The 67863-nt window shown below is 39.6% G+C and overlaps 1 protein-coding gene across 1 annotated transcript; it reads left to right on the top strand.

The window, feature by feature from the left end:
• Positions 1 to 11364: 11364 nt before the first annotated feature.
• cd2ap (CD2-associated protein) lies at positions 11365 to 55948 on the top strand. Its single transcript, XM_077587128.1, has 19 exons — positions 11365 to 11767; positions 19242 to 19399; positions 24056 to 24224; positions 27600 to 27700; positions 28439 to 28565; positions 29709 to 29887; positions 30420 to 30507; positions 30595 to 30689; positions 31876 to 31974; positions 34724 to 34777; positions 36043 to 36079; positions 36474 to 36536; positions 38372 to 38519; positions 39885 to 39994; positions 46882 to 46997; positions 47457 to 47540; positions 50409 to 50605; positions 51759 to 51822; positions 53658 to 55948. The coding sequence occupies exons 1-19, from the start codon at positions 11764 to 11766 to the stop codon at positions 53697 to 53699; spliced, it is 1935 nt and encodes a 644-aa protein (XP_077443254.1). The 5' UTR covers positions 11365 to 11763; the 3' UTR covers positions 53700 to 55948.
• The last annotated feature ends 11915 nt before the right edge of the window (positions 55949 to 67863 follow it).

The following is a 67863-nucleotide window of genomic DNA, read 5'->3' as shown; positions in this document are numbered from 1 at the left end:
AGCGTAAGCCACTCCCGTGTTCTGCTCCCTAAGCACTGAAGAAAAAAATCTATATGTATTTTTTTTAAGTTCATAAAAATGAGAAAATCTACGGTGAAACTCGCAAGCGTAAGCCACTCCCGTGTTCCACTTGCTAAGCACTGAAGAAAAAAATATATAACGCTATACACTTGGGTAAATTCATCAGTGTTGTAATATTCTGATTTTACAGTAATCCCTCAAATATCGTGGCTTCAACTTTCGCAGATTTTTTTCTGGGGAATTTGTTATTTATTCATTTATTTTTCAGTTCATAAAAATGTGAAAATCCATGGTGAAATTCGCAATCGTAAGCCACTCCCCTGTCTTCCATTTGCTACTAGGACTCAGCACTGAAGAAAAAAAAGCTAGTTATAATACGGGTGATCCTACTTCACGTTTTTTCGTTTATCGCGGCCATGCCTGGTCTACATTAACCATGATATTCAAGGGATTACTGTACGTCTGTTCTGCTTTTATGTTCCATAATAATTTTATCCAAACCAAGTCCTTTTTATTTCATTTTCAAGGTGTTAATTAGGCATTGACGTCTGCACTTTAGAATCAGTTGTTTCGTCAGTTAGTTTTCTTTAACGATATTTTTGCAATACAAAAAGTGAGCCGTAGATTAGAAACTGTTGGAAAACACTGCTTTAGTAGGTTGATGTCAGTGGAGCAAGCATGTTGATTTGAGCTAGCCACTCAGTCATCTGTTCTGTATAGTCTGCCATCCAGTTACCATCCAACTGCCCAGATAGCTAGACATGACGTGAACAGTGTTTGGCCCGAAGCGCAGCAGTCAGCATACACACAAGCTGATGATCTTTTGGCTTCAGGCGTTGCTGCAAATAGCGGCAGCTGATAAGCAAGTCCGGCACCATCTGTCCATGCACATGGAATTGAAGGGAGCCTACAGTATAGGATTGTGAGGGAGATAAAAGAATGAAGTGTAATTCTTTGCCTCTGTTCATGAGGTAAGATCCAGATGTAATGTAGGTCAAATTAAGCAGATGTCAGAAATGTAAGCAAAGCTTCTAGAAATTAACAATGTATAAAATGGTAAGTGAAAGAAAATGACTCATGACCATGCGTGACACTGAGGACAGGAGAGATTCATTGCACATCCTGACCAACACTTCTGCTTAGTCATCCTGCAGAGAAGAGTTGACTTTCAGCTGGGCAAACTACTCGCATAGCTGCAGGGTCCCCTCATATTTCCAGACTGTAGTTACCGGGCAAGGTACGTTGTGGATTTATGGAGCACAATTCAAAGCAAGCTAGTGCTGGTGATTTTTTTTCTAATTCCATGCTATTAAAAATACAGATGAGAGTAAAAAGAAGTATGCTTACATTTTTGACTTAGCAAAGCAAATGAGATATATACATAGCGTACAGCAGGGGTCATCAACTCCGGTCCTCAGGGGCACTTAGCCATTCTGTTTTCCATGTCTCTTTCCTCCAAAATAAATGAATCAATTAATCAGGATCGTTATCAGGCAACCTGGATTCAGGTGTTGAGGAGGATGGGAATAAATGGAAAGCAGGCTGAATAGGGGGTACACGGTCAATTGGTCGCCGCTCTTTTGGTCGCCGGTCTTTTGGTCGCCGGTCTTTTGGTCACCCGGAAGGTTAGTGATAATTCCCATTTAAATCGTTGCTCAAATTCCCTAAATACAAACTGCGAATTACTATTTAGTCATACTTAATGCCCTAGTAATTATTAGGCTAAAGAAAAGCTCCAAATTTCCCGGACTTTTATTGTTTTTTGTTGGAGAACTTGTTAAGACCCTGACTGACGTAGCTTCTTAAAGGGACAACGCATGCACATACAAACTCTTATACACTCACACGTCGGCTCAGTGAAACTGCTCATGGCCATTGTTGGCTTTTATTGATGCGTAGACCGTGTTGTTTTACCTTGTTTTGTCGCCGGTCTTTTGGTCGCCCGTTGTCGCGGTCGGGGCGACAAAAAGACCGCGACCAAAAGACCGGCGACCAATCGACAGCACACGGAATAGGGCCCCTCGAGGACCAGAGTTGTTGACCCATGAAGTACAGAGACTAGCATTTCACGTGCGTTAGGGTCCATTGTCATGAATACTCCGGAATTCCGAATATGTTCACGCTTTTACAAGGCGTTGAGGAATGGGTCCACAACACAAACTCAAACTGAAATACGAATGAATAGAAGATTTATTTAAACAAAGAGCGCGCCCAAAAACGCGAGCATGACAAAGTACAAAAGAGTTAGCGCCTTCCTTTCATCTTCCGCAACGCCCACACTCGAAAGGATTGGGGGGGTTGCTGGAGCCTAACCCAGCTGTCTCCAGGCGAAAGGCAGACTACATTCTAGACTGGTCGCCAGTCAATCATAGGGCTCACAGAGAGACAGACAACCACTCACTCTCACAATCACACAGCTACCGAGTGGGAATCGAACCCAGACTGCCCACACTAAAGTCAGGGCGGAAGAACCACTGTACCATCAGGTGGCCGTCACACAATCTATGGGGAATTCTAAGGTACAACGAAAAACAGCACGACCAGTCAGCAAGTAAACTAAGGAACAAAGTACCAAGATAATCACAACAGTAAATACAACCATACAAAGGCTAGAGGTTTATGAAGGAAACCGGAGTACCCGGAGAAAACCCATGCAGGCCCAGGGAAAACATGCAAACTCCATACAGGTGAACCCAGGTCCCTCACTGTGAGGCCGGCGTGCTAACCACTCAGGCGCCAGGCCGCCCTCGATACAGAATGACATTTGTAAATAGTTTTAAAAAATATCGTCATGCTTTCGGCTACCAATTAGAAAGGTTTTTGTACGTGCAAACTTTATTTCTCTACAGCACAGGTTAGTCACATAAACATCAGATGTTTTTTGTATGGCAATATACATGCTTTTAATGGGCAGAAAGTGGTTTGGCCTCTCTGGGAGGCAAGCCGTGTAAACCTTGCATGAACCAGAAAATAAACAAGTCTTGCGATGCAAACACTAGTCACATATGGAGGTTGCATTCAAATGCCATAAACAGCTTGGAATAATTAAAACAATTACAAATAATAGGCGTATTAACCTCCACTTCACTATAATATGTATGACAGTAGGGGTTGGATACAACACCCTAGTCCAGGGGTGGGCAAACCGGTCCTTGAGGGCCGCTGTAGTTGAAGGTTTTGGTTGCAACTGATACAGCAAAGGCACTGTAACCAATGAGATTTCTGCAGAAAACGAGAAGCACCTGACTGAAATCCACTGATTGCACTTGTAAGACACCAGATTGGTGAAAAGGTGGCCTCTTTATGGGTTGGAATGAAAACCTGCACCCACTGCGGCCCTTTGTGGAATTGTTTGCCCACCCCTGCCCTAGTCTGTACAGTAGGGTTAACTCTAAGTTAATGTAGAAGCAACACCTCAGTCATTGGCAAAATATAAATGTAGATAAAATAGGTACACAGTACTTAACTTTAAAACATATCACACACCAATACAGCATAGTAATACACTAGAACTTCCACCATGTTAAATACAATTCTATTAAACCAAGTTAGGTCACCACCTTTTGGCCTTCCTGTGTGTGGCTCCAGGTTTTTTTACTACATCTACAATGTCTTGTGTGTCTGTCTTGCTACTGCAACCAAGGAAATTTCCCGAATACGGGATGAAATAAAGTTCTATTCTGACCTAATCTAATCTAGCAACATATGGCGTGGAAACCTCTCTCCCAATGTCTTCCTGAGATGGCTTTAGCACAGCGTTTACCGTGCTCTTCAGCTATAAATTTGGTGGCCAGCCCACTTGGCAATATATAACATTAGATTGTGGCAGTTCCACTGTGAGGAAATAGTACAGTTGACCCCCACTGCCAGGCCCAGACTGGCGAATAGGGAGCAGATGGAGAATTCCACCTGCAATAGTCGAAAATTTGTCGTCCTTCCCCTTGTGACAAGACCACATACGATATACTATAAAGCATAAAGTCATTGTTAATGAAGCAGCAGTTGCATGTAGGTGAGATCGTTAACACTAGCCCAAACCCAACCCGCCTAAAATGTTAATCATTACTTCGGGTTCGGGTCGGACCGAGTTTCTCTTTCGCTGATTTTTTTTTTATACTAAAACGATGTGTGGTCTCTCTCGCTGACTTATATATATATATATATATATATATATATATATATATATATATATATATATATATATATATATATGTATATATCAGTGGCGGTCCGTGCATTTTCTTGTAGCGCCTTCAACGAGTAAAATCCACTTCCTAGCAGCATTTAATGGTTAAATGCAAACACTGGAGCTTTTCAGATATCAGAACCGGGCCCACAATTGAAATATTATTTAGGAATATAGCCATATTTTACTCGCAAAAATCCTTTTTAACTGTACACAATATCCATCCTCCTTTCTTTTGTCCTTCTTTTCTATCGCCATCGAAGCTAATGCTGAAAGTCGAGCCTGTCCTGTCGTATTTCTGGCATAGTCTATCTTGAAAATGGCTTTAAATCAACACAACAATATATTTGCTTGTGCAGCTCGCTACAGATACACTTTGGTAGCTGTGGCTAATCACTAGCCAATAAAAATTGGTGAAAGCAATGACGTATCCCTACGCCTGCGACAAGGCATTGTGGTGTTGCCAACTCGAAATATGATTGGTTAAAGCAATAGTCTTATCGACGCTTGTTTAATGCAGCAGAGCCTGCAGAACTGATTGTGAAGGCCTTGAGGCAGATTTCTGACCCTGGCAACAAATAATGGCTGAAATGTGATTGGTTAAATGCTTCAATATGAAAACACACATCTGGAAGCAGTGCAATCAGGGGGGAAAGGAATGAAAGGAAGCTAACAGACAATTTGGATCTATTTCTTAAGTATTAATGGACAAAATATATTATATGATTCAGATATTTCTTAGGCCAGCAGACAAGGCGGCCCACCACTGATATATATATATATATATATATATATATATATATATATATATATATATATATATATATGGATATATATGTATGTTTATAAAAATGTATACTAAAACGATGTGTGGATACTAAACTAAGAAATATAACATAAATAATTTGGATAGAGACGGCTCTGTAATGAAGTTGCAATTGGAGGTGGAAACGCAGAGCCAGAGCATGCTCTGCACGTCACGTGAACGCGGCCCTCTTAATAATCTTCCCCTCTGCAATATGGAGAAGCAAGAAGTTAAGGATAAACTAAAGACAGGAGAACTGAAAAGACAAACACGCACCGGTCAGAGTGAGGTGTGGAAGAGCTTCAAATTGATTGTTGAATATGCTAGAGAAACTTGCGTAGGCTTCGCTGAATGTAGTCAATGTGGTGCTTTGCTCTCATACGAGAAGACATAAGACTGGCACCTGGAGGCAGAGCAGGCATTTAAACAGTGCAAATCGTCAAAGATCTATATTATCATATAAAAGGTTATGTAAATGTTTATACAGTCTTGTTTAACTTAGATTTCGTTAGAAAAGACAGGCTTTAACCTGTTATCACAAATCACAGGAGTCCCGAGTCCTCACAAATAAAATATGAAATTTCGGGTATGCAGGGTAGGCTGGTTGAACACTCTAAATTACCCCTTGGCATGAGTTTGAGTGTGCATGGTTGTCCGTCTCCTTGTGCCCTGCAATCGACTGGCCACCGATTCAGGGTGTCCCCCGCCTCTGGCCCGGAGTCAGTTGGGATAGGCTCCAGCACCGCCCACGACCCTAATGAGGATAAAGCGGTTCAGAAAATAAAATGAAAAAAATCAATAATCAGGTCACAGTAGACTTGCCCTGCTCAGCATTTAAGTGGATGAGGAGGAAAAGGTAAGGAGGGGCAAGGCCGAGTGCGTGTGCACTAATCAGGGTACCTAAAGGGCTGTCAGATATCTAAACCCTATTGGGGGAATTAATTACAGATAGGGTAATTTTTCATTCTTGAATTTTGATGAATAGAAAAAATGGGATTGAGAAGAAAGGGCACTCCTATTTCTTTTCTTGGGGCAATTTCTATTTTTCTGTTTAGTCTATTTGTGCACCATGTCTGCAGTTGACAGAGAGAGATATGTTAAAAATGTTGAGTTGTGTGAATTTAGATAGCAGTTAAGGGATGAAGTTCAACAACCTGAGATCTTAATAGATTAAATGTTTGTCATGGCATGTCAACTGAGATTAACTCAAACTCTGCCAAGGCTCAAGCAGGGTAAGCAGGAAAGCAGGGTAATTAATTGAGGTTGGGAAGTCTGACATCTACTGGTAGAAATATGTCATTACAGTTTAACTAATGTACCAAACATGTATTGCAGGTGAAAATAGAGCTTCTGTGCTCTAAAGCGCCGTCTGGTGAATGAGTGGTTCACTGACCCATTCATAAATTTTTAGATATTGTTGAAAAAAAATGTTGTAAAAATGAATGCAAAAATAGTGCAATAATGAATGCAAAAATAGTGCAATAATAAATGCAAAAATAATGCAATAATAATTGCAAAAATAGTGCAATAATAATTGCAAAAATAGTGCAATAATAATTGCAAAAATAGTGCAATAATAATTGCAAAAATAGTGCAATAATAATTGCAAAAATAGTGCAATAATAATTGAAAAAAATAGAAATGTGCCTTTTATCTTATAGAGCAGGGGTGGGCAAACTATTCCACAAAGGGCCACAGTGGGTGTGGGTTTTCATTCCAACCCATTGAGAGGGCACCTTTTCACCAATATGGTGTCCTAGTGCAATCAGTGGATTGCAGTCAGGTGCTTCTTGTTTTCTGCAGAAATCTCATTGGTTAAACTGTCTGTGCCATATCGATTGGTTCAAAAACTTGCACCAGCGGCCATCATGAACCGGTTTGCCCATCCCTGTTATAGAGTAATAGCTTTATATACAAGCTTAATGCCTTCTGGAGCCAAGCTCGTATGCCAATTCACTCGTATCTCAAATCAATTTATACACTTTTGTGACACTACATAACATAACAGAAATTTTAAATTTAAATAATATGAATTTAGATTTCTATACTACACACACACACACTTAAAAATAAGTTTTAATCTTACGTTGGCGAGCCAGCTCAGGCACACGTTTTTCTATTACAGTCCCGTGTAAATGTATTTGCCCGCTTCCTCATCTCTGTGTTTTTGGATATTTATCACACACAAAGGTTTCAGACCATCAAATCAATTTTTTTCTGACACAGAGACAACCCAAGGAAAGAGGAAATGCATTTTATAAATCATTATTTCATTTACCAAGGCAGAAAAAAATACAAATTTGTCTGGCCCTCTGTGAAAAAGTAATTGTCCCCGCAAGCTAGAGGAAACTCCTACAGGAAGGTCCGGACCTGGGATCTAACCCTCGATCTCAAAACTTTGCAACACTATTTGTTTAATAATGTCTGCATGTTTGAATGTTCAAATGCTTACTTATTCAATATTCCTCGTAAATCACTAGGCACTAAAACTGGTTGTCTATATCTTAGACCCCACCCCCAAACCAAGGATCATATTTTTAATTTTTTATTTCCAAGATGGTGCTGTCACACGGAAGCCAGTGGCAGTAGCTCTGTCCACTCTTATGTTTCGTGTTTTACAGCCCTTCTATCTTTTTTTAATTACATTTTAATATTTCTTAATACATTCCTTTTTACTTTACTTTGTACTTTATACTTTTTACTTTAATGTTTTTACAACTTTCTTTGTTCTGTTAGCCTGGCTTCTTTCTGCTACTTCTTTTTTAGAACCATCAGCCATGCCTACGCTGTCACACACATGGGACTAGCTGTTACAATACGCAGCAGAAGGAGCAACACCTCAATCCCGCTGGAAATTCGGAGCTGGACAAAAGTGCCAGGAGAAGAGGCAACGCTTCTGACCAACCATTCCATCATGGGATAAGATGGAAGAGCTGTCGGCGCTTACCAGCAACAGAGTCGAGGGGCTCTACTCTGCTACTGTTGTCTTCAGCGCCACACTACTGAGGAACTCTGCGGATGAGCTTGGAAGAGTGACTCTGCATATTCTCTACCTCGGTCCCAGTCTGCAGAAGTTCCCCATCTTGTGGAAGACTTCCTGTGTGTGGTTCCAGTTTTTGTCCAACTTTACAACGTCTTTTTGAGTCTGTATCCGTTTTAGCTACCGCAACCAAGATGGCACCGTTCAAGCGGCAGCCAGCGGCGGTAGCGCCGTCCATTCTTGCTCGTTTTGTGTTTTTGCTGCTTTTCTGTCTTAATGATTTGATTTGGTGATTCTCAATGATCCCATTTACTTTGATTTGCTTTGTACTTCGTGCTTTTGCTTTGTTGTTCTGTCTAATCACCCTCTTGCTACTGCCCCAATGAAATTTCCTGAATAAGGGATGAATAAAGTAATCCAATCAAATCCAAGATAAGTATATATCCCATATGCTCCAGGCAGACAACCCCACTATTCCATTAATATTATTTCCCTACCACCCTCAGTGTATTAATTAGCTTCTGATATTCTTTGATTGTATAAACTTCTCAGATGTATATTAACATTATTAATCTTTTATTGTAATGGCTCTGTGTGGAAAAGAAAGAAAGAGGAAAATATTTTATTCATTTGGATTTTTGGGGACTCTTATAAAAATAGGAGTAAAATAACCAACATGGCATGTCAATTGTCTCTAAGGAAGAGCCCAATAATAACATCTTTTTTCATGGAGTTACACAATCTTTACTGCATATAAAGAGTATACACAGAGTTTATTGTTTGTACCAAAAACATGTGGGTACTCTTACTCATACTCCCAACACACTCAAGTGACATTATTTGCTTACTTGTTTCTGTTCTTAACACAGAGCACAACATACCGTGTTAGCCCGATTAGGACGATCCTGATTATAAGACGACCCCCCCTCTTTTTCAAGACTCAATTTTGAAAAAGCACCTTTTGAACACCAAATTCAATTTTTATACAGAAAATAATTACAGCACATCTAAAAGAAATCATTATATCAATATATTCGAGAGAAAAGGCATGTTATTTTGCCTCATACAAATCATGCAAAAACTATCTGTTAGGTTAATTAATAGATATATTTTAATATAAGGAAGACATCGGAGTTCATTTATCCAGCTTTTCTTGCAAGTGAGAATCAATCCTGACTCGTCCTCGTCACAGATCATTCTAAAGAAACGACTCCTCTCCTGCCCATTTAGTTGCATTAGAGTCAAAACAATTAAGGTTATCTTATTCAAAACAATTGCATAAGAGGTAACCCGAACAACACAATTAAGGTCAAAAGTCGAAAACAACTGCAACAACAATTGCATATCAGGTAAACCAAGCAACACTATCAATTCTTAATATATGAACATTTAAATATGTTGCAATCACATTTGTAAGTGAATGGCTTCTGGTTTTTGAAATGTAAATTAACCAATCTACTGCGATTAAACAAAAAATTGCAAAAACTGCATTAACCATCAAAGTGTTCCGCATTCCCTTTAATGATATCTGGCCCCATTGAGTGTTGTGAATGGGTTTAATGTCTAGACCCCGAATCTAAAACGACCAACACCTTTTCATTTTTATTTCAATGCAAAAAGCACTGTCTTATATTCGGGCCAATACGGTAGTTTCATTCATATTCATTCATTCATTTTCCATACCCCTTATCCTCACGAGTCATGGGGTGCTCCATCATCACATTTTCACCTATGAGCAAATACGTAGGATGAGTGATCAACAGAGCTGACACGGAAATAAAATCCAAACTCCACACAGGAAGCCCGTAACCTAGGATTGAACCCTTGACTTCAAAACCGTAAGGCGATGTGCTATCCAATCATGTAGCTAGTTTGAAATTATTGAGTATATTTGTCAAAGCGGTGGCCCGGTGAGCGAGCGGTTAAACGGGAGTTGGCCGCGCAGTTCTGGGGTCCAGAGTTTTATCCCAGGCCGGTCCTCACTGTTTGGAGTTTGGGTGTTCTCCCCAGGCTTACGTGGGTTTTCTCTGGATACTCCGATTTCCTCCTTACTCACAAAAACATGCAGGGTAGGCTGGTTGAACACTATAAATTGCGTGAGTGTGAGAGTGGATCATTGTCCGACTCTTTGTGCCCTGGGATTGGCTGGCCACCAATTCAGGGTGTGCCTCGCTTGGTGCCTAAAGTTAGCTGGGATAGGCTCCAGCACCACCCAACACCTTTGTTAGGATAAGCGGTATGTGAAATGAATGAATGAATCTGGCAAAGCATAATTAAATAATGTATTGAGATTTTGAACATGTGAATGAATTGATTTAAAAAAAAACTCATATCATCTAATTTTCGGAACCACTTTATTCTCACTAGGGTCGTGGGGGCGCTGGAGCCTATCCCAGCTGACTTCGGGCCAGACGCGAGGGACACCCTGAACCGGTGGCCAGCCGATGGCAGGGCATGAGGACATGGACAACCATTCACGCTCACACTCATACCTCAGGGCAATTTTGAGTGTCCAATCAGCCTACCCTGCATGTCTTTTGGAATGTAGGAGGAAACCGGAGTACCCGGGGAAAACCCAAACATACATAAAATGAAACTGACATCTGCAAATGTCTAACTATATTTAAAATATCTTTACTAGTACTATATGTTATTCAAAGACTCACCAAGTATTGATTGTGCTTTATTTGCTGTATGATTTAGATTTTTTTATTCATTCCAATTTAAACTCAAATACATGTACTAATACAAAATACAAATATTAATGTATTTATATATTTATTCATGTACCTATTTATTTATTTATTTATTAACTTATTTATTACTATCTATTTATGTCTAAAATGTATTTTCCTGTATCTGCATTCTCACCCTCTTGCTACTGTGACAATGAAATTTCCCGAATACGGGATGAATAAAGTTATCCAATCCAATAAATACACCAATGAGAAGCTTTTTGACAGAGAGAGCCTTAAACAATTCAAATTTTCAAATGTTATTCATTGAGAGCCATACTTAGAATTTAAAAGAAAACATACATGAAATAATTTCACCACTTTTAAAGTACAAAAACTCTCTGAATTCTTTTGACAACATTTTTACAGTTGCTAATCAAAGAGGCTCAATGTGAGTATACATGAAAAAAAGTGTAATGGAAAAAAAAAGATTAAAGTGGCGCTAGATTAAAGTGCCGACTTCCTATTGGTGCGTTCGGGACTCAGCTTTCTCACCAGCGATTTCCATATTTTACATCACAGACTGACAGGGATCCATATGCACCCATCAAAAGAGCCACATGTGGCTCCCGAGCCATAGGTTCCCTACCCTTGTAATAAATAGTACGTGTCATAGCAGACGCGCATAGTGATGAGTGGTTTAATATGCTCAGTGGACCAATAATATGACAGGGATCAAAATTCCACCCATTCCTCTCGTGGGACTTTCCCCCGAGTTCGAATCACCGCGAAGTTTGTGACTTTTTTCGTGTTTTGGTAGCAGCACTGACAAATTACCCAATGGTGACAAGTCCAAGAAAGGTGGAGACTCCTGCTCAACTTCCTGCAAAATAGTCTTGAAGCACTTCCAGGAGAGAAGAAGGGAGGCTGCCGCATGGCTAATCGAATGGATATACAACTCTCAATTTCTCCTTAATTCCAACAACATTGTAGTTGTTAACTGTTTATACGCCCAACAATTTAGCGAGCTGCTTTGTTTTCTAACCCCAAGCTTGCTGAATCCGGAATTTGCAACGTTTGATCGCGAAGGACAGGAATGGGTGAGTTTTCCATGATGTGGCGAATGTGTTATGTTGTATGGGTTAGTAAGTTTTGAATGCCATACATTTGTGTTCGCAAACATTTACGTAAGCCAAGTTTACGTGGAGCATTCGAGCCTTATGGCGATGTCTTAAATCATACCGTGAGCGTTTGACGAAAGGTTAAAGGCAGCAATCCACTTAGGTTAGCTTAGCTTGGGTGACTAGCGAGCTAGCAAATCAAACGATAACAGTCCTCCTTTTGAAGTGGGGTGTCTGTATTTCTCGACATAATCACGTAACTAAAGGATCTCAAAGATATCGCCATTGTACCGAAACCACGTACTGTATCAAAACACACCTTGTCCTAGTTCAGGACTCAATAGTGTGTTTAGTTGGCTGTTAATGTGAGTCAAACTAACTCAATAGACAGCTAATATAAGTTAATTTAGTTCAGTTTAAATTTTAGAAATCAAGTGCAGTCATACCTCTACTTACGAATGCCTCTAGGTACGAAATCTTCAAGTTACGAATTTTATATACAAATGAGTTACCCGAGATACAAAAAAAGACCAAGTTACGAAATCCCCAAAAAGTAAATGCATTTCCTTATATTTTATTTTGAAAATATTGTTGCAGAAGCCTTAATTCTCACTTTAGAGACCTGTTACCCTCTACTGGGCTCTCATTTCATAGCTCTCATTCTATCACATATAATGACAATAAAAACATTCAATTCAATTGTCTGTCTTACAATAACCACTATCCATGTTTCAAGATTCCCTCTTCCATACCTGTCCACCTCGGCTAAATGCTCACCTTATTAATGATTGCAATTTCGCTTATTAGGCGATTAAAACCTGTACAAATGCAACATGGCACATATTTTCACACGCAAATGCATACGTACGCACGCACACACACACATAGGGCAAAAGTCCAAAATGTACAATGTGGACGGCTTTTGGCCCTGGTAGAACTGACTCTTGCCGCCATCTACCGGACAAACACGAGTATTGCATCTCCCAATATAACGGCTGCGGAGGGTACTATTTCAGCGGCGCAGTGCACCTTTTCACAGGGATTTTTGGCCATTATATTCATTTGAAGACATTAATAAAGCATTTTCTTATAATTTTCTCTCATTTCTGCATTTTTCTCACATCTTTCTTAAAAAATTGGGACACTGACCAATTTTAAAGGGTTTAGTTGGCAGTTGTGTGAGGATCGTGGAACGAATGAGAGAATTTACATATGAAGTACACCTCTACTTACAAAATGTTCAAGTTACGAAAAAAGTTCTAACCGATTAATTTCGTAAGTAGAGGTACAACTGTAGTCTTAACAGATTTGATTTTTTGATTTTCTGTGCTGAATTGTTGCGTTTCCACCCACGCCGTTATCACATGGTGCGTTTTTAGTGTGGGCATTTACATGTAGGTAGGCGAGCCACTCTGCTTGTTAAAGTGATACCGTATTTTCTCGCATATAAGCCGCCCCCACGTATAAGCAGCACCCTTAAAATTGCCCTAAAATAATTAAATTTGACTATTTCGCGCGTATAAACCGCCCCCTGATTCACAATGTTCACCTCCATATTTGTGGTTTTAATAGGAAGTACAAATGTGTTACTTTGAAGGGAAAATCATCGCACGTTGTATTTCTGAGATTCTGTATGAATCAAAAGCACATTATTGGGGACAAGATAAGGAAGTTAGTAATTCATCCAGTAATGGTTGTTTTCTTACTGCAAAACCGAAAATAATAATAATAACAATAATAAATAGCAAATGTTAATATGCAAACACCTACTGGTGAAAAAGTACAGCAATGCTGGAAGTCTTGTCAGCATATAAGGCGTACCCTTGATTCAGTCATCTTTTTCTTGAGTTACAAATACGTCTTATAAGCGAGAAAATACGGTAGGCCTCGTGAGTCCATAGTACTATTGATCATTTTGAAACACTTAATTGACATGCAGTTAAGTGTTTAAACTTTCAAAAATGATTCGATGTGTATGTGATTAGCGTGCCAGACTGATTTTTCTTAATAAGGCTATTTCAGTGATAGTATAATGAAGTATAATTTCTCTAAAACAAATTTTTAAAAAATGTTGTGACTTTTCAACTTGTGGCTGATGTGTTACATGTTTATAATGTCAACTACATTTTTGTCGGAAAAGGGTTGCTGCATGTTAGACTGGTCTACTGGGAATTCCAAGTTTGTAGACAAGTTTGACTCATTCGCTGTCATTGGCAGCAATAAGCTTCCTATCTTTTTGAACTGGGAGGGAAGTGTGAAAGTGTTTTTTTAGTGAACATTTTTTAGACTTTCATAATGCATTGTCATCTCTTTTCAAAACTTAACACAATCTTGGGTAGAATAGGAAAAACTTAAACACTTAACTACTATTTGCCATTTTTAGACACAACAAAACAATAAAAACTTGAATTGGCTGTCAGGCCCGGTAATATTAACACTTGTATGTCAGTGGTGCACTGTTTCAATAATGTGTTAAATGCCTCCTGTGAATATTTGCCCCTGATGCACCTTCTGAAAAAAACAGCATAATTTTGTATTGTCGTCACTGGCGCATTGTTCTAGTGGGGAGCTGTTTTTCTTTATGAAATCAAAACTAAAATTGTGTGTTTAACAATTTAACTAAGTCGTTGATCATGACACAGATGTAGTTCATTCAAGGAAGAAAAATATGCCAAAAAAACAGGAATGCACTACAGTAATCCCTCAAATATCGAGGTTAATGTGGAACATACATGGCCATGATAATCCAAAAACGTAGGGTCACCCCTATTAATTTTTTTTAAATCTTCATTGCTGAGTCCTAGTAGTAAGAGTGGTTACGAGTTTCAACGTGGATTTTCACATTTTTATGAACTTAAAAAAAAATCCCCAGAAAAAAAATCCACGATGTAGTGAAGCCGCGAAAATTGAACCGCTAAATGGCGAGGGATTACTGTATATGAATTTTGACTGGCTTTAATGATAAAACATAACTGAAAGCCCGGCTTTTGCAGAAATAATTTTATTGCATTTTCATCTATGTTCTGGCATCACTTAATGAATTCTCTGTCACCTGAGGTCGGGGCTTTGACTTGAAGAGGCATTTTGACGGTCTACCATAGAATACAACTATGCATACCTGAATCCTCTATGTCTCATCGGCCCAGGGACATTAAAAGTAATGACCGTCCGATATATCAGATGGCCGATATTTGGCAATTTCACGTATATACTATCGTCACTTTTTAATCCGAACGGCCAATAAAACTAACATAGACGACCAGCTGCTCATTAAGTTGAGGGCTTTGATGTTGTAGCTTGTTGCGACTGCCATGCTGTAATTCACTATTGGTAATACTGTCATCCTTTACCACTTTGCGTCTTCTGTACATTGTGTTTTTTTATGTTGAGTATCCAAATAAAAAATGTTCGAAAAATGTCAAAGTACACGAGCACAATTATCAAAAAGTGTATATTTATTAAATATTACAGCTATAAGCATATCAAAAGACTTTAATGTATTTATCTCATTTTCTGAACTGCTTTATCCTCACAAGGGTCATGGGGGGTGCTGGAGCCTATCTCAGCTGACATGGGCCAGAGGCGGGGGACAACCCTGAATCGGTGGCCAGCCGATCGCAGGGCACAAGGAGACGGACAACCATTCACGCTCACACTTATACCTAGGGGCAATTTAGAGTGTCCAATCAGCCTACCGTGCATGTCTTTGGAATGTGGGAGGAAACCGGAGTACCCGGAGAAAATCCACGCAGGTGTACCGACCTGGATTTGAACCCAATACCCCTACTGTGAGGCCGACATGCTAACCACTCATCCGCCGGGCCGCCCCTGTAATGTATTAATATCGAAATATAATGTGTATATATGCAAATGTAAATACTTGAAATACTGTACACACTGAAAATATTTCCTCTCCGCTTGATATAACAAAAAAAAGCATAATGGGAGTTTTAGTCCAAGTCCTTGAAGTGGAGCCCTTTTTCATTGAGGTTACAGTTTGTGAAGGCTTTTGTGATCCAGGCTTTCCGGTTGCTCATCCAGTTTACAGGCACCAAAGCTTTGTTCTTAGTTGTATTGCGTTCATTTTGTCTTCTTGTGGCCATGTTTGGTCAACATTATCTGTGATATTCGAGGAATTACTGTACTCGCCTGACTAAGCGTGGGATGGAAACATGTCAGGTAACAAAACCACCTAAAAAAACACCATTGTCTGTTTATAAACAAATCATTCAAAACATAGGCTTTGTTCTTGCTTTTTTAAATCATGAGGACGGTGGAACTTGTTAATTAATTCATTTCATTTCAATTAAGGCTTCCATGAACCCAGCCAGCTGCGTCCCCGGACATGCAATCTGTGTGAAGCCCGGCATTTTCAGTTCAGCTATTGCGGCCGAGGCTGGGTTGCGGGGTCGACGCTGCAGGCATGGGCCGCCGGATCGCCGGCTGATCTGCCGGGAAATTAAACTTCCACTTGGCTCTTCCGCGCCGTCCAACCATCAATTAGCCGTCCAGGGAGCTCTATTTTCGGATAAGTGCAACGACTTCAGCCCACTTTCCGGACTTAAATTTGAATCTCAACTTCCACGTTGCTCCGTCTCGACGTCCCGCCATCCTCGCCGGCCAAAGTGCTCTATTTTCGGACAAGGCCGATGGCGTCGACCCTCACGTCACCTGGGGCTTGCATTTCTCAAAACTATCCCCCTTCGCTCATGCTCTCTGCCGTCCAATTCGCCGAGCAAGTTTTAATTTCAAATAAGTGCCACGGCGTAAGGTCGAACAGGGCTCCCATTTCTGATAAAAGTTCACCTTCACAAGGGCTCCCAGCCGCTCAGAAAGCTCTATTTTCAGATAAAAATCTCGGCCACTGGGCGTTGCCTGCCATTTTTTCCCTTAGTGAGTTGAGTGACAGTCCTCGGTCTTCCGCCATTTTCCAAGTGGCAAGCAGAAGACAGGGGTTGGCCTCCACTTTCGAGTTTCAGCATGGATTGTCACCTTTTTAATGAACTTTTTTAAATTTATTTTTTTATTTTTTATTAAAAAAAATCAGCGATGTAGTGAAGCCGCCAAAGTTGAAGCTGCGAAGTGAAGAAGGATCACAGTAATCCTTAGAATATTCATTCATACATACATTCATTTTCAACACCGCTTATTCATGACGTGGGGTACTAGAGCCTATGCCAACTGACATCAGACAAAAGGTGGATACACTCCAGATTGGTCGCCAATCAGGTGCAGGGCACACAGAGACAGACACACGCACAATCATACACCCAACAAGTGGAAATCGACCTACACTCCTCAGACCAAAGTCAGGCAAAAGATCCACGGCACCATCCAGTTTCTATTCTCAGAATATTACTACCAAATTTCATTTAGATCTTTCTAAGGATCTAACTTAGTTAGTAACCTCCCTAAGAAGGAGAACAACAACAAAAACAAAGGAAATAGTTTTTGAGACCTCTCTCTCGGGGGTCTACAAACCCAGAGGAAATAAGGATGGAATTAATTGAAATTAAGAAGGTCAAATCACATTAAAGCTTTTAATTACAATTAAATGCAAGTCTTTCTCTGGATCAAAAAGGTCATTGTGTTAATGCATTTTATTCATTTATGCCGTTTTTTTTAGTTTGTTTTATTTGGTGGAAAGTGGGGTTTTATGTAGTTTGCGGGTGAGTCTTCTGCACTAAATTATGCAACAGACTTGCTATATTTCTTGAGACGTGTGTACGTGTGGAGTTGTGCATGTGCTTGTGTGTAGGTGTGCAGTTTAGAAACTTGCTATGCAGCAAAACAGGTTCTAAATGTGGCATGCTTGAAACAAGGTATTTTTTTAGAGCTCACTGCACTTTGTGTATCTTCTTGCATAACCTGTAAAATAATTTACCGTGATGTAAATACACAAAATTATTGTCAGTGTTTAAAAATGCTCTGCATAATTGATGGCAATAGACATTTTCGTGATTGATAACCAAGCAGTTTACAAAATCTATTCTGTTAAGCCCTGTGTTCCGCATTGCGAGTTTCAGTGTCAATTTTGACATTTTTATGATAATTTTTTATACTTATAAAATATATATAATATTTAAAAAAAACTCAATGTATTGAGGCCATGAAAGTTGAAGCCGTGAAGTGGTGAAGTACTATTTTGGGTCTGATTTCCTGATCATGTTTAATGAAGAATTCATAGATTTCACACAGAATTTTATTAATTCATATTAGAGCTGGGTAATATGACAAAAATTGTTATCACGATAAAAAAAATATCAGTCTATTGATAATTATCACGATAATCACATTTGACACACTATCACATCTTTTTTTTTCAAATTTGAAACTTTAAACTTCTTTGAACAAGTAAATAATTACTTTCCTCGTTATTCAATTATGAAAGTAACTACAGTAATCCCTCAAATATCGCGGTTAATGTAGACCAGACATGGCCGCGATAACGAAAAATCGCGATGTAGGGTCACCCCTATTATAACTTTTTTTGTTAATCCTTTTGCGTTCATGCTCCATGTTAACCTCTATTGCTAACATGCTAAAAACATGTTTCCTCGTCATCCTCTTCTCCTGAGCGTTGGTCTGGAAATAGCATTCACCTTGCAACAGCTCCCCCATTCTCTATGGTGGTCAGTGGTGTAATTACAGTTTACAATTATCGAAATTTTATCAAAAGTTTTTAATATTATCGTTGACAAAAATTATTTCACGATAATTACCGTTATCTTTTTATCGCCCAGCTCTAATTTATAATTAGTTTAGTTTTTTTTACTTTCAGAGAATTCTGTCTCAGTGCGTACATCCCCTTTGAGTTATCATTACTTTCTGTACTTTTTTTTTTTTTTTTTTTTACATTCAATTTATGCAAGTTGCTAACCTTGACCAAGGATGTTGTGAGTCGGCCGGCCGAATACTTTAAAGACTCGGGCGGGGGTCAGCAACCATAGGTTCTGGCGCTGCATGCGACTCGTTAGTGCTGCCCAACTGGCTCCCTGGATCTTATTAAAATGTTTGAAAATTGGGTCGAGAAATATATTTTTTGTTTTAATATGGTTTCTGTGTGGGCTTTGCATTTTCTCCCTGGGCTTGCGTGGGTTTTCTCTAGCTTCTCCGGTTTCCCCCCACATCACAAAGACATGCAGGGTAGGCTGGTTGAACACTCTAAATTACCCCTTTACACGAGTTTGAGCGTGAATGGTTGTCTGTCTCCTTGTGCACTGCAATTGTCTGCTCACCAATTCAGGGTGTCCTCCGCCTGGTGGCCAAAATCAGCTGGGATATTTTGAAAGGTTCTTATTTTCTGGATTGAATAATTTGATTCAGTAATTTTGGAATTAAAATGGAATTAAAAAAATTGTTAATCCTCTATGAATTCTTTTACATTTTTCTGGTCTACAATTTTTTTTAAACGTGTTTTCTTGTCCTTTTTATGATCTCCGCGCTGGAGCAGAGGTTGTGGTGGAGTTTGACTATGAAGCACTCCATGAAGATGAGCTGACCTTGCGAAAAGGAGATCTCATAAAGAATGTTTCCTGCATACAAGAGGATGGCTGGATGGAGGGAGATCTCAACGGGAAAAGGGGTCTCTTTCCTGATAATTTTGTTAAGGTGAGCGTTCTGAGTGTCTGTATTTTACTCAATCATTTGTGCCCTAATCATGTTTGAATTTAAAAGTTATGTTCTACTACAGAATTTTTATTAATAATTATTTAATCAATAATTTATTTAACCTCCTATGACCCAGACTCTTGTAAGACATGCATTTTCATTTTCTCTTTAGGCTAATTAGGACCTGATGAGTGTAAAAACAAAGAATTATCTTTTTACATGATGTACCGTAATTACTCGAATATAACACGCAGGTTTTTGCAAAATAATTAATTCCAATAGTTGGGGGTGCGTGTTATAATCAAAAACAATTTTATTTTTTTTAATTTTTTTTTTTTTTTTTTTTTTGTGTCTTGTTACATGGCCCTTAGCCTGGTGCTTTTTCTTGCCAAATAAATTGAATTGAAATTGAATTGAATAAAATAAATTACAAATTTTCGATCGAAAAAAGCATTGTCAAACTCACTTTGACGCACGGATTTTACGTCATCTCGTAAAGCCAATCGGATGATGTGTTGTGGGAGGAAGAGGAAGTGGATGAAGGAAGCGTGGACGTTGATAGGATTCTCAACGAAGAGATGTATGAGAGGACAGACAAAGAGAGAGAGGAACTTTTCATTTGAAGGATTCTAATGAATAAATTTGTTTGAACAAAACAATCGTGAAACGAAGAAAAAAAGGTAAGATTTCTGATTTTCGTCAGCGGGAAATTTTAGGTGCGCACTATATTCGAGTACTGCGTTTTTCCAGATTTTTTTGGCCCAAAGTTATACCTGCGTGTTATTTTCGAGTGCGCGTTATATTCGAGTAATTACGGTAGTTTCTTAGAAAAATGATGTCCATAGAAGTGGACGCCAGGCCCTGGTAGTCCAAAATGTAACATTGTAGTCTTTGACAACCAAAAATGTGATATCCACACATGTGGACGCCAGGCCATAGGAGATTAACTCATAAATACACCTGAGGGATGAAACAATAACGATAATTATTGTCATATTTTTTTGTCAACAATGATACAAAAATTGCTAATGACTGTGATGTCATTTGTAGCAACGCAAATACAGCTAACACTGATGATGATCGAACACAGGCTAATGATTATAGTGAAAAAATCACACATGCTCTTTACCGTTACTAAAGATGTTCAATCTGTTCCTGCTTTCTTTTTTTTCCTTTGGTTTCCCAAATATATTATCTTTACACGAAAATATCAAAGTGGTGCTTCATGTGTTACCGAATTAATTTTCTATAACTTCATGAGGCAATGGGCATTACAGATGTTTCGAGGAAGGGTGCGGAAACTGGGATGATTTGGATTAGATAAAATATCTGCCTCTAAGGCTTCCCTTTGTGGAAAGTACTGACTTTTATTTCCATTTTTTCCCCGCAAAATTTCACATCAGAAAAAACATGGTATTTTATATTTATTAAATGAAATTCTTCCTGTTGGTATGCATGCCAAAAAGGTTTTGTCGTCTTTTAATAGTTCCATATTACTATAGCCCTAGTGTTGCTAGCAGGTATATAGTTCAAAGTTCAAAACCAACAATCATTTGCTGCACATTTCTAAGTTTTATTTTTTTAATTGGGTGGGGAGATTTTATGACTATCACCAGAGGCACTTGACTGTAAAAAATGTTTCGCCTATCAACTGTTAGTGTTATATCCTGTCCTGTCTCTGTGGTATATTTTGCTTTTCTCCAGTCTTCAATTCCGTAATAGCAATATATGTATGTAGTTAATCTGGTAAGAAGACTGGATCTATCACTGCATTTAGGTAGCTAATCTTCTGAGAAACAGCACTTAGCAGTTCTTGAACTTTAGTGGCTATAGCTAAAAGGTTGTTGTTGTCTACTTTCCTCTTCTCCCTTTTAATTGGTATTCCTGCTGAATGACAAAAGAACAGTAGACAAAATAAAAATATACAATTTCTCTCTCTCTCATAACCAGGATTACCATTATTATTTGACTATAAACCGCAACTTTTGACTCATTTATTTTTTATCCAATTGAACTCTGACTTTTATAAGGAACGAAGCACGTATGGTGCAGAGGTTTGTCAGTATTAAAAATATTTGAGGCAATATGAGAGGCTGTTTGTTAGTTGGGACTACACATCCCCATATTTTACACATGCGGCTACTGTGAAACATACTTCTTTGGCAACTGTGACATAATAATCACTAAAAGTGGGCAGTAAAATAATGTTCTACAGGACTTAACTCAAGTTCAAGATCAATGACATATACAATAGCTTTGACAAATAAGCCTCCATGCCGGTATGCATGCACACACATACGAACTAAACTTCCTGGAAAATGCTATGTCAGGGTTTTAGAAACCAGGAAGCGGATGGTCAACCCAGTCATTGTTTAGCTAAATAGAATGATTTTGCACTGACGCTGTGGTTATCACAGATTCCCTTTCCATTGGAATCAGTCGTTGATGGTTCATAAAGTGTTAGCTGGAAAAGTACTGTATGGTCACATGTTCTCTTATTTGTCTTGTTTCATCTGGATTCCCCTAATCGGCTTATGGTGTGTTTCAATATAGTCCTATTTTTACTAATAAACTCAATGTTTTATTGTACAAGAAAAGTAAACTGGAATCCATTTTTAATATCAATCTGTATTCAAGCAAATTTTGTCTCCAGTGTCCCTTTTTTATAGGCAAAACTGGTTAGGCACCCCTGTTATTTTTGTGTGTGTAATAGTGTAGAAAAATCTAAATTAATCACATGACTTTTAGGTAGAAGGCAAAATACCACTTGTTAAAGATTTTTTAAATGCCTGTTCTATTTGAGACAATCAAATGCAAGCATCTCAGATTAGAACCCCTCCACCCCATCTCTCTTGTCAATATTGACCACCCACTGATATACGCACGACTATTAGGAAAAACAATTTAAAATGACCTAGGAATTGGAGTGAGTTTCGTCTAAGTCTCAGACACAGAAAGACACAAACAGTTTGAACAAGTACATAAACTAAAAAGCTTGTGTGTTAATTTTCCTAGCTACTTTTTATGTTTTGAGTGCATAGCGTGACCGGACATCCTGCTTGTCACAAAATGGATACGCTCATAAATGGGATTTTTTAATTAATTTAAACATTATGTTCATTTTCATTCAATCATTTTCTGAACCGCTTATCCTAAGCCTTATGAATCATTTTGCGAACAAAATATTTTTGTAACCTTCATTTACATGGAGGTAATTTATACTAGATCTTCTCTATTGCTTTAAACAGTATAATAAAATAAATTGTTAAAATAAGAAATGAATATCTGAATAAGTTGTCCTATATCTGTCAAATACTATACTACGTATCTGTCTAATTGCTCACACATCAGCAACCTGAATTGATGTTAAATTACAGTAATTTGAGCCACCCACCAACTGAGAATTGGATTGAATTGAATGCTTTTGTTCTCATTATGCAAGTATAATGAGATTTAAAGCTTTCACCACATAGTGCATAACAACAAACAGACAAATAAATAATCAGTAAATAAGAAGTAAATAAATAAGTAGTCCAAGTGAGATCAGCAGAGTGGAGCGGTCTTGTTCCGTCTGAAGTCCAGGATGAGTTCCATGGTTTTGGAGACGTTCAGCGCAAGTTGTTGAGAGCGCACCACTTGCTGAGTCTATGGACTCAACAACAAACAAACAAACACATAGATAATCAATATATATTCTAGAAGGTTTGGATCATCGATCCAAATGTTCATAAATCAGATATTTGTAAGTAGAGAACCTACTGTACTTGCATCTTGAGTGGTTAAAATAGTACTGGCATTTAAAAAGTTCTGACAACAGCTATTTGGTACCCGGACATTTCGTCGCCGGACACTTCGTCGCCCGGACACTTCGTCGCCCGGACACTTCGTCGCCCGGACACTTCGTCGACCGGACATTTCGTCGCCGGACACTTCGTCGCCCGGACAGTTCGTCGACCGGACATTTCGTCGACGGACAATTCGTCGCCGGACACTTCGTCGCCAGACAGTTATAATAACAGACAAACTTAGGGTTTCGTTAAGAGGGGAGATATTTGTTTTAGTCGAAGAGGAAGATATCGTTTTAATGGCAACTGGCACTAATCTCGATTTATTGGCAAAAGGTATGCACTGGTTTTGCGACAGTACGTTTGATAGTGCACCTGACAACCATCAACTCTATACCAGTGCATACTTTTTGCCAATAAATCGAGATTAGTGTCAGTTGCCATTAAAACGATATCATCCTCTTCGACTAAAAAAAATCTCTCCCCTCTTAATGAAGCCCTAAGTTCGTCTGTTATTATAACTGCCTGGCAACGAATTGTCCGTCGACGAAATGTCCGGTCGACAAACTGTCTGGCGAGGAACTGTCTGGCGAGGAACTGTCTGGCGAGGAACTGTCTGGCGACGAAGTGTCTGGCGACGAAATGTCTGGTCACGCAGCTATTTCACCACATTCTGAGAAATATTGGGATTTACTTACATTATTCTCATTTACTAATCTTAAACAAAAATGAAAGTATCTTTGTCTTTTCAAAACAAATCAGAATATAAGTTTTACAAATTTTCAATGACAAATATGAACTTCCATGTGCATTGTTTATCTCTGTAATAATTTTTTCCCTTCATTTTCTGTTCATTTTGTTGTACTCAAAGGAATTAAAACAAGAGGACAAGGAAACAAAAAGTGAACCAAAAGAGGAATCCGCTCAGCCTATGAAGAGAGAGAAGTCTGTGGGGAATGTTGCCAACTTGGTTCAGAGGATGAGTACTATTGGTATCCCCACTGGCGGCTTCCAGCCACGACCATCAGCTGTCCCGAAGAGTAAGAAATATATTTGAATATTCATTGATTCATTTTATATATATATATATACATATATATATATATATATATATATATAAATATTCGTCACTTTTTTAAAGCTTCTTTGAATATTTCTTGAAGCCCTATTGCAGAGCTGCCAAATACAGTAATCTATCGACATACGAGTGCCCCGACATACAAGCAATTTGAGATTCGAGTAAAATTTCGAACAAATATTTATCTTGAAATACAAGACAAACAGCAGACGCGAGAGGCTGCCCATAAGAACATCATGGGCACTGTCTCTCTCCCTGCAACTCCCTTGTGTAATGTCTCTACGAGCACTGGGCAGAGCGTAGCATTTTTTTTCAGTGTTTTTTTCCCAACTTAGTCAGTGCAGAATGGCAGAGCTTGATCGCTAATACGAGAAGAGCATACTACTTCTCGTTGGCAAGTGGTCGTGCGTTATCATATTGTGAGGACATTGTGTGCATCATTTTCGGTATATTTTGAAGAGAAGACAAAAGCAAACAACCCTCAATAGGTTTCTATTAGCCGCAGCTGAAAATCAGGGTGGAGGCGGGGCAAATAGAGCTAACCCGCGAGAAGAAAGGTATGAAAATGTAAAACAAAATTGGAATTAAGTTTAGTGTAAGGTTAGATTAAACTTATTTTTGTGTGACTGTATCGTAATTCAAGTTCATTTAAATTTGTTTGTTACTAGCGCGTTGCCGTGCAACCAGTCTCTCTCGCTCTCTCTCTCTCTGTCCCCCTCTCTCTCCCCTCCGTGAAAGCCGTCTAATTTTTGTACTATTAAACATCATAACCACTAGTTATTTGTTACTCTGTTAATAGATGGCGAATTAGAACAAATAAAAATGTTTTTGGTGTTTTTTCAGAGGGTTGGAACGAATTAATTGGTTTTTAGTTAATTTCTATGGGAAACGTTCGTTTGAGATACAAGTAAATCGACATACGAGCTCAGTCCCGGAATGCATTAAGCTCGTATCTCGAGGTACCACTGTACTCCGAATCTTTCATGGTTTACTACGCCAGTTTTTACCAAACTAATAAATACGTATTTGTATCAAAATTACGAAGAAAAAAACAGTTTTTTTTCCACACATTTACCTGAAAAAAATAATAAAATGTTGAATATTTTCGTTTTTTGCTCGCCATTTCATAACTTACCATGACAATTAATTTCGAAATGGAACATCATGATCTAAGGTTTGCATTTTGCACGTTGTCAATACGTTCAATCATTTTGAAAGTTAAGTAGCGTGCTCATTTCCTCTCCAATGACACATGCACATTCACATTAGTAGTTTCAAGCAGTGTAGACGCGTGTTAGCTATGTCCACAAATCGAAAATGTGAGTAATAGTTAATTTGTTGTTTTATTTTTTATTTCTTTGTAAGAATTAACTATTGAAAAAGGAAACTATTTGAAAAGCATTAGAAAATTAGAGAATATTGAGCTTTATTTTTCTACGCATCGCTGGTTAATGCCAGTAGGAAAAATGATTACAAAATCTGAAAATTGTCTTTACCCACTACGAAATATGATTTTTGTCATTTGGCAGCTCTGCTATTGTCTGAAACAAATGCTCTGCTCTTTCATCCCACTGATTGAATTGAGTTACTGTTTTGGCACAATCACGCTCTTCATAAACAACCTGTGACAGTTGCTCATCAAGGGATCTTTTATCTTAAATATATAAAGAGACTTGCCGCGACTATACTTTAATTTGACGAAATGAGACATGTCTCAGCTGCCCTCCCTCTGAACTCAGTGCCATTTCAGAGAACACTGTTTTGTGAACCACTACAATGGATAAAGATCAGAGAGGAGGTGTTCGTGTGAGAATTGGTCAAGGTGGTCAACAACAACAAAAGTAATATCTGAAAAAAAAAGAGCTATTTTGATTGACAAAGTACTTGTTCATCATCTGACAATGCGGAAGCGGAGACAAAGGGTACAACAAAAGGCCATTATATTCACTGTCTAACAAGATTTAGGGAATGTAACAGGCAATTTATCTTTTTGACATTGTGTTATACAAAAGTTGATGGCAATACTTTATGATTATACTATCACAGTACAGTGGTACCTATACTTATGAAAGCTTTTACATATGAAATTTTCAGGTTACGAAACCCTTTGATATTCAAATTATTGTTGCAAGATGCATAAAGCTGTCTCACTATCCAATCACCGCCAAAGGGTGACAAATTGAAGTATACAATTGTGGCATATGTTTGAAGTGTCTAGGATCAATTTATCATTTAACGAGCAGGTGTCACTGCTTCTTTTGTCAGGCATAGCAGCCTTAAGAAATACCTGATGCACTCATTGAAAGAGCCAGATATGTCTGACCCCTAATAGTGAAAGTATCGCACATCTTGTGATATGAGTATTGCGGAGCTGCGGTATAAACGAGACATCGTTCAGGCCTAGAACCCACTGGGTGAAATCCTGTTAAGAGATGTTCAAGCAGCATTTGCTGTTATAGTCTTCAGTTTGGGTTGCCGAACTGATATACTTTGTTCTATGTGCGAATGGGATGACCTAAATAATTCAGTTATCCAACTGAATTATAAGAATTTTGTCAGTTTTACATCATTTACCATTCTGACAAAATGTCATATTTGCATAAGGGGAAATAATTAAAGAATAGCAATAAATGAATTCAACATCAAGTTTAACTATATTGGATAAAGGAAATTTAAAGATGTCCGTCATTGCCTCTAAAGGTTGAAATTTATTAACCAATAATTCTTACGCTTTCAATTTCTTTGAAACTGTAGTAAATCTGATAGATACCCCACAAATTGATATTATTTTCTGGGACTCTTAATTTGTTTGAATTGATTAAAAAAACATTGTTTAACTAATTTTAACAAAACTGACATCTACTTTCAACTGTACAGACTGTCCACGTGTAGCTCTGGCAGGTTCTTAGCGTCATCCAAAAATAATTTTTCCAGCACCTTTTTAGAATTTGATACATGGGCCCAAATGAGTAAATTACTTTTGAAAGTAAAAGTAATTTGTGATGTAAAAAAAGAAAAAGAGCATCAGGTTGGTACAGGTAGAAGCAGAGCCATGTCGTAGCAGTTGAATTGGCTTAGTCCTTGCGAAGCAACAACTCTGTATTTTATTTATTTCAATATCTGACGCTTCCCACTGAAACACCTCATATACAATTTCAACATTTTTCTTGATTGTGCTCCAACTTTAGAGACTTTACTCTTAACATTGCTTACTTTTTCATGCTGACTCCCCTCCTATTTTTTTAATCGTACAAGCCCTGCACGTATGAACATGTAAAAAAGCGCACAACTGAAGTGACACAGCCAGTTTGTTTACTGCCCTACCTTGTTTTTGCAGAGGTGAAAAAGCGACAATTCAAAGTAGTCTTTGACTATCAACCACAGAACGAAGATGAGCTGGAATTAAAACTTGGAGATATTGTTGAAGTCGTTGATGAGGTACTTTTTCAACTCTTGCCTTAGTTTCTGAAATGTTTCCAGGCTATTTCAAATGTACTCTTGTCTAATAAATTTGGCAACGCTGAATGAAAAAATAGCAAAGGGCGAATCGTATGTCACTTAATATACTTACTGTTGAACTTTTTTATGATCCTAATTTATAAAGGTTAAAATTTTATTTGCTCAAAGGAACAGGGTGTTGTTAAAGAGAGAGAATAAAACTTGTTGACATGACTTATGACGTGTAATGTTTTCACTTTTGGAACAGAAAGTTTCTGAAAGTTTTTACTACTTCCAAAGTATTAAAATCTGGATTGTTTCCTCCTACATGACCCAACATGTTGTCCTCATATTTTTATGAATTATTATTTTAGTTTTTGCTGAAATAAATATAATAATTGATTAAAATGTTCATAAAAACACAATTAAAATGAAAGAAAAACTTAAATACACTGGCTATGGCTTGCAAAACAAGTTAATTTTTACATTTATAGTGTATAGTATTTAATAACGTCAAATGAATTTAAACTTGTTGGAATAGCTGTGAATGCTCATGCTTCAGTGCCATTGACAGCACTAGACAATTTTGACTGAGACAGATTTTTACTCCCACTTCAAATCGATTGGACTTCTAGTGTTTTATCAGTGCCAGCCAATGAGTGCCATATAAGTTTTAAGGAACAGAAGTTCAGTAATTGACGTTTGCATCATTCCTAATTCATTTGGCTGTATGTGCAGGTTGAAGAAGGCTGGTGGAGCGGCATAATTAACGGCAAGACAGGGCTCTTCCCGTCCAACTTTATCAAAGAAGTGGACTTTGCGAAAGAAGAAGGAGACCTAAATGACTCTACACCAGATGAGGCTGGTATGTACGGAAGAGGATTTGGTCACACCCCAAACACATGCTCGCTAATCAAAAATCTACCTCTAACTGAATTTTAATCTAACCTTACACTAAACTTAATTCTAATTTTGCTTTACATTTTTATACCTTTCTTCTCCTGGGTTGGCTCTATTTGCCCCGCCTCCACCCTGACTTTCAGCTGCAGTTTTTAAAAGGAACCTATCGAGGGTTGTTTGCTTTTGTCTTCCGATCAAAATACCTTACAAACACTGTACGAGTCGTACAGTGTTTGTAAGGTTTTTTGGGGGTTTGTAAGGGGATTCATAATCATTTATAAGGGCAGTTATCGACAGAGGTTGACAGGTATGAAATATTCCGAAAATGATGCACACAATTGTCCTCACAATATAACGCTCGACCACTTGCCAACCAGTAGTAGTATACTCCTGTCGTATTAGCGAGCAAGTTCCCCATTCTGCACTGACTAACGGGGGGAAAAACACTGAAAAAAATGCAATGCTCCGCCCAGTGCTCGTAGAGACATTACACGAGGGAGTTGCGACGGGACAGTGTCCATGTTGTTTTCAAAAGCAGCCCCGCGTTGGCCACATCTGGCTGTATACTCGTATATCAAAATTTGTCTCGTATCTCAAGGTAAATATAAATGCAGTGTTGTGGATGTTACCCATCCCACACTTTGAATGACCACTGCTCTAGATCATGGGTTCCTAACCATTGGTCCATGAGCCACCTTTTCCGGTCTTAACACTTTAAACTTTATGCATGTGAGGCACCACCGATGCTCAAGTATGGAGGTCAGGAGCAACTGGCGCGCTGCACCTGTGGATAAAAAAGACAACAAACCAATCACTGCTTCCTTGCATTTTGGGTCCAACCACGTTTTACGACCGAGCTAATCGTAACAATCTCTAATAATTAAAAATGCTATTATGCTTGGGAATTGTTTCTTTTGCTGTCATGCTGCATTCCCTGCCTCTGTCTTGTGCACTCTCGGTCACAATCACACCACCACCAAAGGGCAATTGAACCCGTAATGCCTGCACAGAAGTCAGGTGGAAGAACCACTGCACCATCGGATGACACTGTTCTGTGTGTAGTTGTTGACTATATTTCTTTTTCTGTGTTTTTGCAATTCTTCCACAGATGGTCATGTTGTAGAAAACACAACCCCATCATCATCACCCCCACCTGCTTCTGGGAATGGATCTATTGTCCAACCCAAAAAAATTCAGCGGATCGGTTTTGGGGATATTTTCAAAGAAGGATCAATAAAATCAAAGGTCCGGATTCCCAACTTGGATACAGACGAAAAAAAGGGAAATGTGAGTTTGATTTACAGTCTTGATTATTGTTATTATTTTTAGTTCACATACAAAGCAACCACACACAGTGAAGATAAATTACTATTTTAAATGCGGGATTGCAGTATACCCAAATATACCAGAAACCACTTTTAGTTATCAAATTGTTTTGGACAGTGACACAATAAAATAAATAAACTTTGTAGAAGTGCCTACTGTAGGCCAATGAATTCTAGTAAAAGTGCTACTTTTACCAATTGCTCAATTTATTGCAATTCATCATATGGTTTATATCCACTAAATTCCAAAGAAACCAAGACAATACCAAAAAAAAGATCTATTTCTGTAAAAACTAATTATTGTCTAATTATTTCATTTTCTTGCTCCAATGCTTTTTTTCTTTCCTCAACAAACATAATGCCCATTTTATAATTAACACAACATTCATGAAACCATTTACTTTGTACGTATTACTTTTTCCTTTTGAAGTCCCTTGTCCATTCCTTTCCTGTAAATCATTTCCATCTGCCATGTTTTGTTTGCTTCATTTTAGCCAATCCCTACATTTCCATCAATTGCAAAGCCTGCCTTTTCCAATATGACAGAAATGCAGAAGGGGGATGGAGAGAGCAACTTCAAAGGTAAAATACATCCCGACCTTTTGTAAATACATGCACTACTAGTTGAAGGATTCCTCTTCTGACTAACTACAATCTCTCTATTCAAAGCTAAAGAATTATGTAAGGTCACATTTGCTTTTGAGGCTACCAATGAGGATGAACTGACTTTGCATGAGGATGACATAATTTCAATTATAAGCAAGGTAAGATTCAGCAAAATGTTTTTATTGCGCATGCTTTGTTATAGTCATTGCTGAAACAGGTCAGATTGTACCGTGTATATAACCTGTAGCTTTTCAGCCCTTCACTATACCACCCCACACCATTATTGGTATGCAAGTGCTCTAAAACTGTGACCTAAACTGCAATTTGCTTGTAGACGGAAAAGATAAATAATAATGTATGCTATTGAAATACATATTGTCATGACCTCAGTTCTGTTGGGCCACTTTGATGTCTCTCCGCATTTTAAAAACTAATGCATTACAACTCAAAGAAGATTAACAAAAACACCAACAAAACTAAATACATATAGTAGCTGTGCAGCTGCTGTAATTGTTTAAACTACACATGTTGTGGTCTATGCATCGTTGATTTCTAAAATCAGATGGAAAAGGACACCGCATGATGGTGAAATTGGATAACCACCAAATCTAACACAAACTCAGGACATACTGAGTTTATTGGACGTTTCAGTCAGGAAATGTTTCAAATGTATTTCCTTTCACTTATAAAATAAATCCTGTAACACTTCATTAAGTAGTTCCATTAGCATTTCCCTGTTAGATATTTTGAGTTATGTATGTGGTTTAGACTGCCAAGTAATTGCTTTTCCACACAATAACTGTAATGTGGCACGCAGTAAAAATAAAAATATATAAATAAAAATATTAAAATTATACCTCCATTGCCTCTAACAATGCACTTACCAGTTTTCAATCAATGGTCACTTCTAAGGCATTGCTAAGTTAGTGTGGGGAAACTGCTGTCACCATGTGGAGCTTTTTAACATTGTTCGTTGCAAATATTTCTGGAGACATCTTTTACTCTAGAAATTGATTGTTTTTTGCTTTGTTCTTTACCTGCAGAGTTTTGTTTTGTACAATTTCGAGAAAAAAAAATTGGCCTACAAATGTTTGCAATCATGTTCTTTTCACAATCTCAAACCTTTCAGGAACATGAATTTGATGCAGTAAAACTTCATACAACACATTTATGAGACAAGTTACACTAGAAAAAAATGCATTTCAAAGGTATTTACAAGTATAACTAATAGATGAAAGCAGTGGACCAGAAAAATGTGATTTAAGTTGTCATTGTGTACGGATAAAGAATCTGTTATTTCTCGAGGATTGTCAGTGTTGTGATTTTTCTGCTTGTCTCTAATAGGACACGGGAGAGCCTGGGTGGTGGCGAGGGGAGTTTGGAGGCAAAGAGGGTGTCTTTCCTGACAACTTTATAGAAATCCTTTCTGAGACAGAAAAAGAGGTATGGTCACGTTAGTGCAATGACGATTGTTTTTCGGTTTGAAAAGTTAAACTCTTTTTGAACTGTTCTGAATTAATGCTACTGTATGAAACCTTTGGTTGGACGCATTGGTCGATCAGGTGTTTGAGGAACAAACACTGTCTCTCAAAGCCTTACTTTCGTTCAATACCGCTTAAAGTGCCCCCACAGACTTTTATTTTATTTTTATGTTTTTTTTTAAATGAAGATCCGTGCGTGTACTCAGGGTTTCCCCGAGGCATTTAAATTTGAATTTTGGTACTTTTCCAAAATGGTTGCTTAAAAAAAAATTAAGTTACAATTCTTGGGGATTTCCTGAGTTTAGAGAGGTTGTCCGGTGTCCCGGAGATTGTGTTGCATTTCCGGGTAAAGTCCTGAAATTCCGGAGTAGTTGGCAGCTTTGTGTTAATAGGTTCCGCTGAGCGCTTAAGAGGGAGACAAGGGAAGTGAACGTTCTTCCCCTCTGGAGATGCACGCATGTTTTGGTGATCTCTATGCTGCGAATAAATAAAAATAAATGTTTTTTTGTCTGGACTAAGACATCCCGCGTCCGACTTCGAGGAATAAAAAAATGAACCAGCATTATGTAGGATTTGACACCGTAGATACGGTTGTGTAGCTGGCATGACGATAGGACGTCGACTCACTGCATAGGGCCACTCAGGAGGAGACTACTAGGAGATTGATGACAACATTGAATTTTGCAATCGTCTTGATAGTGTCATGTGCTAGTACAACGGCATATTTGTACAAGAAAAGAAACGACATTCGCCATATTCCTTGTGCGGCGAAATCTTCTCGCAGAAAGAAGCTCCTCTTGTTGTCCCCACTACGCACCCTGAAGTTTCCCTAGATGATCCAATGCCTCTCGAATCTGATGAAGAGGACTTGGACTAAAGCTCACAAACTTTTTCATTATTTAAATCAAGCTCAGAGAAACTATTTTCACTGAGTACAGTCATTAAAGTATGAATTTATATATTATATTTAGATATTAATATATTAGTCTTTTCATATGCATAAGACTGTAACATTTAATAAATACACTACTTGATAATTGTACTTGTATTTTTGTATAGACACGAAAACATGTACAGTCCAGGGGTGGCCAAGTCCAGTCCTCGAGAGCGTATCCAGTCTGTTTTACATGTCTCCCTCCACCAATACACCTGAACCAAATAATCAGGATCTGTATGAAGCTTCTGGACAGCTTGCTGATGAGTTGATCGTTTGATTCAGGTGTGGTAGAGGAGAGTGATATGGAAAACAGACTGAATAGGGGCTCTCAAGGACCGGACTTGGCCACCCCCGATGTGCACTAATCCTTTGTTTATCGCAGATAATGTAGACCAGACATGTCCCTGATAATCGAAAAACCGCGAAGTAGGATCACCCCAATTATTACTATATACCATACTACAGGTTTTCATACGAAAATACAAGTACAATTCAATGTCAGCGACATCATCAGTCTCCTACCAAGTAGCGCCATGCAGTGTGTTGACGTCCTCTCGTCATGCCAGCTTCACGGCCGTATCTACGACGTAAATCCATCATAATGCTGGTTCATTTTTTTTATTCCTTGGAGTTGGGGTGTCTTCACCGACACGAGAATTTGCAGTTTCGCACCTCGGAAGATACGAGCTTTGGGCGCTGAACAACAGCACATGCGCGCCGGTGGCCAAGGAAAGCGCTTCTTCGGAGAAGAATGGTTGCTGCAAAGTGCAGCATGGTAATTTGGGCGGAAAGACGAGCTGCTACACCTCGGACCTCTTCAGCTCACGAGAATTTATATTTATTTATTTGCAGCATACAGATCGCTACAACACGCATGCATCTCCAGAGGGGAAAAGCGTTCACTTTCTGTCTTACTTTTAACCGCACGACGGAGCCCATTAACATTAAACCGGTTCCTACCAGCTGAATTCTATTATGCCACAATGGCGTGCGACTCCTTTAGCATATTAAGGAACGTCAACATTTAGGAGGCATTTTCGACGACAACTCAAAAAAAATAGGCGAAATTCACTTGCAACAAAAGAGGAAATGGCAAGACGCAATGCATCTAAGCACTGTTTGGCGCGCCCATTCTCCTTCTATTACAGATTCTTTCTTCGGCGCTGAGAGCTGTCTTGACTTCCGCCATTTTGCACCGCCATTTTTCATCTGTCTTCCGGTTGCGAGTTTCAGTGTAGATTTAGACATTTTTATGAACTTTTTTTAATATATACCTTCTGCCATGTAGTGTAGCCGAGAAGTGAAGGATCACAGTAGGATGGTATGTAGTAATAAATAATAGGGGTGATCCTAACTCGCGTTTTTTCGATTAGCGCGGCCATGTCTGGTCTAAATAATCTGCGGTGTTCGAGAGATTACTGTATGTGTTAACAGCCATTGCACATTCTTCAATCAATGTTTGTTTAAAAGCTCCCAAGTGAAGACTGCATCTCTCCAGGGAAAACCTGATGAACAACACATGAAAAATATGTTTCCATTTAATATTCCTAAAAAGAATCGGCAGAAAAATTCAAATTGCATGTTGAATGCAATGCGGTCCTCATAACTTTTGTGCTGGTCACTAAAATAACTGCAACCTGTTAAAAAAAAGTTAGCACAGGACATAAAGGCTTTTGTTAATCAAGATCTATTAGAACAAAGACTTATTGGCAATAAAAAGCATCCTTAAAAAAATTTCATTCTACCTCATTGATTTCACATTGTTTTTCTGCAGGCTTTCTTTTCTAGAGGGTCACGTAAGGCATCATCGAAACATGATTCCGAGGAGGTAAGATTTCAGAAGAAATACGCACGGACACATTGCTCATGAACATTAGCAAATATCCGTATTTTACAGAATAGAAGTCCCACAGCCTTTCGTAGTTTAGCTGGACCTGCAATTAGTACTCAAGTGCGACTTATGTCTTTTATTTATTTCACTATGACTCCCAACAACCTTTTATGCGGTCCTTACTGTGTGGAGTTTGCATGTTCTCTTGCGTTGGTTTTCCTTCCACATCCCAAAAACATGCATGTAGGCTGGTTGAACACTCTAAATTGCCACTAGGTATGATTGTGAGCATAAATGGCTGCCTGTCTCTTTGTGCCCTGCAATTGTCTGGCCACCGATTCAGGGTGTTCCCCGCCAGGTGCCTGAAGTCAACTGAGATAGCCTCCAGCACCCCCATGACCTTTGTGAGGATAAGTGGTACAGAAAATGAATGAATGACGTAAGTCCGGAGAAAGGAAGGGGGCTGAAAAGAGGTTATGGGAAAGGGCAATCTGCTTGTTTGTACGTTATCGTTTTTGTTTTTTAATTATTTTGCTTTTTAAGAGGCTTGGTAATTTTGTTTTAGATCAAGTTGGCTAATTTAAAAGTCTGACTTGTTAAATAACCACAACAAAAATGGCAATTATGCAAAAAGGCAGACAAAGTTGTGCTAGCAGATTAATTGCTTTGTATGGTAATGTTAACTCAATGAGGGGAAAAAAAAGAAAAAAGGGGCAGGAATGCTTATGGGATGCTTTATGCAGGGCGATATTTTATGAAATGAGTGGTCGAGTCACATAGTCAGACTTTGGTATGGACCTAAATAACATCCCAGTAAAAGATGTACAAAAAAGGAAGCTACATCTGTGGGGCAAAAAAATTTAAATTACACTCGTACATAAACTAGGCCATATAGTATGTGAATTCAACAATTTGTTGTTTCAAAAATTTGTTGTTTCAAAAATTTGTTGTTTCAAAAATTTGTTGTTACAACAATTTGTTGTTTCAACATTGTCTTGTAATGCATGAATTTCCCTAAGAAATTTGATAACTTCACTAAACAAGCATCTTAAGTGTCCAGTTCATTCATGTTTGTTTTGAATGATGCTCTGAAGTAAAACAAATTAGATTCCCCTTATTTAGACCAAATCTAATTTGATGGTCCTATTTACTTAACATGTTACTGCAATGGAATGTCTGTATTGCTGGTAAGAATATCACTCTTAATGTCTAATTGTAAACTTTATGAACTCAAGCCTACCTTTTGCTCATTCTAATTTCAGAAACCAAAGAAGCCACCGCCACCATCAAAACACATAGGTAAGAAGCTCAGACATGTCACATACCGTACAGTGTTCCTTGATATACTGTCATCCCTTGCCACTTCGCAACGTCAAAGTTCAGTTTATCGCAGTATTAATGTAACACTCCAGTGCATTTGAGTCTTTGTGTGTGTGTAGTTTGAAGTTTAATGAAGAAGAAAAAAGATAAATAAAAAAGTGGTTTATTACTCTACTACTACACGACCTACTCACTTGCCTCCTTGATCGACATGCTACAAACATTCATACATACTATAGAAATTTCTTTTTCATTCTTCTGACTAATAGTGTAAAAATCATTCGCATTTAAAAAGAATGTTTTTGAACATGTATATATGTATGTGCCCGGTCGAACTAACACTCTGACTTTGTTGCTTATGATTGTTGAACAGCTCTTAAACCAGAGTTTCCCAGCGCCAAGAGGGAGCCTCATGCCATTAGGCACGAGGACAAAGGTAAAATGACTTCATTCACTACATATGCATCTGCAGAACAAGGTTCCCTATTACTGTTAATGCAATTATTATGGTGTTGTAACTATGACGTTAACGAATGGTGACAAAGCGATGTGTTTTGTTGAATAATGATGTGTGGTGCCGGTGACCTAATTATTAGCGTTCTGATTGAAAATAATTATTGCCTCACTAGGTACTGGTGAGACCAAGCTATATAAAGGGTTATGCAATAAAAAGTCCTGTGATATTGAGGGTGGTAGTGCCACCAATTGTATTAGATGTGGTTACAACATCTAGTACGGTCAAAATTATAAACAAAACGCATGTTCCCAAGAGATGATGACCCACTATTTAAAATAAATGCTGGTTTTACAACTTTCTTAAAGTCAACACCCAAAATAAACAAATGAAACATCCATCCATTTTCCATACCGCCCATCCTCGAAAGGGGAGCCTAACCCAGCCGTCTCTGAAGCCGTCTTTCGAGTGAACCTCTACACCACGAGGTGGACCCAAATAAAAGAGTAATCTGAAAAAATTATATTAGTGAAAATTTTTATTTGAAACATCTTTACATCAAGTATCGCTGACGAACATTGACGAACACACTGATCATAACAATCACACACCACGTGAAATTAAATAATTAAAACTGTAAACTGAAAAATGGTTTTAGTTCAAAAATGTAGTATTTTGTAATAATAGGGGTGATCCTACTTCACGTTTTTTCGGTAATCGCAGCCATGTCTGGTCTACATTATCCGCAATATTTGAGAGATTAATGTACACTAAATGTATTAAATGTTCCCTCTAATTTTTCATATGTCTGGGCATACAGACAAACTTCATGCGCACAGTGAGGATCACTGTGAGCCACATCAGAATTGCTCGCTATGACTACACGCCAATATCACCCCTGCCAACAGCAGGTGCATTTCTACTATCCATAAAAGATAGTTATCATAAATGTTATTAATTTAGACCGATAAATAATACTATTCATACAGGTCAGTAGAATATACACAAATCTGACTTAAATTTTACCTTCTTTTTGACGTCTCGAAAAAGAAAAGATCTCACCCAGCTTCACCACTTTTTCTTCTATTTACACATACTCTAACAGCCATTCCAACTAAAAAGAACCACATTTCTTTTCTTGTGCACTGTGAGTGTGCGAGCAGTGCAGAGGAAACTTTGGTGCTAACATACTAGCCGCTATGAGGTGACTTTTGGATTAATATATATTTCGGAGGCTTTACAGGCCTTTGCCGCTGAGGGATAGATTAGATTAGATTAAACTTTTTTCATCCCGTACTCGGGAAATAACCCAGTAAAGGCCTTAAAAACCTAAATTAACGTTGCACAATTTTCTCTTACTTAAGTAGGGAAAGAAAATCTCACCATGTGTTCAAATCAAGTATCTCGGTCTGGCTTTGCGGGGTCCTTCCATGTCCTGCTGTTAGTCAAGCAGCAGCTGTAGTTGCCTGCACAGATTCCTGTTCAAAATCTAATTTTATTGGCTTTTTTATCTGCCGGTGTTGGAAAAAAAAATCCATATTCTATCGGCCCGCCAATATATCGGTCAACCTTTAGTTGTCGTTGTTTTTTTCCCCTTTGCTGTTCTTATTTTCACTTAAATACTCTGCCATGAAACCTATTAGTCTGTTGCCATCAGAAAACTGATTATGCTTACATTAAACTCTTATTTCAGACCTGATCTGAATCTTGTGTTCTGAATCTTGTGTTCTGAATCTTGTGTTCTGAATCTTGTGTTTTTGTTCCTCATGCAGTATAAAATTCCTACCACTTATCAAATTATATTTGCTCCTTCTCAGTTGACAAGCCAATGCCAGATCCAAAACCATCAAAGCCGGCTGCACCTCTCCCACCCAAAAAGCCAGTGCCGCCTCCAGGCAAAGTCAAACAAGGAAGCCTCCCACCAAAGAGGCCAGACAAGCCCCTTACTCCATCACCAAATTTGAGGTATTTCTGAGGCATGGCTCCATATTGTCCCAAAATAGTCTTCATCTAGAATTTCACAGTGCCAAATAATTTGTCATCTACTTGCACAGATATAATCAGTGAAGTGGCAGTTTTTAAAGAGTTATCCCTTATGGGGATAAGCAATACGGAAAATGATCGAATTATTTTAATTTATATTAATTAAAAAGTTCCTGGGTGGCAAGGCCCCCGGGGGTGGATGAGATCTGCCCGGAGTTTCTAAAGGTTCTGGATGCTGTGGGGGTGTCTTGGTTGACACGCCTCTGCAACATCGCCTGGACATTGGGGACAGTGCCTCTGGATTGGCAGACCAGGGTGGTGGTTCCCCTTTTTAAAAAGGGGGACTGGCGTACTGGAGAGGAAGGTCCGCCGGGAGGTTGAATCTGAGATTCAGGAGGAGCAGTGTGGTTTTCCCCCTGGCCAACAGTGGATCAGCTCTACACCCTCAGCAGGGTCCTCGGAGGGACCTGGGAGTTCGCCCATTCAGTCTACAAGTGCTTTGTGGACTTGGAGAAGGCGTTCGACCGTCTCCCCCGGGGAGTTTTATGGGATTTACTCCGGTAGTATCGGGTTCCGGAACCCCTGATACGTGGGGTCCGGTCCCTTTATGACCGGTGACAGAGTCTGGTCCTCGTAGCTGTAGCTAGCAATAAGTCGGATCCATTTCCAGTGGGGGTTGGACTCGACCCGGGGTGCCCTATGTCGCGATTCTGTTCATAACTTTTATTGGCAGAATTTCTAGGCGCAGTCGTGGCGTTGAGAGGGTCCGGTTTGGTGGCCTCAGTAGTGCATCCCTGCTTTTTGCAGATGATGTTGTTCTGTTGGCTTCATCAAGCCATGATCTCCAACTCTCGCTGGAATGATTCGCAACAGAGTATGAAGCCATCGGGATGAGAATCAGCACCTCCAAATCTAAGAGCATTGGCGGCTCAAATGAGTTTCCTCCGCAGGGTGTCCGGACTCTCCCTTAGAGATAGGGTGAGAAGCTCGGTCATCCAGGAGGGGCTTAGAATAGAGCCGCTGCTCCTCCTGATCAAGAGGAGCCAGCCAGATAAGTTGGCTTGGGCATCTGATCAGGATGCCCCCTGGACGCCTCCCTCGGCGTTCCAGGTACGTTAGCAGGTGACCGTTCTGTTATTCTGTTAACATGTACTTGCTGGCAAAGCACTAGAAAGCTAGAGATGATCATCAAATCAGCTTATGATTTCACAACCAGAATTGCAAAAACTGTGAGCATTCATTGATACGTTGTTTTGGGTGGGAAAAAAGTGCCATATTTGGGTGCCCAATTCGTTTTCTAAATGTGAAATTGCATGACTGCATTCATTTTCATTTTTTTCCCTCCAGACACAATGGGGAAGTGCATACATCTCGGCCAAAGCCTGATCTGGACCTTGTACTGACCCCGAAACCCAAAACACCCACAGCAGAAACAGCGGACAAATCCATGGAATCATGTATGTATTATTTATTTATATATGTGTATATATGTATGTATATACATGTATAGATATATACATGTGCGTATGTGTATATGTGTGTATATATACAGTTGTGGTCAAAAGTTTACATACACTTGGGAAGAACATAATGTCATGGCTCTCTTGAGTTTCCAGTTATTTCTACAACTCTGATTTTTCTTTGAAAGAGTGATTGGAACAGATACTTCTTTGTCACAAAAAACATTCATGAAGTTTGGTTCTTTTATGACTTAATTATGGTGAACAGAAAAGAGTGATCAAATCTGCTTGGTCAAAAATATACATACAGCAGCGCTAATATTTGGTAACATGTCACTTGGCCATTTTCACTTCAATTAGGTGCTTTTGGTAGCCATCCACAAGCTTCTGGTTGAATCTTTGACCACTCCTCTTGACAGAATTGGTGGAGTTCAGTTAAATTTGATGGCTTTCTAACTTGTTTCTTCAGCGTTGTCCACAAGTTCTCAATGGGGTTTAAGTCAGGACTTTGGGAAGGCCATTCAAAAACCTTAATTCTAGCCTGATTTACCCATTCCATGACCACTTTTGATGTGTGTTTGGGGTCATTGTCCTGTTGGAACATCCAACTGCACCCAAGACCCAATCTTCGTGCTGATGACTTTAGGTTATCTTGAAGAATTTGAAGGTAATCCTCCTCCTTCATTATCCCATTTACTCTCTGTAAAGCACCAGTTCCATTGGCAGCAATAACAGCCCCACAGCATAATACTACCACCACCGTGCTTGACGGTAGGCATGGTGTACTTGGGGCCTCACCTTTTCTCCTCCAAACATATTGCTGGGCATTGTGGCAGAACAGCTCGATTTTTGTTTCGTCTGACCAATGAACTTTCCTCCAGAAGGTCTTATCTTTGTCCATGTGATCAGCAGCAAACTTCAGTCGAGCCTTAAAGTGCCGCTTTTGGGGCAAGGGCATCCTTCTTGCACGGCAATCCAACACAACCACCCAGAGCTGCCACCCAGGAACATGGCGCCCTATGTTTTTCATCCAGCCGGAGATGTCCGCCCTGCCCCACACCTCCGGTTACTCCTCCTAAGGGCAGGCGACGTCGAGGAGAACCCGGGACCTACCTGCCCGGGATGCTCTAAGACGATCCGTCGTGACTTCATCCCACTGGTCTGCAACGCTTGCCGACGAAATTTCCACAGGACCTGTAGCGGCCTGACCCGAACCCAGATAAAGAGTCATCAAGGCTTTCTCTGCGGATCCTGTTCCGGAAATGCCGTCGTGCCGTCACTTCCGCGCACAGCCTACGTGGGACCGAAAGAAAAATGCTGTGTCTGCAAAATCTCCTTCTCCCCTACCATCTCCCCCATCCCCTGCTCGAACTGCCCCAACAAATCCCACCGCTCTTGCTCTGGACTACCTCGCTCCCAAACTAATGCAAGCTGGCTATGCCCGACCTGCTCACCACCCCCGACACAACAATCCTCCACACACCAAACAGCCATAACAACACACCAACCTATAAACGCAAACTGCCCCACCTGTAATAACAAATTAATCGTTTCACGCTCTCCCCTGACATGTAGATCCTGCAAACGTGGATTCCACCTCAAATGTGCCCCTGAAACCAGACACGCTTTAACCATACTTCGCAGGAACAATAACTGGTGCTGCCAGAGCTGTCTGAACCTGAAACCCTCCCACCCTCAACAACCCACAGATAGGATTGCCGATCTACCGGAGGCACGGAAAGCCGGTCTCACCATCCTTCAATGGAACTGTGACTACCTGGCGACCAAGACTACCGAACTGAAAGAGGTGACGGCACGTCTAAAAATTGACATCCTCCTCCTCCAGGAAACAAAACTGGGACTCGAAGACCCGACGCCTCAGCTCGACGGTTATAACGTGATTCGCCAAGACCGTGAGGGCTCAGGCACAAAACAGCGACGAGGCGGGGGTCTCCTTGTCTACCTGAGATGCGGCATCCCCTACTCCATCCTTCCAGCGTCCCCATCAGGCCCCCTCGAACTCCAGCATATCCACATTCCCATCGCCCGCAGGCGGCACCTCTCACTGGTCAACGCCTACATCCCCCCGGCGACATCGGATTATTGTCCTGCCCCCCAAGATTTCTCCTGGTTAAACTCGCTCCCCACGGAGCATGGCCTGATCTGCGGGGATTTCAACGCGCACCACCCGACCTGGGATATACTTGCCAAGACAGATCCCAGGGGTAACGCAATCCATCAATGGGTCGATGACCATGACCTAACTCTCCTTAATGACGGCGCGTGGACACGGGCTGCCAGATACCAACAAGGAGCAGGCATGAGTGCCCCCGACCTAACGATCACTGACCCCACCACGGCCGAACATCTGCAATGGGAACCCATCGACGAGATGACCTCCGACCACAGACCGATTCTGATTAGGTGGAACCGTGCTCTCCGTGTCGAATGCCAACAAAGAAGAGTACGACCCAACTTCTCGAAAGCTGACTGGAAGAGGTACCGTACCATCCTCATGGATCGCCTACCCGTAATCTCCGCAGCAGCCACAGCCCCGGAAAAACTCTCCCTCTTAGTGCAACACATGAAAGAGGCAGCAGCACTTACAATACCGGTCAAAGTTATCCGCCAGAAGGAGCTCCCATGGCTGACACAGGACCTGAAGGACCTCATCCGTGAAAGGAATCGACTACGTCGAGACCTCCAACAAAATAGGAAAGAATGGATAGCACTCTGTCAACAGATCAAACAAAAAACCACTGAAGCGAAAAGGAACGCATGGCGCTTACACCTCACCAAGATCGCCGAGACAAGATCTACGGGACAAGCCTGGTCCTTAGTAAAATCCCTCTCAGGTACCAAAACACAACAATCTGGCGAGTCCCTGGTCTACAAGAACAAGGAGTACGTGAGTGACCGAGCCAAAGCAACAGCATTTATCAGGGAATATGCCTCGGTCAGCGGACGCAAGAGTGACAAGCGGAGCAGACGAGCAGTGCGTTCTATACGTACAGCTACCCGCAGACTGCTCGGCTCACCGCGACAAGTCCTCGAGCTCCCGTTCACCGATGCTGAACTGCAGACAGCGCTGTCCCAACTTAAAGCGGGCAAGGCAGCTGGACCCGACGACATAGCCCCGGACCTTCTAAAAAATCTTCCGGCAAACATCCTTCCCGAACTACTCCATATCATCAACACCAGCTGGCTAGAGGGCTGGTGTCCACAAGCTTGGCGAGTGGCCACCATCATCCCTTTCCTCAAAAAAGGGAAGTCACCAAAGGACGTTGGGAACTACAGACCCATCGCCCTCACCTCTACGCTTAGCAAAACAATGGAAAGGCTCATCCTGAACCGTCTCGCCTGGTGGTTGGAAGATAAACAGCTTCTCAGCCACTGGCAAGCCGGTTTTCGAAAGGGAAGAAGCACGACGGACCAGGCCTTGCGACTGTCGCAGTTCATCTCTGATGGCTTCCAGTCGACTCAACGGCAACGCACGCTTGCAACATTCTTTGACTTCAGCAAGGCATTCGACCAGGTATGGAGAACAGGTCTCTTACAAAAAATGGCAGACCTGGGGGTCCCCTACCGCTTCATCAGATGGATCGCCAGCTGGCTCACAAATCGCACAGCCAGGGTCAGGATCAACAATACCATCGGCAGGAGCAGAACCTTCAAAGAAGGGCTCCCCCAAGGCTCGGTCCTGTCACCCCTCTTATTCATCATCTACATTAATGACCTCCTCGACAAGTTCAACGACTCCACCCTGGTCAGCGCCTATGCAGACGATCTGGCTCTTGCTTGTCGGGGTAGGAACAAAGAGGAGGTGGAAAGCAGACTTCAAGCGGAGGTGGAAAAAGTCTGGAGGTGGAGTTCCGAGGCACACCTAAACCTTAACACCACCAAGTGTGAGGCGTCATTTTTTAGCCTGGACTCAGCTGAGGCCAAATGGCAACCAAAGATCTTAATAAATGGCGCCACCCTCAAGCATAACCCCACCCCCACTTTTCTTGGCGTATCTTTTGACCGACAACTCACGTTTGCAGAGCAAGCGAAAAAGGTCCGCCAAACCATGTCCAAAAGAACGAACCTCCTCCGCAAACTCAGTGGCACATCCTGGGGTTGGCAACCAAACGACCTTAGAACGGTGTATATTGCCACCCAGAGAAGTCTTGCGGAGTACGCAGCACCGGCATGGGCCCCCTGGCTGGCCCAAACTCACCTCAAATCCCTTGAAACCGCCCAACTGGAAGCAGCCCGCGCCATAACCCACCACCTCAGGTCTACCCCCACCGAAGCAGTCCTACATGAGGCACATCTCACACCCCTCTCATCCCGCCTCAAGTTACAAGCACTTCTTAAGGCGGATGCCTGGAACCAGCTGCCTCCTTCTGATCCCCGACACCGCCTCCTCCATGAAAACGTTAAAATGCGTTTGCAAAAGAAGCCAGACTGGCGATCATCGACCCTTCCCCGTCTTACCGCTCTCGAACTCCATACCCCTTGCACATACTCTTCCCATCCCTGCCCACCCTGGCTATTACCCCCCCCCCCCCATCCAAACCGCCTTTACCGCAGTCTCTAAACACATGCCGACCATCACCCAAAGAGACAAGGCAGAAGAGCTCATCAGAAGCATGGGCAAACCGGACCTACAGATCTTCACAGATGGATCCACCAAAGAAGGCACTGCGGACGGTGGTGCAGGTTTTGTCGTCATTAAGGAGAGTGCAATCATCCACCAATGGCATGGTGCCACTGGCAGCCGCAGCAGCTCCTACCACTCTGAAAAAGTGGCACTGACCGAGGCACTCTCCTGGCTGAGGGAAACAGCAGACTGGCAGACATCAATTATCCTCAGTGACTGCAAATCGCTGGTCCAAGCCATGGGAAACCCCCATACGCATGACCCCGCCATTCGGAGACTACAGGGTGACATCGCCCTTTTCCCTCCGCCTAAGCGACTGCAGCTACTGTGGATCCCGGGCCACTGCAACATATGCGGAAACGACCTGGCTGATGCCCTAGCTAAACTTGGCTCGTTAGATGACCAAACCAATACCCCCCCGGACGCAGCCACAAGACGTGCCATCATCCAACGTGAAGATCGCTCCCCCCCCCTCTCCCACCCCCGCCTTCTGCAGACCTACACTACAAAAGTCACAGAGGAAGAACTTGCCCTATCGAAAGGAGACCGCACAGACCTGATCCGTTTCCGCAGTGGACACCACCCCCTGCTCCGCCGTTGGCTCCACCTTGTGGGGAAATCCGACTCGGATCGCTGCCGCCTGTGCGACGAGGAAACGGAGTCGTCTGAACACTTATGGCTCCGCTGTCCGGCCTTAATGACCGAACGCTACCATCGCGGCTTGGGCAACTCCCTGGATGAACTTATCCGTGTTCCAGTGGCAGCCCTAGCGCTGCTGAGGGTAATCCTCAGGCGCCTGAGGTGAAAAGAAGAAGAAGAAGAAGACGGCAGCCTCTCAGTCCATGGAGATGCAAAACATGCTTGACTGTGGACACTGACACCTGTGTTCCAGCAGCTTCTAATTCTTGGCAGATCTGCTTTTTGGTGATTCTTGGTTGAATCTTCACCCTCCTGACCAATTTTCTCTCAGCAGCAGGTGATAGCTTGCGTTTTCTTCCTGATCGTAGCAGTGACAAAACAGTGCCATGCACTTTATACTTACAAACAATTGTTTGCACTGTTGCTCTTGGGACCTGCAGCTGCTTTGAAATGGCTCCAGGTGACTTTCCTGACTTGTTCAAATCAAGGATTTGCTTTTTCAGATCCATGCTGAGCTCCATTGACTTTCCCATTGTAGCGTTTGTGGCCGTTTGCATCCAATGAGCCCTATTTAAATGGCCTCAGAGAAGTTACCAGCTGTAGTCACTCATAATCACTCACAAGAAGTTAAGAGGCCATGCTATGAAGCTCATTTCACTGACACAACTTTCTAAGTCACCAAAATTGCTAATTTGTGTTGCTGTATGTATATTTTTGACCCAGCCGATTTGATCACTTTTTCTGTTAACCCATAATAAAGTCATAAAAGAACCACACTTGACTAAAGGTTTTTTGTGACAAAGAAGTATCTGTTCCAATCACTCTATCAGAGAAAAATCTGAGTTGTAGAAATAACTGGAAACTCAAGAGAGCCATGACATGTTCTTCACAAGTGTATGTAAACTTTTGACCACAACTGTATGTTTCAGCTATATTTGTTTTGCTTAGATACCAGTCTTGCTGTATTTCTTAGCAGGTAAATTGTATCTGTTGTCCTTTATTTAAAAAAAAAGAAGCAGACTTCAACTTCAAACTATGTCAAGACAGAGGTTATTGTGAAAACTCAATGAGATTGATTCAGTGAGAAGGCATGTTGTACTCTATTGGAGATTTTAATGATGGTAACAGTTGGTGGTAATGAGCTGCTAAAAGTGCAATCTGTTCAGCAACGACTTGCCTGACACATTGTCATGATACTAGAAAATGCAATTTTTTTCTTCAGTCGTCACCGTTAAAGCATCTAACTAAAGCACTTTAGTGCGATGTGGGTGCAAAGTACTGTGGCACAACACTCGCCCAAGTTGCAAGTGCGAATGAGTCATTCTTTTCCCCTGTTCTTACCCTGATACTCATCTGTTTTGATATGCCACACCTTGTTAGATTGTTGAATTATCTCAGTACAGAAATGTTCTTCTCATTCACATTCATTAAGACAGAGTTTTGAGGTTCATTAATAAAAAAATTGAATGAAAAACAAAACTGTACTTGCATGTATACTACACTTAAATTTTTCTTCATTGCATCGTCATATCACATTGCCCTGATAGTGTTCTGTTGTCATTCTTTGATCTTTCTCATTTTAGTCTTACTTTCTCAACAGCTCTAATCAGTTTTGATGAGGTGTCCTCAAGCCCAGAAAAGCTGTCTCATCCTACGGCCAATAGACCGAAGATTGCTGGTCGTAGGTTACCTGCCCAATTTGCTGCAGGACATTTGGTGAGCGCTGAGTAGTATATCTTATTGTTAGACAATACATCAATACATGAACATCATGTGTTAAAATGGTACAATCCCTTAATTTTATCAAAAGATGTCCATGTTTTGTGGGCACTGATTGCACAGACCTGGACAGAACCGCAATTATTTCCTTGACATTTAATCCTGGCCCCATGTGGTGAAACACATTTGATGGTGGCCATCTTTCATGCTGAGGTCTCCCACCAGTTTTTTCCTCTCCAATAATCGTTCAGAGCTGATGCTTGTCGAGATTTGTGGGCTTTTTGATTTTAGCAGTTTGCAAAGAAGGTATATCTGGCAATATTCTGACCTAACATGAGAACTATAACAACAATAATAACTTAGTTGCAATATATCCAGTGCATTTATTTAATTCATTATATTCACAGTAGTGGTGAGTGGAGTGTTGTTGTCATTAAATCAAAACCTCCCTTGCAGCCCAACAAGGAAATCAGTCCAGAGAAACCTTTCAAGATGGACGAAGAGGATGGTGCTAAACTAAAGCCAGTAGAACTGAGAAAGGTAATATTCTGTTGTTTATCCTGTCTGGTTCTTCAAGATAAGGTACGCACATTTACCATATTTTCTCACATATTAGCCGCCTCCGTGTATAGGCCGTACCCTTAAAATAGTTGAATTTTACAATTTCTCTTGTATAAGATGCCCCCTGATTCACAATTTTCACCTCCATATTCATGGTTTTAATAGGGAGTACAAATGTGTTACTTTGAAAGAAAAAATCTTCAGAAAAATCATCGCATGTCATATTTCTGAGATACTGTATAAATCGAAAGGATCGTCAAAAAGGAAGTCACGTGAGCAGTACAACCAGGAAGTGTGTCCATAGCAGTCTAGTTTGTCATCCCTAGTTAAAATGGCGGCAACCTGAGGGAGCAATGGCAGGCACAAGTGAGTTTTTTCACGTTTTATGCAAGATGCGTTTCTTCTTCTTCTTGAATTTCATTCATAAACGTTAAAATAAATTTTGTTAAGCGGTTTATCTGTTTATCTTTTCTCTATTTTGAAAGGCCGCATTGTCTTTCGTTATAGCGTTTCGTCCTTGTCACCTTGCAGTTTCGTGCATGTCAAGTCTAATTTGTGCGCATATAAGCCATACCCTCGATTCAGTCATCATTTTTTTAGCGACAAATACGGCGTATCTGCGAGAAAATTCGGTATTTCATTTAGGTTGCTGCCTAATGTTGCTCTTTCTTGTCAAAGACCTAATTCATTTAGTGGAAACAGGGCAGTTTATGACAGAAATTCAGTCATTTGCTTTGATCACCCCCATACACATACACACACACACACACTGTGCCCACTGCTTAACTTTATTTCTTGGTATTGACTTCATCAAGTACTTAAAGGGGCATTTTTCTGACATTTATCACTTTTGAAAGGGTAATCTGTGACAAATGTTCCCTGACGGTAAACAGGCAGCAGTTATTTTATCACTGCCCATCAGTAGTTGTCAGTTATGTTCAAATCAGTCTTAGTCTAAAAGTTTGTCAGGCCAGTCTTGACCAGGTTTATGTGTTAGCCTTACCTATTTTAATAGAAATGCATTTTATGGATACATGTTTGAGTTAGCTGGCAATAATGTTTATTTGGTGTACAATATTATAAAGTAGTTTTTAAAGAAAAATGCCAACCAATAACTGTGACCTAAGGAGTTACAATAAGTCATGATTCATGAATGTGATAGCATGTCTAAATACATTGAGTGTTTTGCACCAAAATCAGCCATTACATCACTGTATAAGGTAACTGTGTTTTTACTTTTTAAGCACATTTCTACTACTAGGGTTCTCAAAGCAACCCATCACTGGCTATGTTTATGTGTAGCTATTTTTCAGCTTTAGGTCATTATCATTTTGATTAGATTATTCTCAATTTGTTTATAATGAATGCCAGAATGCCTGCTTTTTCCGTGAAAAATATCTGTGGATTGTTTTGTATGAAGCATTTGTTGAATGAGACTTTGGAGGACCACCTGCTTTAAAGCTTGTAGACATAGGGCCGCAGTGGGTGCAGGTTTTTAGAAGTTTGACACCTTTACACTGATCCAGTGTCTTACAAGTACAGTGGTACCTCGAGATACGAGCTTAATCCGTTCCGGGACTGAGCTCGTATGACAAGTTACTCGTAACTCGAGGTAAAGTTTCCCATTGAAATGAATGGGAAACAAATTAATTTGTTCCAACTCTCTGAAAAAAACACCAAAAACAGGATATTGGATTGAAAAAAAATGTTTTATTTCTTATAATTCGCCATATATTGACAAAGTAATAAATAACGAGTGGTTTAATAGAAATAAAGTGTTTAATCTAACTAAAATTGGGCGGATTTCGCCGAGGGGAAAGGGGCTTCGTTTTTTTTTTTCTTCCACACAACGCACTCGTAAACAGAACAAACACTCCACCCTCACGTTCGCTATCGATGGGCTGTTTGCTGTCGTACTATTCCCTTCAAAATATTCCGAAAATGATGCACACAAATGTCCTCACAATCGGCGATCGCACCGCTGCTCATGGGAGCTTCGGGGGCGCTGGCTAGCGGCTCCCTTTTAGCTTGTAGCATCTGTGTTCGCATCCCATCGAACGGCGCCTATGATAGAATTGCTACCGGGGATGCTGTAGCGAGCCAGTGCCCCCGATGTTCTTATGAGCAGCCAACAAGCAGAGTCTTTTATCAGCGATCGCCCCGTTGCTTATGGGAGCTTCGGGGGCGCTGGCTAGCGGCTCCTTTTAGCTTGTAGCATCTGTGTTCGCATCCCCTCGAACGGCGCCTATGATAGAGTTGCTACCGGGGATGCTTTTGCGAGCACGAGTATACTTCATTACCCAGAAAGCCCTCTTTTCACCGCGCATGCGCGTTGTGCGTTTCCTGGTCTGAATAGCTCATCCGGTGCTCGTAAATATTGTTATACACGAAAGATATGCCAAAAAAAATGCCATGGCAACCTGGCTTGGTCGCATCACGAAACTTTGACCGCATCACGGGCGAATTATTCGATCGAAATTTCCCCCGTAAGACGAGCATTCCGTATGACGAACGGTCGTATGACGAGGTACCACTGTATAATTATTTGATTGCTGTCAGGTTCTGCTTGTTTCAGCAGAAATTTGATTGGTTAAACTGTCTGTGCTGGATTGGTTGGAACAAAGACCAGGACCCACCGCGGCCCTTTGTGAAATAATTGGTTTAGAGAATGCATTTTATGATTGTTACCCTTGGCTGATATTGTTTGATTGATTTATCGTTTTGATTTTAAACAGAAGTGGGGAAACTGCAAAAAAGAAAAAAATCAGAATGGGTCATTATTTTTTCAAGTCATTGTATATAAGTACATTTATATGCCTGTTCTTCCCCTGTCCTCACTCTCCACAGCCCTCTACACACAACACATCTCCTTCAGCATCATTCCATAAACGCAGTGGTGAGGCCAAACCCAGCCCAGCAGCTCTGAATTCCAACTCAGACAGCAGTTCTCTTGGAATACAAGATCCCAAATCCCAGATGGAAGACCTCAGAAGTCAGATGAATGATCTCTTGTTGTCGGTGGAGCTGTTCAAGGCCCAACAAATGTAATTTTTAAACCTTTTAAAGGCCAACTATCATGTGCAGGATTACTTTACTGAATTTGATAGATTGGACTTTGCTGAGGCACAACCCCTAGACTTTTTCTTTCTAAAACAGACAAAAAAACTTTTAATTCGATTTTGCTGTTGTCCAGAAAACTTCAGTTGTCAATTAATCATGTCACTGGGGGTCAGCATCTTCACGCACTACGGCCTGGTCCATTTATTTTTCATTATTCTGGTGGCCAGTATTTATTTGAGTCACGGGGGCCGTGTTATGATGCTTCAGTCTCCGGTTTGAACTTGTACGGTACAATATCACATTCTTCGAGATTTATGATCAACTTGAAATTTAGTAATCTATGATAAAACCAATCAGGATTTACTCCATACTCGGTTTCTATTGAGGCAGACGCCCTATGGTTGATTCTCCACTCTTGTGATGTCATCATTTTTTTAAGAAAGCTGATGGCAAAGTTACATAAATGTTTTTTTGTACAATTGAAATAGTTTGGGATCTGAGTCTTTATGGCTTATTTTTTAATACACTTTGACAGGATTCTATCATTTAATGTGTGTGAAAATCCATAAAAGTGGGCACAAAGCATGTGGAAATTTTTAGAATACTTTTATCCTTAATATATTAATATTATAAGTTTTTTAAACCCTTGTTTGTATAACTTTCTAACTGATATGCGGTTACGTTAAAATGGCATAGAATAGTAATTTAAACCATAGTTTCTACCAATTTGCACTTGGGACTGTATAATTTGTATTACTATTACTTTCTGAATTCATTAAACGTCTCTAAAAAATCAAGTCCTGAAAACGTGCAAAGACACATTAGCGCTAATTTGCTGAATTACATTACGTGCATCAACGTACTGTTTTTTGGGCAGACCTAAAGAGGTCATCTTACGACATTAGTGGTGCAGCCTTATTATTCTCCACTTAAAGCCTTGTTGCAAACTCATTCATTTTTTTAATTAATTTTAAATAGGCAGACATTTTAATAACACTATTCTTTGACCCAATCAGTTTCATGTTGAATTACGTTTTAGGAAAAAAAGTAACTGAGTCTCATCAAGGATGAATTCATGAAAGTACAAATCTGGGAAGGTGTGTTCATTTGGCTAATTATGTTTGTGCATATTTCTAGGAAAGAAATAACGGAGCTTCGTGGAGAGCTGGATGAAGAGAGACTTAAGCGTGTGGCGCTGCAGGTAATATTGATCCCCATAAAATCAAATGCTGAGGTGTCTATATTTATGTGCTTGAGCTCATGCCTGATTTTGATGTGGATTCTCTAATGTGCTACACAAATTTTATATACTGTTATTTTATATACTACTCACAATATTTCAAATCGCGCACATTACCGTTCGAGGGATTACTGTACCTGATTTAATCCTATGTGTAACTATCAAGTTCAGTGGTGTCAGACTCGGGTTGGTTCGCGGGCCGCGTTAACGTCAACTCAATTTCATGTGGGCCGGACCATTTTAGATATAATATTTAGATTTTTTAATACATGGATTAAAAGCCCTGAATATTCAGTTTTTATAGATCTAAAACAATGTTTATTACAAAATGATTTTTTAACTAAAAACACAGAAAAAATGGATTAAAAAATTATAATTATTGATTTAAAAGGGGGAAAATAAGGAAATTTAATATACATCTAAAATTATAATTATTGATTTAAAAGGGGGAAAATAAGGAAATTTAATATACATCTAAATGGATTAAAAAATTATAATTATTGATTTAAAAGGGGGAAAATAAGGAAATTTAATATACATCTATACGCTTCATTTTAATTTGATCCTAAAACAAAAGATTTTACTTTTCTTCCTGAAGTCAACTTTTGCACAGAAATTAGGGAGTTCTTATTTTTTGTCATTTTCTTGATCAAACAAGTTTAAATGAACTAAGACCACCTGATAGACTGGATTTGAGCTAACATTTCGTGGTCTGTGCGCTATTACGTGTACGTCACCCAACTTCAGTCCCACGTGATTGCCATGAAATGAAAAAAATGGGCTCAAATCTTCTATACATATAATCTGGGGAATGTTCAAACCAAACTGGATTCTGATCCTTGAAAAAAAATGGAGGAGAAGCCCTTTTAATCAGCGTTTTGAAGAACAAAAAATGTGACCTTTTGACCCTGCCCCTGGGCGGACTTATAAAACTGTGACTGACTACAACATTTCTTTCATAAGGCCTTGAGACACAAGTGGTTTACAGCACGCAGTGGGCCGCAGACAAATTTATTCGTTGTATATGTGGTGAAAGAAGCGATCTCTATGCTAAGGAGCATTAGTCAGTTTGTGTCCTTAAGTTACTCAGTTATTATGTTGTGTTATGTGTGTGTGTCTGTGTAGCAAGTATTTATCCAATATCTCGCTGTAAATTGCTGCATTCATTTTTCCTTCACTCCTGACCATGATCTCAGTTCCTAGAAATGCCCCGAAAACCCTCCCATGGTTCTGAAAAACTCCCCTAAACTTTTACATCTTGTTATGGATTTTGAGTTCAGCAATTACTATTCTACTTTTGATTGGATTGGATAACTTTATTCATCCCGTATTCGGGAAATTTCGTTGTCACATTAGCAAGAGGGTGAGGATGCAGAAATAGGAAAGGCATTTTAGACATAAATAGATAGGTAATAAGTAAGTTAATAAATAAATACATGAATAAATATATAAATAAATAAGCGTGTTGCTGAAATATCTCTCTCTCTCTCTCTATATATATATATAGTATATATGTATATATCTATATATATATATATGTACACGTACATATACACATACGTGTACATGTACATATACACATACGTGTACATGTACATGTACATATACACATACGTGTACATATACATATACACATACGTGTACATATACACATACGTGTACATACGCATATATATACACAACATTTTGAAAATGATAAGCACCGTGAATACTTTCCTGTTGTGCTGTCATTTGAGAAAGCCAAATGGATCCTTGGTGTAATTTTGGATTTCCATGTTTTTATTCTGTCCTCTCAGATGGAGCTAGATAAACTAAAGATGGCTGTCCAATCAACGTGAAGCTCAGTTCAGGACATGAATCAATGTCCAGCTGCTCACCTGGAATCTAACTTGAGAGCCAGTTTTGAGTGATAACCGAGGCAGAGGACGACCAACAGACAGTTGAATGGAGGCAAAGAGGGTGCAATTATTTTTTACAATTTAACTTTCTGTATTTTTAAGATTTCTTTTTTGCACATATTTGGTTTTCTGGGCTTGATGTAATTAAATTACACATGTATATGATTTTTTTTCTGCTAGCACAAAAATGAGGCCTTACTTCAAACTACTGTTGTAACTTGCATGTCATCGTCTCACACTCTTACCTTCACTTCACTTCACCTCATCAAACGCTTCACGCCAGAGATTCGCTCCCAGTACTACTGACTATATACAAAGCAGGGGATTCTTGATTGTTCACCTGAATTTCTTGGTCATCTTTTAACTTTTATTTTCATTTTGAGGTTTTTTTTTTGTAAAATAATTTCCTTTTCCTCTTAGCAGCTGTAATTTAATCCTTGCAGCACCTCAGAGGAAGATCACTTTATATTTCTGCTCTTTTTGTATACACTTTCTACCATTCCTATTCAGGGAAACACTACTGTGCCTGTCTAAAAAAGTTCTATTAAGTGTTGTTATGGGAGTTCAACATTTACCACAAAGGTATGTGAAAATATTGCATTTCCATATTGTGTATCTATCTTTAGTATATTTTTAAACTCTACTGACATGCTCCCGAGGGTCTCATTAATGTTTTTAACTTTCACCTACGATTGGGATAATCTGTGAAATTTAGCTACAACTAGCATTAAAAACTAAGACTAAAAGTAATGAATCATATATTCTAGTCTTAAATTTCAAAAGCTTTTTTGGGTAGAGTCTATGCATATTTTGAAGAAAGCCAGAATATATTTTAAAAGATCTCTGCATCATATTGTTTTACTCAGGCCAGAATCTAATTCCAGGTAGTTCTACCTCTTGCTCTTATCTATTCCACCTCTGTGTTCAAAACTGAGTAACATTGGTGGTCTCGCTGTTCTTGTGGTGATATTTAAGCTTGTTCACTGCTTATCAAATACTCTTTTCTTTTTGTACAGAAAATGATGGGACAGCATTGAAAATAATGAAAATATTCACCTTTTTGTAAATTAAATAATTGTATTGAATTGTTGACTTTTACAATATTGATCTGAGCCAAAACTCAGGATAGAAAGCTATCAATAATTGTTAAATTTTACATTTCCCAAAAGCCTTTCTGTGATGATTACACAAAATTGTAATGAAACTGTAAAAAAATCTTTTTTTTTTTTCAGTTTTGTCATTTATATTATTTTGATAAAGACAATCACATTGGCTCGCGAATTTAAAATAACGAATCTGCCAGTTGTTTGCTCTCCACACCACGGGTCTGGAGTGTGAACAATGATTCATGCCTTTACTCTTGGAAATCTTGTCCCATTCCCTCCAAAAACATGACTTAACAAAAAAAATCCCCTAAAAAAATTGTACCAAATTGCAAATTTGAAGCCAACGATGTTTCATGTTTGACATTCCTCACTTTTTACCATTTCAGGAAATTCTAGTGTCAGAATGATTTGCCTTTGATTGTGCTGAACATGTTAGCATGCTGCCTATTAGCAACACTGTCACCATACCAACCTATATGCTGATAAGGCTGCGCACTAATGAAAGGAAAATTAATAGCATGATGACATACTGTCATATGGCACCACTTGCGAATGTGTGAAACACATGTAAGTACTGATTATTATTTTTTATTATTATTGTATTTGCTAAAAGTCACACCAATGTCTTAACAAAGTTACTTACAAATCATCCTTTAAGCTTTGGTGTTTTGTTTTTTCCTTGATCAGCTTGCACATTTAAAAGGGCGTGAAATATATTCACTTTTGTTTTCATCTGAATGCTTTGACAAGGTGGTAAGTGTCTGTCTGGCCCTTAAAAATTACATTTGCGCATTGTTTTTTGTGCCTGAATTTTTATAAAATCCCCCCTTTTTAAAAAGCCTTTAGATGATAAGGCTGCTCTAATAAATAATCGTTTTGTGGGGAAAGGATCAGGGATAGCTGTTAAAGAAATAGCTGTACTGTGGCTTTAATTTTATACTGTACATTCCAGAGATTGGCACCAAGAAACAGAAGAAATCGGCACATTTATGATATTCATTTCTAAGTTTTGTTTACAAGAGTTGTATCCTTGCATGAGCTGAGATTCTTTAAAAAATAAATAAATATTTACTATTGAACAAGTATTGCTTTTGTGTTCGTAAAACCATGAAACAATCCCATGCACATTCACAAATCAACGCTGGAATTCCTGTTTCATACTTGACTTTTTCTTCAAAATATTGACTGTAAGATGTTTACATGGTGGAAAAATCATTTCTGAGGAAATGGAAAATTCTACAGTACATGATTGAATCTCAATTGTCATGACACCTGATAAACATCTTAATCTGTAACTAATACATGTTTGAATTTATTAGATTAGTTAACTTTATTCATCCCGTATTTGGGAAATTTCATTGTCACAGTAGCAAGAGGGTGAGAATACAGACACAGGAAAAGACAGTTTAGACATAAATAAATAGGTAATAAATAAGTCAATAAATATATATCATTATTGTTGAATCATATCAGAAGCTAATGTTATTTTGCAGGGCGTCCCAGTGGGGCGAGTGGTTGGCGTGTCGGCCTCACAGCTCTGGGGTCCTGGGTTCAAATCCAGGCCACGTCCACCAGCTGGGATATGCTCCAGCACCACCCGTGACCCCAATGAGGATAAAGCGGTTCAGAAAATGAGATGTTATTTTGCATGTCCATTCGCACAGAAGCAGAGAACGCAAGATGACTGCAAAAGAAATGGGGAGATGGATTTATTTTTCATTGTTCCACAAGAAGTGCATGAATTTTATCATTTCAGGTTAGGAGGGCAAGATTGAAACAGTTGTCGAATGTCATACACATTGAATGGGTTTCTATTCTTACACGCTTATTTATTTATATATTTATTCATTATATTTATTTATTAACTTACTTTTACCTATCTATTTATGTCTAAAATGCCTTTCCTATTCCTGCATCCTCACCCTCTTGCTACTGTGACAACAACATTTCCCGAATACGGGATGAATAAAGTTGTCCAATCCAATCCAATCCAATTCTACAAGCTGTAGTGGTGCAGGGCAAAATTCGAGCGCCACGTCCAGCAACAGTAGAGGCTAGCCAAGTTCTATTCATCAATAGACAAGCACGGGGAAGGATAAGATGCGGTAGAAATAGTACACCAATAGTGTTAAATGCACTGTGGGGATGGTTGTGAAACAAAACCCATTCCATGCGCTAATATATGCAAGACATGCTTCAACTGTCGCTAGGGTTGGGTTGAAAACCAGAATCATGCTGTATTAAGAAACAGAAGTACGTGTCCCGTATTGATCATACAAGACATATGCTTTGTCCCGTGTTATCATGGAATTGGAAAATAGTGTGTAATTTGTAGAACAGATGAATACTGCAAGGGTCGAGGTCTCCTTGGTCGAGGTACTGTTGCTTCTTGTGAAGATAGGATGACAACATAGTCTTGTGGATGACTGAAAAATTATCCACGATATTCGAGGGATTACTGTACTCGCCTGACTAAGCGTGGGATCGAAATGTCAAAATGACCTAAAAAAACACCTTTGTCTATTATAAATGAATCCGTCAAAACATAGGCTTTGTTCTTGTTTTTTAAAGGATGGTCGAATTTGTAGGTAAAGGCTGGCTTTACCATGAAGCCGGCTGGCTTTACCATGAAGCCGGCCGGCAGCATTCCCACACATGATAATGATGATGATGATGATCTTCACGTTCAGTTCATCGTTGAATAAAAATGTCCAGGAAGGCATCCTTTTCCAAAAAACTTGCTCTAGGAGATAACCATTCTCTTGAGTTACTTTAGTGAACTCTTCCCCTATGTACCGTGTCGCTGCCTGTTCCGGGCGGGGCAGACCTTGCTCGAGTTAGCGCACCCACGCCGCCTAATCGTCCTTCTTCTGCGGTGAAATTCTTCGGAGCATCATTGCTCTTCTGCGGTGAAATTCTTCGCCGCATCATTACTCTTCTGCGGTGAAATTCTTCGGAGCATCATTGCTCTTCTGCGGTGAAATTCTTCGGAGCATCATTGCTCTTCTGCGGTTAAATTCTTCCTTGGCGATGACCACAAAATTCAGCTTCAAAGAAGAAGCGGGGCCCTGACTTCTGCCATTTTTCATTTTGCAGCTTTCGGTTGCGTGAATGTTGACATTTTTATGAACTTTTTTATACTTAATATGAAATATGTGATGTACTGAATCCTTAATCTCAGGGCGATCTACCAGTAGCGCCTTAGAGACCGACCGGTCAATCACGATCGATATAACGAGCGCACCTGTTAGACACTCAGAAGGCACATGACATTGTTTTCAAATTTTTTTAAGTCACCCCAATGTCACGTTTAAAAAAAATAAAAAATAAACTGTTGCTATGCTAACGCTACAAGTGACATTTAGAGTGTGGTGGTCACTCAATCACCTAAAATGCAAAAGCAACATTGCCTGTTCTTATTTTCCTAAATAGAAAAAACTAATTCTTACCATTATTATAATGTGGTTAGCGCGTTGGCCTCGCAGTTCTGGGGTCCTGGGTTCGAGTCCAGGTCGGTCCATCTTTGTCGAATTTGCATGTTTTGATTGTTTGTGTATTTAGCCTTCTGGGAAAGGAGCCAGCACACATGCAACCCGAGTAGAAGATTGGTCAATGTTACATAGAAATGACAGCCTTGTTTGTCATTGACAAAATGCGACAACGGTATGCAGTTTATAATTCTGTTTTGTGACGCGCGTTTCTAAGTAAAGAGACTAGTTCATGTTAATGTTTCCCCATTAGTCATGCATGGTAAAATGTTCTGACTGAAAAATGTTCCCCAGCTGAGAAACGCGATGCAAAATCTGAATGGCTTCCATTGTGATGATTTTAAGGGAGGGTGGATGATGGGTGTGGCGGTGTTTAGATGACACGTCACACATTTCTTTATCTTTTTTTGAGTTACATGTTACCCAGAACTTCTAAACGTAATCATGTGAGTTTTACCCAATGACTGGTTTTATTTGATTGTGTAATTGCTACAGAGACTATCTTTACGGAGCACCAAAATTTTTATTTATTTTTTAACACAACAAAGGCTTTTACCTCCTCAAGAGAGCTACATTGGAAATCATTTGATCTTAATCATATTTAAATACTGTCCTAAAATCTTCCTATCTTTGACACAAAGGGTGTAGAATTTTAGCACAACACAAGGTGTAAAGGCATTTATTTGTCAGGTTGACTTTGCCACCTAAAGGCACATATCTAGCACAATAAAAGACAACCATTCAAGCACACACTCATAGGTAGGGGCAATTTAGAGTGTTCAACTGGCCTAGCGTGCAAGTTTTTGGGGTGTGAGTTGGTAGCCGGAGTACCCAGAAAAAAACTCACACAAGCTAGGAATTTGAACCCTCGATCTCAGAACTGTGAGGCCAACACGCTAACTACTGGGCTGCCATGTACAAAATACAGTAATCTGATCTCCCACAGTGTTAATAATTCTCATCTCATTTTCTGAACCGCTTCATCCTCATCAGGGTCGCGGGGGGTGCTGGAGCCTATCCCAGCTGACTCCGGGCCAGAGGCGGGGACACCATGAATCGGTGGCTAGCCGATTGCAGGGCACAGGGAGACAGACAACCATGCACATTCACACCCATACCTAGGGGCAATTTAGAGTGTCCAATCAGCCTACCATGCAAGTTTTTGGAATGTGGGAGGAAACCGGAGTACCCGGAGGAAACCCACGCAGTCCCGGGGAGAACATGCAAACTCCACACAGATGGAGATGACCTGGATTTGAACACAGGACCCCAGAGCCACTCGTGCCACCGGGCCGCCCGTTAATTATTCTGTTAATTTTATTTATTTTGTGGCACTCATTTAATGACTGCTATGCCACATAACATTTTAAGCAGAAATGATATATGCAATACAAAGAGTTTTATTAAATGTTACTTTGCATTTTTTAAAAGTATATTTCCTAATGTTATTTCATCCCTGCGGTCACTGATGGTGGAGTGGTGCATTTGCCTGACTTCTGGGCAGATGGTGTGGGATGGGTTCCTATTCAGTGGCGGTGTTATTGTGGGTGCGAATTATTGTCTGTTGTGTCTGATCATGAACTAAAACTGACTGGCAATCAATTGAGCGTGTGGAATGCCTTTCGCCTGAGGCCAGCTCACAGGGGACCTGTCAAGGAAAAGCAGTTTTGGCCCAGTGGAAGAATGCTTAGTGTGTTGACCTCACAGTTCTAAGATCGACTCTTCAAACCCAGCTCCGGACATTCTTATGTGGAGTTTGCATGTTCTTCCCTACAAGTATTTCAAATGACCGATAAAACCAATTCATTCATTTTCGGCATGGCTTATCTTCAGAAGGGTCGCCGGGGTGCTGGAACCTATCCCAGCCAACTATGGGCACCAGACGGGCGACATCCCTGAATTCATGCAGACACTCAGATCTAGGGGCAATTTATAGTGCTCAACCAGCCTACTCTGCACGTTTCTGGGATGTGGGAGGACACCTGGAGTACCCATGCAAGCCCAAGGAGAACATGCAAACTCCTCACAGGAAAGTCCGGGCCTGGGATTGAACCCTCACTCTCTGAACTGTGAGGCCAACGCGCAAACCAATCGGCCGGCCTGGAATCTAATGATACGTCAAAATATTCTTAAACTTCAGATATTCCGCAGCAAAGTTACTATCATATATAGTTACAAATCTTCTATTGAAAGATAACATATTTGGGAAAAATATATGACAAATTCACTTATCTTTAAGATGTGTTCTAAGTCTGGCACATTCTTGACACTTTTTCCACAGTTTCTGTTTGATTTCCATTACCTTCAATCTGGGACCCATGGGACGGAGTGTAAATGGCTTTTAGTTTCTTGAAATGAAATTTGATTGACATAGTTGTCACTTCAAGTGAATGTCAACCTCTAACAAGGACTTCTGTCACGCTGTGTAAATTTCACAGGGATGATTTCTTATTTTTATCCTTCAGCTATGACATTTTCTGTTTTTTTTCAATCAGGTTATCCTGACATATTCTAAGATGTTATAAGAACTGACCAAAAATCTATCAAACAATTGTTCGTTTGGTCAATCAGACCAAGCGATTTGGGGCAAAATATCCACAATTGTTTTAGATACAATTGTTATTTTCAAAATGCTTTAGGTTTAAAATTGGAAAAGGAAATATTTAGCCTAACAAAGACTACAGAAAGAGGACATGACTGCAAAGTTGATAAATTAATTCCAATGGGGGGGACTTGATTTCCTCTAAAATGTTCTCGTGTTTGTTTTGAGAACCAAAGAGGAGTAGGTCACATGTTCAGCTCACTAGGGAATCACTTGACTCATCCTGTAACTTTATCAATAGATCTTAAATCTAATAAACAAACAGTTCACATAGTGAGCCAATGTCAACATGGACAAGTACTGTTTACATTCAAGTTTAAAATTCGTCCTTAAAGTAGTAATGAAGTGCTTCAGAAAATGAAAAAAATGTTGTGTGTATATATATATAGATTAGATTAGATTACATAACTTTATTCATCCTGTATTTGGGAAATTTCACTGTCACAGTAGCAAGAGGGTGAAAATACAGACACAGGAAAAGAGATAGAGATATATAGATATACAGAGGTATATATAGATATATAGAGGTATATATAGATATGTAGAGGTATATATAGATATGTAGAGGTATATATAGATAGATGTAGATAGATAGATATATAGATAGATGTAGATAGATAGATATATAGATAAATGTATATATAGATGTAGATAGATAGATATATAGATAGATGTAGATAGATAGATATATAGATGTAGATAGATAGATATATAGATGTAGATAGATAGATAGATAGATAGATAGATAGATAGATAGATATATAGATAGATGTAGATAGATAGATATATAGATAGATGTAGATAGATATATATATATATAGATAGATGTAGATATATAGATAGATAGATAGATGTAGATATATAGATAGATAGATGTAGATAGATAGATAGATAGATGTAGATATATAGATAGATAGATGTAGATATATAGATAGATAAATGTAGATATATAGATAGATGTAGATATATAGATAGATAAATGTAGATATATAGATATATAGATAGATGTAGATATATAGATAGATGTAGATATATAGATAGATGTAGATATATAGATAGATGTAGATATATAGATATATAGATAGATGTAGATATATAGATAGATGTAGATATATAGATAGATGTAGATATATAGATAGATGTAGATATATAGATAGATGTAGATATATAGATAGATGTAGATATATAGATAGATGTAGATATATAGATAGATGTAGATATATAGATAGATGTAGATATATAGGTAGATGTAGATATATAGGTAGATGTAGATATATAGATGGATGTAGATAGATAGATATATAGATAGATGTAGATAGATGTAGATATATAGACATATAGATAGATGTAGATATATCTTTCTATATTTTTTTATTTAAATGAAAGGAAAATCCTGTATACAAATTATATCTGAGGGGGGAAACGGTGCACATCAAACAGCAATTGACAAAATTACTCTTAGTCAGATTTGATCGAGATTAATCTTTTTGAGTGACCACATCTAATCTGGTTTTCCCCTTCAGTAAAATGAATTAATAGAGAACAACCCACACCATGTATAAAACACCCCCAGAAGAAATTCCATAAATGTCAAATACTAACATTGAACGTACTTTATAGTAAACTTGAATTACACGTTACCAACTAAACTGTGCCGTCTGCTTTCAGCCACTGTGATGTAGCGCTGCAGTTTATTTTAAATGAACTACTACTTGAATAAAGCAGAGCACAGTAGCAATAAATGCATTATGACAAGAACATTTTACCTAAAATGTAACAACTTTGGACCCTTTACTATAGGCTGCCTCTTGTTTTCTCTGGGTATTCTGGTTTCCTCCCACATCCCAAAAACAAGCAAAGTAGGCTGGTTGAACACTCTTATTTGCCCCTAGATATGAGTGTGAGCGTGATTGGTTGTCCGTCTCCTTATGCCTTGCAATTGGCTGGCCACCAATTCAGGGTGACCCTCGCCTCTACCTCTAAGACTGTTGGGATAGGCTGGTGAGAATAAGTGGTACAGAATGAATTTTTCGGAAAATAAATGAAAAATCTAATTACACTTAAAGATTTTTTAAATTACAAAATTTAGATACATGAGGTTGCTTTATTCAAAGCTGTATTTTTAAGAACATTTCACAAAATATTCAATTAAGTTTTCATAATGACCTTTCATTTTTCTTTTTTCTTTTTATTCCAGGAGTATTTTGTAGCTACGGTAAATACTCCCCTCCTCCAATGCCTATTTGTTTCATTTCATTTCAATTCAAGCAACAAGGAGTTAATGACTGACTTTCAGGGCTATTAGACTTTGCTATTCATGGTTTTGGCCTCATTTTCTTGTTAAGGCCACGATTGTATTCAAGTTAAATGTCATAACCTGCTTAAACAATCAAGTACAACATTGGTACCACATGACAGATTCATAAAACACAAGATTTAACTTTAAATGTCCATTGTACGAATGACATTTACTGTACCTCACATTGAGCATTGCATATAAGCCTTATCTCACACCTGGTAGCGAGCATGAATAGTTATTGAAAATTATTAGTTAAACCTGTTGAAAAGATCCTTTGTACCGCTCTTCTCAATTCTCAGTACAGTAGAAGAACAAAGGCAATGTCGAGAAAAAATTTCTTGGTAGATTGTAGATCTATCACAACATTTGTTCAGCTCCGTAGTCTATCTCTATCTCTCTACGTACCTACTATACATACATATATAGATATTATATATATATATATATATATATATATATATATATATACATACATATATACATACATACATATATACATATATATATATATATATATATATATATATATATATATATATATATATATATATACATATACGTATACACCAATGTTCCCTCTAATTTTTCGTTGGTCTGAGCAGAAAGTCAACCTCCCTGAGCGCACTGAGTACCAGTGTGAGCGACATCATCGGTACTCGGATGATTCGCCTAAAGACGTTTCGCCGACGGACGTTTGACAGACGGGCAGGTCGCCGAATGGACGTTCCGCCGAACGTTCATTCGGCCGAACGGAGGTTTCGCCGAAACGGGATTTGCGCGCTCGCCCCGCCTTCGGATCGTGTGTGTACAAGTTTTTCAACCTCGGCCCGCGGGCCATATACGGCCCGTTAGGATTTTTAATCCGGCCCGCCGCCGGTGTTGTCCAAATTATAGTAAAAATCAATGTTAGTCTACCATCAATGGCAGCCCGGGAATAAGCACTCTTGGGCGGGCAGATTTAGTAGAACCGAGCCGTAAAATGACAGCAATCGGGTCAAATCCATCCTAAAACAGCATTTAATGATTAAATACAAATACTGGAGCTCTTTGGACATTAGAACCGAGCCCAGGGAACTGAATTCCTCGGTAAAATGTCGCGATGATGTCGCGATGGAGGCAAAAAAATGTCCATATACGTCCATTCGCCAAACGGCTCAAAATACTCTCAAATTTGGTCAAATCCAGCTGAAAACAGCGTTTAATGATTAAATGCAAATACTAGTATTTGTATTTAATCATTAAACTAACAAATACTAGTATTTGTATTTAATCATTAAACGCTGTTTGAACGAACGTTCATTCGGCGACCTGTCCGTCTGTCAAACGTCTGTCGGCGAAACGTCTTTAGGCGAATCATCCGGTCACAACATCATCATTGCTCGCTATGGGCACACCAGTATCACACCTGCCACAAGCAGGTGCATGTCAATGTTCCCTCTAATTTTTCATGTAAAAACATAAGTGGACAGAGCTACTGCCACTGCATGCCGCTTAAACGGCGCCATCATGGGGAAAGGGGTAAAAAAAAAATATATATATATATATATCCGATTTTTTTTTTACTGCGCGCCATATGATTGCTGCTGCGCAGAGGAGACGAGAGTAGTGCGCAATTGCGCACGTGCGCAGCTTAGAGGGAACATTGGTATACACATATATACATACATATATACAAATACATAAATACATGAATACATATATATATATACATATATATATATATAAATTACATATATATGTGTTAATAATTACTTGTCATCATAATATTTGGAGTGAAAGTTTTGATTATAGGGGCGGCCCGGTGGATTGAGTGGTTAGCGGGTTGGCCTCACAGCTCTGGGGTCCTGGGTTCAAATCCAGGTCAGTCCATCTGTGTGGAGTTTGTATGTGCTCCCCGAGCCTGCGTGGGTTTCCTCCGGGTTCTCCGTTCTCCTCCCCCATTCCAAAGACATGCATTGTAGGCTGATTGGACACTCAAAATTGCCACTTGGTATGAGTGTGAGCATGAATGGTTGTTTGTCTCCTTGTGCCCTGTGATTGGCTGGCCACCAATTCAGGGTGTCCCCCGCCTCTGGCCCAAAGTCAGCTGGGATAGGAGAGGGAGGATAAAGTAGTTCCGAAAATTAGATGAGATGAGGGCAGATGCCATTTTGCTTTATCTTTTGAACTATATTGAAGATGTAATACATTTCCTATTTCCACTTTGTTTGAAGTGCAGTTGTGTCCAGTTCTTTATCTGCTTGATTGGTGCTGTAAAATGAGAATAGAATGCTTGTGCTCAGACAGGATTGTTTTGAGAATCAGCCTTCGTCATGATGAGTTGCTTTTGATGGAGTGAAAAAGTCATACCTCGCCTCAATGGGCTGAAGTCTTCCCTCACAGACATTTGTGGCAAATGTTCAGTCAAGGATTATCCCCCGTAAAACCATTGTGTGATTGCAAATCACCAGCTGCAGAACAGCTTTGACATTTTGAAAAGGTAGGCCAGGCAAGATTAAAAAAAAGGAAGTCTTTGATTTTTTGCTCAAAGGAAAAGGTCAGCATGGAGACACTAATTGTATTTGAGATCACCCACAATAGTGAAAGGTGCATCAATTCTCCATACTTATCTTTGAGTCACAAAACACACATTTTTCTTTATTTTAATATATAGCATATCACTTGTGAATTCCTATTTAGGTTTTTGTAGAAACATATGGTGATATTTATCAAGCTCATAAGTGTTCCAGAAGGCCATATGTTTTTGTACTAAAATAAAACTGATTGAGTTTGGACAAATTCGCTGAAAGCCTCATCTGTTCTTCCACTTTAAGTGCGAATCAGTGTTTTATAAACTTTGATGCAGTTTATTTTAGTTCTATTTATTACCATTTATCAGTGGAAACATGAGTCACTTAAACCCTATTCTGATTATCTTATTATTCCTTTTTTTTTTTTCAAATTCCACTTTTTCTTTGATGGCAATGTTTTAAATCATTATACAACTAAATAACAAAGCAGGTGGCTACTTGTAACTGCTCCCAAAGTTTCTTGATTTGAAAGAGAAATATGCCGCAACTACACTTTTGCCTTTTTCTAATATGTTCAGCAATCTGCACCAAACATTTGCTGACAAATCACTGTGGAAAAACTATGGTGCATATACAGATAATATGTACAACATACAGTGCTACCTTTATTTACAAATGGCTCTAGCCATGAAATACAGTAATAACTTGACATACGAGTGCCCCGACATACGCAGAATTTGAGATACAAGTAAAATTTCCGAGCAAATGAGATACGATAGAAATTTTGAGATACGAGCATACGAGAAAGCCAGGTGGACGTAGAGGCTGCTTATGATTTCAGCGCACTGTCTTTCTCGCCGCATCTCCCTCGTGCAAAGATCTCTACAAGCGCTGGGCGGAATTGAATTGCATTTTTTCCCGTTTTTTTTGTTTTGTTTCATTAGTCAGTGCAGAATTAAGGGAAACATAATGGGTCCAAAGCAAGGCAGTGCAATGAAGGGTAGTGCGAAGAAGTGTATGATGCCAATCAATATTAAGGACGAAATAATCGAAAAACATGAGTAGTGTACATGTGACTGAGCTGGCTCGCCAATGCGTATGGAGAAGCAGGATTTTTGCCTCAAAGCTGCGGTGGAATACATTAATCTCTTTGCCTTGGTTTAAATTTAGTGTAATGTAAGATTTAAACTTTTTTTACGTGTATGTTTAGGAATCATTCAAGTTCAATTTAAAGTTTGTTACGTTACGAGCGAATCCGTCAAGTCTCTCTCGCTCTCTCTCTCGCTCTTGCTCTCGCTCTCCCTCCCATCCGCGAACTCCACGTTGTATTGAATAATGTCTCATTTTATTATTAAACAGCATAACCATGAGTTATTTGTTACTCTGTTAGTAGTAGTCTTGGTGTTACGATTGCGCCGAGACGTCGTGGCGCGATCGGAGAGATTTGGACCCAGTAGCGGGGAAGCAGGAGAGGACGAGACGAACTGTGCTCATGATAATAACTTTAATAACTCAGGAAACCTTACAAAATAACAAGGACTTGTACATCCCAAAACGAAACAAAACCGGAGCATGGAGAACAGTACCTTTGCAGCGATGTATGCTGCATCACGGAGTACGATCCAACAATGACTACTGTGGTGCTTAAATACACACATCAGAAAGTAATCATGAATCACTCGCAGCTGCTCGAACCCAACTGCAAGCCAGGAGGGACAAACGAGCTGCTCCTGACACTTGGTGTGAATACACCTTAAGTTTATCCCTGAGCACCTTCTGCATGAGGAAAGTATCGCATTTTTTCCTCAGTGCATCACATGGTTGCGTGTAAGCTTCCTTGTTGTTTCAGGATAAGGTTCCTTCCAGGACATTCTGTCTCTGCCTAGGTATCTCATCAGGTAGTACAAACTATGTGCTGGGTCTGAGTAGCCTGATTTGATCAATGATTCAGAACATGACTACATCAGTTTGTTACCAGGATTTCTTTAACAATTGAGCCAGACCTTATTGTGTTTGCAACTTGTTTAATTCATTTACGGTAAGGCAGTCAAGTATTTTTTGGGGTACTCTGATAAATTGAGGATTATTTCAATTCTATG

This window comes from Stigmatopora argus, chromosome 19 (genome assembly GCF_051989625.1).
Source record: "Stigmatopora argus isolate UIUO_Sarg chromosome 19, RoL_Sarg_1.0, whole genome shotgun sequence".
Taxonomy (NCBI): domain Eukaryota; kingdom Metazoa; phylum Chordata; class Actinopteri; order Syngnathiformes; family Syngnathidae; genus Stigmatopora; species Stigmatopora argus.
This window is presented reverse-complemented; position numbering and strand designations above follow the sequence as displayed.

What these genes read in the sequence shown, in the direction of transcription:
- cd2ap (XM_077587128.1), top strand. An exon ending in ACCATCAGCTGTCCCGAAGA is followed by an intron (nt 24,225 to 27,599) that starts GTAAGAAATATA and finishes TTGTTTTTGCAG; the next exon opens with AGGTGAAAAAGCGACAATTC. An exon ending in TTAAGCGTGTGGCGCTGCAG is followed by an intron (nt 51,823 to 53,657) that starts GTAATATTGATC and finishes CTGTCCTCTCAG; the next exon opens with ATGGAGCTAGATAAACTAAA.